Here is a 64204-nt window from a genome sequence, read left to right on the forward strand (position 1 = left end):
CATTCAATATTGTTTTATTTATTATTTAACTTTTTTCTTTATTCATTCTAGAGAGAGGAAAAGGGCAGGAGAAAGAGAGCGTGAGAAATAGTGGTTGCTATCCTCTTGCACACACCCTGACTGAGGACTAAACCCACAACCCAGACATGTGCCCTGACCGGGAACTGAACCAGAGACATTTCAGTTTGCAGGACAATGCTCAACCAACTGAGCCATACTGGCCAGGTCCATTATTATTTTATTTTAGTTTCAGGGTCTCATTAGTTCTTTTATATAGAATTTTGAATTATCACTATTTGTTAAAAATTCTGAAATTTCTGCTTATATTTTAGCTTTCATCCAAAAGTTGGTCAATGGCAAAAAAAAAAAAAAAAAAATTTAATTTCTAGGTGGGACTTTCTACCTGGTGGGTTAAAGATTTCCATACATTTTTTACACACCTCCATTGACAGGTGGGGTTTATTTACCTTTCCACTTAATTCTGGACTGGCCTATAACTACTTAGATCAATAGAATATGTTCTTCTAGTTGTATCTTTTAAGATGACTGTCAGTTTCTGCTTTGTTCTCTTGAATCCCCGAGCCACCATGTAGGAGTCTGACAGCTCAGCTAGGAAAACCGTGTGCAAGGGCCCTGAAATGAGACAAAGAAGGGGAGGGACCCAACTAACCCCAGACTTCCACTGTCCCCACCAAAGCACCAGATAGATATGTGACTAGAGAAATCACCTGGAAGTGTATCCTCCCAGCTGATAACATAGGAATAGAAATGAATAATCCAGTTGAGCCCTTTCCAGATTCTCCCCCAAGTAATCACAAAATGTAATGTTTTAAACCAGTAACAGACTACTTAGTGGGGAAAAAATGGTCATTGATGCCTTTCATCCTGGGGAAACAAACGTACATAAGATAGAAATTCAGGGGGGAAAAAACTAGCCAAAATGTGTAAGACCAAATCAGATGTCATCTTTGTATTGGATTCAAAACCCACGCATGGTGGCAGGACAACTGGCTATGTGTGTGATTTATGATTCCTTGGATTGTGCAAAGAAAAGTGAACCAAAACATAGACTTGCAGGACATGACCTGTATGAGAAGAAGAAGACCTCACCCTGGTCAGTGTGGTTCAGTTGGTTGGAGCGTCATCCCATAAACTGAGAGGTCATGAGTTTGATTCATGGTCAGGGCACATGACTAGGTTGTGGGTTTGGTCCCCTCTGGGGCACGTGCCAATTAGTGTTTCTCTCTCAACATCAGTGTTTCTCTCCCTCTCTCTCTCCCGCCTGTCCCCTCTCTCTAAAGTCAGTGGGCATGTCTTCTGGTGAGGGTTTAAAAAAAAGGAAGAAGACCTCAAGAAAACAGTGAAAGGAATATAGGCACAACATGAAAAAAGTCGGGGGCTGTAAAGGTCAGTGTAGGTGCTGGCAAAAAGTGAAATAGGCCAGACGGAGAAAGACCGGTGCCATGTGGTTCCACATGGTTTCACTTATATGTGGAATCCAAACCCTGAAACAAACAAACAAAATTAACAGAAACAAACTCATAGATACAGAGTCATGTTACTACAACATGGTTTACTCCACTATTTTCTAACTCCGGTTGTTACAAAAAAATATTGTTGGTTTTTTAAAATGTGGATTCTTTGTAGTTCCAATACTGCTTTTACATCGCATAGAACAGTGTTTCTCGAAGTCTTTCCATCACCTGCATCATCTCCCTGGGTGGAGCATCAAAATGCACTTTCAAAGACCCCAGGATGCTGAACCCAAATTTCTGATTGTAGAACCCAGAAGTCTCCCTTTTAACAACCCAAGCAGATGCTCCTAAGCACAGTGTTTGAGGGCAACAGTTAGTGCTATGTGATGCACAAAGCTAATCTGGTCACCCTGAAGTCTGTGCTGCATATTCTTAACCTTTTCTTGCATAATTAAGTTTCTACATGCTAGCTGATCTTAGGTGCCTTCCTAAGGAACCTGTGTAGATTTGACACCCCCAATTAAACCCACCCCTATAGAAATGGCTTAGTAATGTAGAGCATAGAGGGACTCCATACCTTCTTTGATATAACTACTACTTATGTTAAAGTGACTTAATGCTAGCATTTTTAGCAAATTATATAACTCTCTTAGTTCATAGAGTGATCCTAATCAACTAAAGTCACAGATTTTTTCCCAAACACCCATATTTGTGGTAAACCAAAAGACAAAATGTATAGTTATCCCTGTTAGATTTCATTTTGTTAATATGCCATCTCATCAAGGTAATTTTCAAAATTTGGTTTCCTCGCCTAGCATGTCCGCGTGTCCATTGTTGACTTTCTATAGCACGAGACAGTCCCTCATGAGACTGGAGGGTGGAGCCACAGGTCTCCGTCCTTTATTCTATCTGAGGTTTTATAACTGGCTTGGGTGAAGATAGGCAGAACACCTCTGGGGAATATGTGCCAAGATCATCAAAGGCACAGAAATGCCAGTTTTACCCTAAGAAATGAGATTGGTTAGAGAGAGGGTTATTTTATATTTTAAAAAATCATGGCATGATATGGAAATTCACATGGTTTTCAGTTAAGACACAAAATTCAGGGAAGTGCCTCTCTACTGGCAGTCACTCAGGACAACTGCCCTCATTTCGCCGGGTGACATGTTTACTTTCCCCTTCTACTCGGAATATTCTACGAGACCTTGTCTGTTCTCATGTCATCTGCAGAGTTAGAAAGTATGTATTCATTCATTCATTTATAAAAATGCTAAATAAAACAGGGTGTAGACACCTTACTGCACACTTTCTTACGTCATTTAAAGCCATTACAAGACATACTAGGAGGAGGCAACCCATTGTAGTCCAAGTCAAGACAAACAACAATTGCTGGCTGCTATTTGATTTTCAAGCAGTTTTTTTAATCTATCTGCCTCATAACCTCATTTTAAAAACATGAGTTTTTCAAAGCTTCTCCTTAGTTGTCATTGTTGGCTGCTAATGATCATAACATTCATTTTTGCATGCTTACTTATGGCTGAAAACTCTGTGACCTCCTGATGCCTAATTCCTCTGGCCTCAGTTTAAACATCTTGGTGTTAGTTTACTAATTGCTCATCTATTTTGGGCTGAAAATTCTCACTTTTCATAGTTTCTTCTCTATATTCAGTTTAAAAACACATCTAGAAAAGAGAAGGGAAAAAAACCCAGTCGAATGATTCTGCTACTTCCCTAATTTGCTTTCTGTTATCATCTCTAAGCAGTAGACTTATTATTTCCTTGTTCTTTTTAACTTAGAAAAAACACGCCTTATAGTTCCTTCGTCAACTTCATCATTTTTTTATCCTTAATTTATTGGGAGCCTTAATTTAAGACACTTTTATAAATAGATTTGCTACATTTTTACATTCATCTTTAATTACCCTCCCTTCCTTATATCTTTTATACATATGTTTGAAATTGTAGATTACTAGGAGCCATTCAACTTACCTGAGCTGTCTCCCATTTCATTTGAATTATTTTGCAATTATTCAACTAGAAGTTTTGTTGTTGTCATTTAATCTCCTTTTGTTAGCCATAATCCCTTTCTGAGACTCAAGTCCATGGGTCAAGAACTTTTATTCCTTTGAATTTTTTATGAAAGTTCCCAAAGTCCAGCGTACTTGTCTGACCCTGGAGCCCAGGTTTGCCCTTCTGGCCATTGTAAACCCTTAACTTGGAGTTCTCACTAATTTTGTACATCATAGCACACCACCAATGAGTCTCCCATGTGACACACCCTCATGTGTAACCCAAGTTTCACAAACCTCAGGACTATTTTGTCTGAAAGTAAAACATTGGAATCACATTTAATTGTGGCTTATATTGACTCTCCACAATGACATGGTGACACTGACAGACAAGCCACTTGATTATGTAGAATTCCATGTCACTTCTTGTAAGAACGTAAGAGCAATGATATCATCCAGATAATCTTGACTATACGCAAATGTATGTGTTTTTAGGAAGTAGATAATTTACAACTTTACTTCTTTCACTGTGAGTAACAAATTGCTTGCAACTCACTTCATGTGCCAAGAGAAGTTACAGATGATAAAGGTGCTTTCTCCCCTCCACACCACCAACTGGCTTTTCCTCATTGGTCAAAACTAAGCCAAGCCTTACTTGGTTTGAATTATGAGGAAGTCAGTAATTCATTTCATCGGGATGGTCCAAGTCATCTTTCCTGACAAAAACAACCTGCCTTGTAGAATTTGGGTGCCATTTGGCTCAGTCATCTATGACGTTCTCCCACAGTCACATATATTATTTAAAATGTGCTAATATTTTGGCAGTCTCTATACAAGCTCTTTAAATATGGCAGTGAAATTTCACGATGACTTTAGAATAAAGAAATGCAAGTTTTTGCAGTCCTTAATTTAAAATAAGTTGAGCATAACTTGAAGCTAAATAAAAAACTGCTTGCAAAAGGTGTTTTTCTACAAAAGTTCTAACAATGAATACTGAATTAAAGACTTAGATCTCCCTGGCTGGTGTGGCTCAGTGGATTGAATGCTGTCCTGTGAACCAAAGGGTCACCAGTTCTATTCTCAGTCAGGGTACATGCCTAGGTTGCAGGCCAGGTCCCTAGTGGTGGGCATGCGAGAGGCAACCACACACTGATGTTTCTCTCCCTCTCTTTCTCCCTCCTTTCTCATCTCTACAATAAATAAATAAAACCTTTTAAAAAATAAAAAGATTAAAAACTGTTAGATCATTATACAATGCACTCAGTGATGGGAGTGCCAAGGACAAACAGGCTAGAAAGGAAAGGAAATTCTACAGAATGGGGAAATTTGGGAGTCCCAAGCAAGCCATCCATCCATGCTGGTATTCTTCTAATATGCAGATTATGGGCAAACTAGAATTCTTTTTTCTTTTAAATGAAGAGCCATTTGAAATGGACATTTTTTTCTTTGTCCAGCTGCTTGTATTATAATTTCCACAATGTGTTATATTAAAGCCAACCTATTTCTTAACCAAAATATAAATTTGCTTATAACTTGCTTCTCAGAATATTTAAGGATCCTGACACACCTTCATAAATGTGTTATATATTCTAAAACCTTCAATGTAAAGGGAATATAATTTTTAGTAAAGGTGATGAAAACTTTAAAAAAATGAAATTGTATTTTTATTTTTTAATAGAATTTATTGAGGAGACATTGGTTCATAAAAACCATACAGGTTTCAAGTATACAACTCAATAAACATCATCAGCACACTGCACCATGCTCCCATAGCTGGAAGCAAAGTCTCTTTCTGTCCCCACTTTCCACCCCTTTGCCCACCTCCACCTACCCCCCACCCACCTTTCCCTCTGGCCATCACCACCACACTGTTGTCTGTGTGTGTGTGTGTGTGTGTGTTGGCTACTCCTTTTACCCTCTTTCATCCAGGCCCCAGCCCCCTCCCCTCTGACAGCTGTCAGCCTATTGCACATGCCCAGGCCTCTGTTTCTATTCTGCTCATCAGATTATTGTGTTCATTGATTCCACATACACGTGAGATCACATGGTATTTGTCTTTTAAAGCCCCTTTCCCCTCTAGTCATATGATGAATCCACTGAAGCTGCTCTTTCTAAATGTGAACACATCCTTATCAGATCTAAAAAAGACTTTCAAAGTTTTTCCCATATCCAGGAAGTCAAAATATAACGTGGCAAAATATAAATAGCTTAGATGTGGTCTTTGACTACCTGAATGTCTTCAGACAAAGCAAAAGGGGGGAAAGGAAGAAAGGACTGGGGAGAAAAAGAGAGGAAGTGAGAAAATAAGAGTAAATATCAAAATAGTAAAATGATTTTAAAATGAGCACTTAAAAGACCCGGACAAGGTGTTAGCAAATGTATTAGAGTACAAGTTACTATTTTTTAAATGGCCTTACTATTTATCATGTCCTCTTTTTAAACTACTTTTTGCTAATAATTATATTTCTAGGGACAAGGGAAATACTGGATACAACTATATAATGTAGTCATGCATAGTGGTACACAGAATTCTGCACTGCTCCCTCTCGTCCACTAGGCAATGGCCACAGCAAATGCCATAAGGCACTTCGAACATGAACGAACATCAAGGCTTAGCTGGTCTTACTAATCTTTGCTCCAAATCCATCTTTTAAAAATTCAGACTTCAGTCTTTTACAACTATTTTCACATGAATTTATTTTTAAGAACTAAAACATTATCCTAAAATATATTTCTAACTTGTTAAGTACTGCTCTAAAAACTATTTTTCTGCACATCTTCCACAAAACAAAAATCAAGATCATTTGTCCCTTCAGTTCAGAGGTCTGATCGTAGTTTTTTAAACACAATGAAAATCACTCCATTTGTGATTTTTATGGAGGATGTGAAAGTCTGTCTAAAAGTTATCTAAACAAAGAGTCAAATGTACCCTCGGAGTCTCCATTTTTTGGAAGAAATTTTGTGCGTTCTTGTGTGCCTGAGCTATAAAACCTTAGGAATAATACTCTGGTCTGGTACTCTCACTTTTAAAAGTCATCTGGGATTCCACATTTGACCCAGAACAAAGCAGCAATTTTTCTGAATCGTCTCTGTGCCTTCGTGTCCAAAGCTCCCCTATACTTTGAGACCTTGGGGACAGGGTTTCAAATTGGATATAAGTCTCTTTTGCCAAATCCTCGTCCCAGAAGGAATCTGATTTACACTGCAGCTTGCAAACTTTGTACAACAGGAAAAAAATCAATGGCAAGACAACAACACAGGCAGTACCGCTCACCGCAATAAGGACAGGCCCAGGAGAGTGACTTTCTTCAACTCTGTCAGTAGAAAAAGTGATACACTGGTCTTTCTGGGGAGGCACTCCTTTTGGAGAGACACATGCTATGTATTGCCCACCCGGTTCCAAGCCTTCAATGGTTATTTGGTTGCTGCTGGAGTCTGCATTCAGCAGCAGCAGGTCCTCTTCACCATGCTTGGAATACAACACAGTCACCTCAGGGTTATGCGTGATGTTAACAGTGTTCCATGTCAAGGTCACACTCTCTTTGGTCCCACTGACTGCTCTGAGATTTTCGACTGTGGCATTTGTCTCCATAGGCATTGTTTGATCCAGTAATGCCAGATCTTTTTTACTTGCACTAGCTGGGGGAAGCTTACTTCCACCCATCCCCACCTTTAAATTTCTTTTCCCATCTGAATGGAGCTGGAATGACTGTCGACTGACCACAGTGGTGCTTGTTGAAATTCTAGTACTTAGAGTTGTAGTTGAAGAAAGAGTGGAGGAAAAGAAAGGAGATAAGGGGAAGGAAGCAGCAGAAGAAGGAGATGAAGTGGAAGTAGAAAGAAAAGTTGCAGGAGATGGGGAGAAAGAAGAGGAGGAAGAGTGCCAGGGAGATGGTGGAGAACCAGGTATGGACATGGACCTTCTAGATCCCAGCTGGACTTCTCGCTGAGGGTGACCTCCAGTTCTTTCAGCAGTGTCTGGTGCTGCAGTGGTTGTGACAACACCAACCACTGTCACAGTAACCACAGCTTCTGACATCCCAGCCAAATTTTTGGCCTTGCACTTGTAATCCCCAGCATCCTTGTAAGAAATGCCTGTCAGGCTTATTATGGACCATCTGACTCCTTCCCCTGGAGAGTCCTGAATTACTGGAAGAAAAAAATATATAACTCTGTGAGGTGGGGGGAAGGAAAAACCAACATGCCAGCTGAAAAATAAGCAACTATTTGGTTCTACAAGCATCCCTTTCCCATAAGCCAAGAGGGAAATGGCACACCACCAAACCCTGATGGCAAGACGGTGGCTCTGTCATTGCCCATGTGAAGGTCTAGGTCATGTCAGGTGCCGTGAGGACTGTATGGGGAATGGTATTTTGAAAGGACATAAAGCTGTGATTGGGAGACTTGATTTTAGTGAACTTTTGTCCACTAAGTTGTACATAACTCAGATAAGTCAATTAGTGTCTTTAGGTCTCTGTTTCTGTACTTTTAAAATTAGGGCATAAGACAAAAGTGGTCCCAAAGATCCCTTCTAATTTTAATACACTGTGGTCCTATAAAATGTTTGTCAAAAGACCTTGATTAAATATTTCCCCAAATATTTCTTCATTGTAATAAAATGCTACCTATCGACAGAGGGCACAGCAGGTCATTTTCTGGCCTGGAGAGGCCATAATTTGTATTTTCAAGCTTTCATTTTATATTTACTTTATATGAATTAATAAACCATGGATTCTTTTATTTGCAGAATAATATATGGTCTTGGAAAAGTTGGAATTTTACCTTCCTAAACACTAAAATGTAACATATGTCCATCCTGTCTTGATTTCTGAAGTTTTCTGAAGAATAATAATACACAGAGCAGTATCTTAGTTACCCCAAATTTAACTCGCTACCACAAAGTAAAAACCATTTATGATCTATTTGTAGGAATGTTAAGGCCTTGATTTTTTTGTTACATCAGATGTCATTATTTGAGCTTTGATTTAATTTAATTTTAAAGAGTTTTAAGTATATATTGCTTTAGTCATCAGAATATCACTATTGAAACTAACACCAAAGCACTACCTTGGTCACAGTAGGATCTGAAAAGTCTATGACACCAACATTTCTAAAATTGTACTTTTTGCTTCACAATAATGTTTGCATGTAATTATTTAAAGAATTATTTAAAAATGAGAAACTGGTATGAAAATCCCCTCTGCAGAAATTGTAATGGTTGTAGGACCTAAAGTGGGTGGATCCAAGAAGACACAGCAAGACAAGGGCCTCATGGGCAATCACTCATGCACTGGGTCACATTGTTTTCTAAGAAAAAAATCAGATTCTCTAATTTCATCTGTGTAGTCAGTCAGATGAACAGGAAAATATCAACCAACAAAATGACTTTTCAAATCCCTGTCACCTAACAGTCTTAGCATATTTTAATAGAAGTAATCAGCCAATTGAAAATCTCCCCAGTCCATAAAGTTAAACACAGATCTTTGAAATCTCCTTGTTTTAACATAGGCCTGAATTAAGAAAATACCTGTGTGATTAACTGGTGCGCTGTCAGGTCTGGTCCACGTGAGCTGTGGGGTGGGGTAGCCTGTGGCATCACACCGCAGCAGGACGTTGCTGCCCAGAGCAGACGTGATTTGGGTGGCCGAGGCCATCACCGATGGCTTCAGGCACCGATCCAACACGGCCCGCTGAAATAAAACCCCTGCCAGGCTCTCGGGCTCACTGCAGACCATCAGTGTGTCAAGGAGTACTATGGAAGGGTCAGCCACTTTGGACATTTCGATCAGTTTGGAAATGTGACAGTCACAGAACCAAGGGTTGTCTTGCAGACCTAAACCAGAGGGAGGAAAAGGCTGATGAATTTATTCTGATGGCTTCCAATTACATCACAGCGTCTTGGAGAAGCAGGTGTCCACACTATCTCCTGAAAAACAGAAGTACTCTCAGGGATGAAATGGAGTCACCTCTCTATCAGTTTTGCCCTGCAATTCAGCCACCAGAATGAACAAATCCTGTCAGTTCCTATCGTTAATGATCACATCTAATGGTCACTAAGCACTTACTTTGTGCTTTGTTCTAAGCACTTGTGTGCATTATCTCATTTAATCCCAACAACCTTATGAGGAGGAGAGTATTATTATTCTTGTACTTTTTTAAAATCCTCAGCCAAAGATATCCTAATTTATTTTAGAGAAAGAAGAAGGGAGAGAGAAACATCGATGTGAAAGAGAATCATCAATTGGTTGCCTCTCATTTGCACCCAGACAGGAGATCAAACCCACAACCTAGACATGTGCCCTGCCTGGGAATTGAACCCACAACCGTTTGGTGTAGGGGACAACATTCCAACCAACTGAGCCACCTGGGCAGGGCTACTTCCATTTAAAAAGTAAGGAAGTTAAGGCACAGAGAAACCAAATAATTTGACCAAGGTCACATAGCTAATTAGCATCAGAGCCAACATTTGAATCCAAGTACCTCAGATTGCAATACAGTGACAGGGATATTTCTCGGGTGCTGTGGAAGTACTTATATTATTATAGGTACTGTAGGGTGCCCAGAGCACCTAACGCAGCCTGCACTGTGTCATGATTTTGTGTGATCTGAAGACACTGAGGTAGTATAAGTTCTGTGTATTGAGTGAGATGCAGGCAATGTGAGGAGATGAGATTGGAAAGATTGGCAGAGGTTAGAACATAGCTTGGCATGAATGTCATACGTGGTAGCCATGGAGGTGCATGTTCAACTCTTTCCTCCAGAGCGAATGAGCAGCCAGGAGCATAGTTGGCTGACAGCCTCTAGTTGCAAGTGCCTTCAGGATCTGCCTCAGCTTTCAGAGTTCTTAGCTGAAATGTCTTGGCCTTATGTGAGCTTAAAGGAAAGTGAGGAAAATGCTACTGAAAACTAGAGGAAAGGGGACTCTTGTTATGGAACAGCAGAAAGTTTAGGAACACTGTGGTCAATAAGGAAATAGAAAACATATTCAGTAAGATAAATGTTCTAGCTAAGGATATTGTCACAGACTACTGAACTGCTGCCTGGTGTCTTCTCGCTGCTCATAATAATATATAAGCAGAGGTCCCCAGCTTTTTGGCACTAGGGACTGGTTGCATGGAAGACAATTTTTCCACTGATGGTGGGGAGGAGGGGGGGTATGGAAGGGGGCGGCTTCAGGATGATTCAAGTGCATCATCTTCAAGCTCACCTCCTGCTGTGCAGCCCCATTCCTAACAGGCCCAGACTGGTACCAGCCCTTGGCCTAGAGGCTGGGGACCCCTGAATTATAAAGAACAGACAACAGCTCAAGAAAGATATGAAAATATAAATATAAAATATAAGATATTTTTATATATAAAAGAGCTAATATAAATATAAAAGATACCAAACCTGCTGGGTTCAATAACAAAACTGTTTCAGTTTGGAGGCTCCTCAAAAAATTAAAAATGGAACTGCCTATGACCCAGTTTCCACTCCTTGGTACATCTCTGAAGAAACCTGAAACACTAATGCAAAACAATATATGCAGCTCTGTGCTCACTGCAGAATTATTTACAACAGCCAAGATACAGAAGCAGCCCACATGCCCACCAATAGACCAGTGGATGCGGAAGCTGTGGGACAGCCCTGGCGGGTCAGCTCAGTTTGTTGGAGCATCATCCTGTACGCCAAGAAGGTTGCAGGTTTGATCCCCAGCGGGACATGTACAGGAGGCAGCTGATCGATGTTTCTCTCTCACGTAGATGTTTCTCTTTCACATTCTCTCCTCCTTCCTCTTTCTCTAAAATCAATAATAAAAAATATCCTCGGGTGAGGATTAAGAAAGAGAAATACTGTGAGGGGTGAGTATGTGTGTGTGTGTGTATGTGTGTATGGTGGAATATTACTGGGCCATAAAAAAGAATGTAATCTTACCATTTGCAAAAGCATGGACAGACCTGGAGGCCATTGTGCTAAGTGAAATAAGTGAGACAGAGAAACATAAATGCCATATGATTTCATTTATATGTGTAATCTAAAGAGCAAAATAAACTAACAAACAAAATAGAAACAGACTCATAGATATAGAGATCAGACTGATGGTTGCCAGAGGTGAGGACGGTTAGAGGCTGGGTGGAAAAGATGAAGGGGTTAGGAAGTACAAATTGATAGTCACAGAATAGTCATGGGGATGTAGAGCATAGCATAGAGAATACAGTCAATAACATTCTAATAACTACATACAGTGCCACGTGGGGACTGGAAACATCAAGGGAATACTTTGTCTAACCACCATGTTGTACACTTGAAACTAATACAAAATAATATTAAGTGTGAACTGTAATTGAAAAATAAAAAAGGAATAAAAGTTTTTTTACTCCAAGCCTTTCTAAAATTCCCAAATTAAGAAAGAGCTTCAGAGTGAAACTCAAGTCCATGGTGGGTGGGGATAGGAAAACATTTGCTAAGATCTCAGAAGGTTCCAAGACAGTGCTTCTGAGCCGTTAGTCAGACAAGTCTCTGTAAGGAACTTGGGGTGATGTCCCAGAGCAGCTTCCCATAAATGCCAAGGTTGACAGGATTTACCTCAGAAAAATCTGTGGTCATGGCTTTATACTAATGGAGTGGATTATACATGATTCCCAAGGAGAAAAGACAGAATTATAGTTCAAAAAATTCTAAGAAGATTTAACTGTACATCTTAAATTCTACATTTCTATTTAGGCCTATTTTTATTATAATAGCACTTGACTGGTTCATATCTTTTATGCCAGTATTGGTAAACATTTACTGCTTTAAAAAAATCTTCTATCTTAGAAATTCCTTTACTTTCATGGTGAATCACCGTAGACTTCTTCCTCTTACATGAAATCCATGACCAGTTCCCTAATATTGATTTGAATCCTATCCAACCTGCCAACAAACATCAAATTCATTCTGTAATAATTAATATGTGTAGAATACTTCATGCTCTCAAAACATTTGTTATTACAGACTTTTTCCTTGTCAGGTAGTAACAATACAAGTTGCCATTTATTGCCTCCTATGTTGGAAAGACTGTACTTGTCAAGAATTGTGAAAGGTCTGAGTCTTACCCTACTCTAGGCAACCAGCTCATCCCAGTTTGCTGATTTTATAGATGTTGGCAGAAGATACAAGACTCCTGGTCAGAGACGTAGGAGAGTTTATTACTCACAGCTCTGGAGAGAGACATTGTCTTTACTACACTGGGCATGCCTACCCTTTGCTCTAAAGGGGTACATACCTCTGCCTCCCAAAGCAGCTGTAGAAACAAACATCCTTGAAAAGATAGTTCAGAACAAAGGCAGTCAGAGCCTGCCTCTGCTCAGAAGACGTGCAGAGATGTGACAGATCGTGGAAAATTGTCTCCCAAGAGCGCTAATTATACCAAAGGGTTGTCTTCCTCAATCCTGACAATAGAATGAGGTGGATAATATTAGTATCATCCTCACTTTAAAAAGGAGAAAACCAAGGCTCAAGAAGGTAAGGGATCTGCCGAAGGTCACACTAGAGGATGCCGTCAGGATTTGAACTTCACTATCTTGCTCTTAAAGCTCTTATTCTCTTCCATCGTGCATGTCTTACACTGACCTCAGGGAGCTTGTGTGACTTTTCCAACTTCACACCAAAGGACATTAAAACACACAAAGAGATTACTGTCTCAACTTTGTAAGCAGTCCTAAATCCCATATGTTGTAGCCTCCTAATCTAATACTCCTACCTAACTCATCCCTTCATCACCTAAACGCGCATCCACAGCCACGGGTAGCAGTGAGAAGGGCTGCTGTGGACAAAGAACAGAAGTCAAAGCAGCTCTGTCTGGAGCAGCAAGTCTTTACAGGGAAAAGGCCGAGGGCCGCAATACAACCCAAACAGTTTCATTCAGGCTTTGAGACTGTTATCAGACTGTGTTAACAATGAAGCAAAATTCTTTTAAAAACTAATTTAACTTTTATATCTAAAAGTCATGTAAACCAGGAAAATATTTTTAAATCCCTCAAAACTAAACCATGCATTTATTCCAGCTTTGAACCACCTAATGTCAAATGCACAACTTTTAAAACCTGGATAACAGTAACCTAAGTGCTGAACACATTCATCTAGTGTTTTTTTCTTCTGGGGACAAAGGTACAAGAACTCTCCAAAGTTAAAGTGTTACTTCTGCTGCATTCCTTCAAAGCAACATACCAACCGCAGGCTCAGTAATTTGCATTAATTATTTTGTATGACTATTCTTACTGAGGGCCAGATGGACTTTGCCTTATCTTTTTTCTAAAAGGCTAATGTTTTCCATGCATCACAGCAGTAAGATTTAGAGGGCTAATTTTGGGGGAAAGTCAGCAATAAATTCCTGTACAACAGTTATTCTGCAAACGAAAGCTCTCGGAGACAAAGACCATGCCTTAGTCAGCTTTGCGGAGGCAGTGGTGTTTAACAATTCAAGGAGGAAAAGGAAGTCTTTCTGCAAATGGTGCTGGAACACCACACATTTGCTTCAAAGAAAAGAAACCTCAACCCCTACTTCACACTATACTCAAAACTATTTTGAATTGGATCATAGTCATAAGCACAAAAACTAAGAATAAAGTTTAAAGGTTAAAACTATAAAGAGAGTAGAAAACCTCTGTGACCTGTAGGTGGGCAAATACTTCTTTCATGGGACACAGAGAGCACTAACTAGAAAAGAAAACAACTGATAAGTCAGATGTCATCAAAATTTGAAACCTTCTTACCAAAGACAGTGTGAAGAAAAAGAACAGACAAGCCACAGACTTGAGGAAAATATTCATAATGCGTATAATAGACAATAGACTTGTCTTCAATAATAAAAAGATGAAAAATCTTGAAAAGTTATAAAGGAATATACCATGTCCAAGTAGCCAATGAAACACGGTCAGCATCATTATAGATGTTCCTCAGCGTCGAGGGCGGTGAGACCCTGTTAGACCCGTGACAGGCTGAGAGAGTTGTAAAAGTCAAAAATGCATTTACCCACCTAACCTCCCAAATGCCACAACTGAACCTAGCCCACCTGAAATGTGCTCAGAGCACTTATGTTAGCCTACAGTTAATTATATTGTTTCATCCCCAAAAGTAGTTGCCTTCCTCTTCTTATCACCAGAAGCAGGAGACACAAAGGGGCTTTTTGTAGACATGATAGGATGCAAAACCATAAAATAAAATATCCAAAAAACACTGGTACCACAGTACACTCTAGATGGTAGTCCCCCACCTTTCTGGCACCAAGGACTGGTTTCATGGAAGACAGTTTTTCCATGGCCTGGGGTGGGGGAGATGGTTTCAGGATGATTCAAGCACATTACATTCAAGCTCACCTCCTGCTGTGCAGCCCAGTGCCTAACAGGCCCGGGACCCCTACCAGTCCTGGACCCGGAGGCTGGGGACCCCTGTTCTAAAGCATCAGTTGTCGACCCTCGTGATGCGTGGCTGACTGGGAGCTGAGGCTGCTGTCACTGTACAGCATCCTGAGGTAGTATCATTACACATGTCACTAGCTTTGGAAATGATCGAAATTCAAAATTCAAAGTACAGTTTCTACTCAATTTATATCACTTTTGCACCACAGCAAAGTTGAAAAACCATAAGCTGACTCACTGTACATCAGACCGTCCTAAACCTGGCACAGGCTGTGATCATCAGAGCAATGCAAATTACATCCCAGTGTGATGCTGCTCCCCCACCCACTCTACCCCCAAATGGCTGAAAGAGAAAAGACGCTTGTACTGGTGAGGATATGCAGCACGCAGACTGTTCTGCAGCACTAGCAACAGTGTAAAACAGTGCAGCCTCTTTAAAAACTAGCAGTTTCTCTTTTTTTAATGAGCAGTTTCTTTAAAAGTTATATATAGTTATTCTATGGCTTGAAATTTCAATCCTAAGAATTCGTCCAAGAGAAATGAAAATAAATGCTACAAAAGCTTTGCACAAGAATGTAAATAGCAGCTTAATTCACAAGAGCTGAAAACTAGAAACAGCCCTGTGTCCCACAACAAGAGAAAGAATGAACAACTGGTACCTTCATAAAACAGAACGGGACTCTGCAGTGAGGACCTCCCAATACACCGATGGGTCTCAAAAATATAATGCTGAGGGAAAGAAGCCAGGCACAGGAGTGCCTCTTATATGATTCCACTTACATGAAATTCTAGGGCGGACAAAGTAAGCTGGGGGGATCGAAACAAAAACAGTGTTGCCTGGGTGGGAGATTTACTGTGAAGGGGCGTGGGGGAACTTCCTGGGTGCTGGGTTATTGTGCATCCTGGTACGGGAGGAGTACACATTTACCATCATTTACCAAATTATACACTTAAGATTCACTGTATGCAAATTATACCTCAATTCCTCAAAATTAAAAAAGAAAAATTTACTACTTGGCTGTAAAAAAGGAGGAAGTCTTACCCTTTACAACTGCATGATGGACCTGGAAATAATTTTGCTAAGTGAAATAAGTCAGTCAGAGAAAGACAATTGCCATGTGATTTCACTTATATGTGAAATCTAATGAATAAAATAAACTAACAAAATAGAAACAGATTCATAGATACAGGGAACAGACTGACAGCTGACAGTGGGGAGGAGGTTTGGGGGGCTTGGTGAAAAAGGTGGAGAAATTAAGCAAAAAATCCAAAAAACTCATTGACACAGGCAAGAGTATGATGAGTATCAGAGGAAAAGAGCAATGGGGGAGGTAGAAGAGGCTACAGGGCATAGATGGTGATGGAAAGAGACTTGACTTGGGGCGGTGAAAAAGTCCAGCCATTGTTAATATAACGAGAACAGTTTGCACAGCATGGATGTAACCTGGCAGCCAAGGAGAGTGGATTAGAATACTCATGCATGAACAATGACGACTTCACTGTACTAGTCAGTGGGGGCAGTAGACGCCATGTGTACTGAGTAAGCATGTGCACTGTGTGGCCATCACATTCAAAATGAGAAAGTAGAACAGAAAATCTGCATCAAATTTTGTGTTAAGCTTGAACATTCCTCCACAGAAACTATTTGGATGATTCAGAAGGCTGCAGCTATGGACAACTGGTGAAGGGCAGCTTCACTATGACAACGTGCCTACTTCTGCATCACGTCTCATGCAGAGTTTTTTTTGTGAAACATCAAGTCACTCAGGTGACTCAGTCCCACTTCAGGCCAGATTTGGTGCTCTGTGACTTTTGGCTTTTCCCAAAATGAAAATCACCTTTGAAAGGGAAAAGATTTCAGACCATCAATGAGATTCAGGAGAATATGATGGGGCAGCTGATGGTGACTGGGAGAACTGTGTGAGGTCCCAAGGTGCCTACATGGCAGAGGACTGAGGCATCATTGTCCTGTGTACAATGTTTCTTGTGTCTTGAATCTTCTTTAATAAATGTCCCCATTTTTCATATGACTTGGATGGATACTTCTTGGACAGACCTCATATAGATGATGTATTATAGAATTTGCACCTGAAACCTATATAATTTTATTAGCCAATGTCACCCCAATAAATTCAATACAAAGTTAAATAAATAAAGGTTTAAAGAATAAAAAAAATGAGGCCCTGGCTGAGGCTCTTGGTTGGAGTGTCATCTCAGTGTGCCCTGGTCAGGGCACATAAAAGAAACAACAAGTGAATGAATAAATAAGTGGAATAACAGATCTTTCTCTCTTTCTTTCTCAAATCAATAATTTTTTTAAAAAAGAATAAAACAGTGATATCTCTGAAGGGCTGTAAATTGGAAGCTTGACTCTGCCTGTCTCGGCTGTGAGAGAGGGAGGTGAGGATTACAGACACAGCTCGTGGGCTCCCTGGAAGGCTGAGATGCCACCGGCAGCCCCAGAAGGATGCCTGGCTCGAGTGAGCCTAAGCTCTGTGGAACTCGTCTCCTCCATGCCTAGCAAAGGACAGGCATACCCACAGGGCTTGAGTAGTGTTTGTCGAATTAAATTAATGGTATTTTTGGAAATTCTTTGGAAGTATTCGGAGCCACTGCAGCCCCTCAGGCGAACTCCATTCTGAATAGAACACATGTTTACAATTGAACAATTTGGGTACCAGGAAAAAGCACCCGAAAGACATTTTATGACCTCCTGTACTGCAGTCTTTTTTCTCCAATATAAACAGTGTTAGGCCTTACGGAGTCTGCCTGTGTAAATATTTGCTTGTTCTTGAGAAAGAGGACATGGAAACACCTGTATTGAACATCAAAAATCTAATGTAGTTTCATAGTTAATTTAAATGTTTACTTGCTGGACACTACTTTATGTTTTATGGGTACATTAAAGTACAATTTTATTAAGTTGGTATTTTTACTCATGTAGAAGAGAGAAGGAGTAATGGAAAAGCTCCTCCCTAAATTTCTTTTAAATAAATTATAATATAAAGAACTCAGTGAAGAAACGCATTTGGGGGGAAAGTAAGCCTGGTATTATTACAGACCAACCTCGAACCACAGAGGAGTGAGGGAGGGCACGGGTTCTGCTGCCACACAGCCCGTGCTCATCCCAGCGCCACCACGGCTGGGCCCGTGGCCAACCTCGTGCCTCATTTCCTCGTCTACAAAACGGGGATGAAATGGTCCTTACCACAGTGTTAGTATGACACTGGAAGAAGATACACCCGTAAAGTCTAAGAGCTGGGCTTGGCCCTGAGTAAGCACTCCATCAATACTAGCTGTTACAATTATTATTACAAATAGAAGCTCTATCTGCCAACAATACTAAACACAGGGCAATAAAAATTAAATAAAAGCAGAAGGCATCCCAGTATAACAGTACATGAGTAAATTCTCCAGGCCCCCTGGGAAGATTAATTGCTACAGTTAAACACTGAGCTCTAGAAAATCTAGAACTGGTTCTCATCAGTGTATTTTGGTGGTGAACTTTAAAGACTTAAATGTAATAACAAAAAAGCCAAAGTAGAAAAGTCTTTCTTTATAAGACATTGCCCCCTCTGTCACAGCCGCTGTAGATAGGTAGCATGTACTTGCTTCTCACTCCAAAAGGCTTATAATCCATTTCACTGACCAGACACTCATTAGTTCCTTCACCCTTCTGACAAGTAGAACCTCTTCTGCAGCCCTGATGGACGCACTTATGAGCTGACAGCACAGCTTTAATGGGCAAGCAACATTTTAGGAACTCAATCTCATTGATCAAAGCCTCAGGCTTGTGTCTCATACATAAATATGAAAGGCCTCGCTGCCCACAGATACCTCCAAAAAGGGCCTAGTTCACTGATTTCAATCAGGCAACCACGTTTCCTGAGCATTCACCATATGCAAAGCACCATGCAAAGCACTGTGAGAAGACACAAAACAAGAAGAGAGAGACTTTACTGGAGGGAGTTTACATTTTAAGAACACAAGACAAATATATATAGAATGTAAACAGAGTCAAAATGGAAATATCCAAAACTAATCACAGCTAAACTGAGACCAAATCCATTAGGAGACCTATTTGGGGCCCATAAAATAACTGGTGTCTTTATCATTTCTGATTTGATTAAGAAAAGTTGGCAGGTATCACCCCTAACTAATTAAACCACTGCAACCTCATAAAAATGTCAGTGCCCCTCTCCTGCTCCTGAAGAGCCTGATGAAGGGCTGAAAAAGGACCTGAACAGCAGGCTGAGTGCAGCAGAGTATGGAGCATATTTAGCGTGCTCCAAGGAACCAGGGTAGGTTGGTGCTTTTGTCACTCATCTTCAGGCTCTCTAATGGCAGCACTAGTCTCTCAGTTTTGGAGGCAAACTCCCCTCTCCCCTCACAACACACACACACACACACACACACACACACACACCCAGAACCATTATATCTTATACCAGGTAGATGGGTAAATTGACCTAAGTCAACTGATGATGTGCTATTCCATCAAAAGTGGAGGTATAGAGTAAGAAACCAAATTCAATGAATATGAAAAGACTGAAAGTATGCTGAGCAAATTATCTGGACCTGAGAAGCATAGAGGCTTGTGAGCTCACCTAGAATAATTCTTCTTGGTGAAAGGTCCAGGCTTCTGGGTGATGCTGTAAGCACGTGGGGCCAGCTCTCCAGGAATTCTGGTGGCAGTGTGGTTAGTCCGTTGCTTGATAAATCCAAGTAGGCCAGGTTCTTCAGGTACCTCACTGCCTCGTTTGGCACATTGGTTATTCTGTTATTGTGCAAATCCAGGGTCCTTAGACGGGGCATGTCCAGCAGAGATGCCCAAGGGAAGGCATCCAAAGCATTCCCATCCAGGCGCAGCTCATGCAGATGCCTGAGGTTGTAAAAGCTGCTGGCCTCAAGGCTGGCGATGGAATTGTAGGTCACCCAGAGGTACTGGAGCTCCACCAGGTAGTAGAAGGCCTCAGCGGGGATGCCGCGGACGACGGTCTTCTCTATGCGAAGCTTCACAGTGTCCACGGGGATGTTCGTAGGGACCTCGGTCATATCCAGGTCATTACACAGCACTGACCTAGTGTTACAACAAGAACAGTGAAAAGAAATCTTTGTGAGATGAATTTGTAAAAAGCAGTACTCATAGAAACATTCCTTACTGGTTTTCACAAAGCATCAACTCAGCCTGGCTGACCATTCATCAATAATCTGTCATCATCACCTTCTAGGTTGGCCATATGAAATGGCCATTTTTGCAGGTTAAAAATGATCAAATATAAGCAGTTTCATGTGATGGGTTCTTCACACGCCAGGCCTATGCAATACACCTCACATCCATTACCTTATTCAACTGTCACAGCAGCCGTAGGAAGCCAGTATTGGGTAACAGGTAAAGCCACCAGCTCTGGAGTCAGGCTGATGTCAGCTCAGATTTAAGCTCTGCCACCTCCTTTGTGGCATAGCCAACCCTCACCAATTGCTCGACTTCATCTTCCCCCACAGCACTGGCAGGATGGTTCATTGAAACAGATGCAAAGTTTTACATCTTCCTGACACATAATAGACACTCAATGGGTTCACGCTATTTTTTGTCATCAATCTTATTTTTACACTAAAATAACTGAGGCCTACCAACATTAGATAACTTCCCAAGGTCACATAGCCAGTGGGTTACACAGCCACCCTCCAAACCCACATCTGTCCAACTCCAAAGGGCACACTTAACCTCTTTGCAAAATGGCCCATTTTAAAAGAATCCCCTGTTGAAGTTATAGATACTTTTTAAGGAAAGAAGGAGCAAGTGTTCTCACTAGATGTTCAAAGGTGAGCTCTATTTTAACAATGTGACTTCTAGCTAAGGAATAAACCAGTAACAGCAAGTTTATTCCTTTTACTACTCACTAACTTAAGTGACCTTGAGCAAGTCACACTGTGATCTTGCTTAGTGGCACATGCACATCATGCATTGGAAAACAAGCCTGTCCAATATGTAATGGTGAAGTATGGAGAATCAGAGAGTTTAGATGCCTTACAACTTGGGAAAAGATCAGTTTATCTCACGTCGCATGCTCATTCCCACTGGATTGCTGAAAATGAACAATGAAACGTTCACAAAGCATGATCCAAATTATAATACATTTACACATGCAGTGAACAGTAACAGCAACAGCCATTTGTGAAACACATCACATTAAATCAGTAAACTTTGAAAGCCAGCCTGTACCATAAAAAGAGGTAAAACAGCGTGAAGCAGATGTATTGCTAGCATCTCCTGTCTGTAACTTTAGGGGCAAACGGTACAGGAGCACCGCATTTCTTGGGACACCTCCTGCTCTTCATCTCTATTCCCTATCACAAATTTCAGTGCTACTTTAGACCAGAATGATCCAGTTTCTGTGCCTTAAATTAGCATTCCAAGGTAATGGAAAAAAGTTTGGATTGGAAGCTGAAAGACTCAGTGTCTTTATCAGCCAGTCACTGTATCAACTCATGCTGTGACCTTGGACAAGCCATTTAGCCTCTGCATGGTTTCATTTCTTCATTTGTAAAACAACAGCAGTAGAACTAAATTATTTCTAGAGCTCTTGCCAAGAGTAATACACTGTGATTTTCATAAAATTCATGAATAGTGCTGCCATCAAGGAGAAGGAAACATCTCTATGATTGTTTCTCAAAAGTACCCTGGCCTGACTCATTAACTGCTACATGTCTTTTGCCAAGTAGGTATTTAAGTTGTTAAATTCTTCTTATTGTCCTAAACCACCTAGTGAATCTCTCAAAAAGATACCAAGAGTTGGTTAAGTAAAGTTTATAGAATAGCAAAACAAACTACTCAATGACATGTTTTAATTTTCATTAATTTGTTTAAAGTTATAGAACATAAATTGAGTGACTCTTTTCAATAAATTATTTTTTAAGAAGCTCAATGTTCAAATAACCTCTAAAGTCACAAAACCAACAACTGAGTCATAAAAAAATCTGATTTTGTCATTAAATATTCTCTCCAAAATATCATGATCTATCATGTTTAGCTAACAAGAGTTCTGCTTTGCATGTAATTTCTATATTGGAGGACTCATGTATACATATGCAATTATTCTCACTTCACAGGCGGATGTTAAAGCAGCCAAGAGGTTGGATAACCTCTGTGAGGGCCTATAGTGTCTGCAGGGACAGGGCTGATCCATAGCTCTCAAACCTCTTTTCTTTGTAAATTCCAGTATCTTAAAATGAAAAATTCTAATTATGAACATCTGTAATTTCACTCTTGTGATCTTCCTTCCTACTTTCTGAAGTCTATCCAGTTGCCATGAATAAGCCTCAAATGAAATGGAAAACCCGGGAAGCAAAGGATCTAGGCATGTCTAGCCCCTGCTGATCAGCCCTGCTTTCTATAATCAGGCTGAGCTGGACACACACATTTCAATTTGACCTCCTGAAAGGAACATTTTGTGAATACAAGCGCAATGAACATTTTTGTAACTCAGAATGTGTTTGAGAGTCTCAAATGACTTGAGGGGCTTTTAAGAGCTACACTGCCCAAGATGAAAACAATGGAGCTGACACCCAGTATTAATATAATTAAGCTAAATTTTATGTCAATTAAACCTTCTCTCCTCTGATTTCTGATTGACGGTTTGCTTTCAAAATAAAGCTGCTGGCGGAGTCCTTTTTCTCAGAATCATTAGAGCACTTAGTAGCAAGGAGAGGAGCATACCTTGATCCGACGCCATCGGAGCTGCTGTGATAGCTGCAGGTGCACTGTGAAGGACACGAACAGCTCACTTCTTCCAAAAAGCTAAGCACCATGCCCAGACATGCTAACAGACGCATGGCTCCTTTTAGAGGTTATTTGAGCAAAAGGTAGAAACAAATCCTAAGCATTTAGAAACTAGTGTGCCTGGAATGCAAACAGCCATTTAGTAAGCACAGATTACTCAGGATTAGCTGAGATCTGTAGTTACTTAACCTTCAAGTGTATCTTGCAGGGGATCAATCTTCCTAGCCTTTGAATATGGTTTCAGCAAAGTAACACATTCTAGGGAAAATGAAAATCAAACACGTGTCAAGAAGATTTCAATAGTTGCCCATATCTAGATTTGCAAGGAGATGCCTGTTAAATTCTTTTCCTATGGATGAAATTGTTACTACACTTTGAAGCTACACTTAATGTTAAAAATAATCCAATTCTTAGCAGATACTAGAAAATAACTGCAGACTATTTACATTATAATATTATAAATTTTATTTTGTGCATTTATTTTTTCACCAGTATGCATAACAGTCAGTTTTACAAAATTTAGCTTTAAGAATAGAGACACATGATATAAAATTGATTTAGAATAGAGTTATCAATATTGCCACATATTGCCATTCTCCAAAAACAAACTAAACAAAGTCCCTAGCTAGGAGCATCCAACAACTCACTTCAGTAGTTATTTATTAGAGAGTGTTAACTATATCATTATTATAGTTATGTCCTGCTCAGGCAAGATGCCAGGTTATCGGTACAGTGAAATGCATGCCATGACAGAGAGAAAGAGAAGAGGCCTTCATCTCATGCATCTGGATTCATCAAAGGAGATGAACAGTAAGTTTACATATAAGGAAATAAAGAAGCATTCCCTACGGTAGCCAATGCACAAACAGAAGAACTATAAACTACACTTGAGGGATTCAGTCTATTAGGATAATAATCTATGTCTGCATTTGATCTAAAGGCGCTCATATTTTAAATAAAACATTGCAAAAAAGTAAATAAAATGTTTTGATAACTTGTGTTTTCCTCTTTTTTCAGATTCTTCCAGAAGTCAATGGGTTTTGAGGTACATCCATTGGCAAAAAAGTTGTCACAGGCATATCCAAAGTTGTCACAGCTTGATGGGTTTGACATTTGAACATGGCAAAGATCGCCCTCCGAAACCTACAACAAGAAGGGAAAATCTGGCACTATCCTATAATGACTTGGAATTTTAAAACATTTTCACATGTGGCTAAGAGGCCACCCACTACTGCCAGTTGACATTTCCAGATTCGTTTTTGCCTCCACTTTCTCTCCTGTTGAGAACCTTTATAATGAAGAAAAGTACACGGTACAGTTGAGGACCAATTTTGTGTCATTAATTATAAACATTGGAGACATTTAATAAAAATCAATAATTATGTGTTTAAATGACACTTCTGATGTCGGCTGCAATCATTTATTTATTTGAACAAGGGATAAACGTTTCATGCATCTGTTCTTCTGAGCAAAGGCCAGTTGAAATTAAGGGGAGCTTGAGAATGATTGATCTTTCCAAAAGAGCTATCAGCAGACTCTGAATTTAAAATGTATTTTTTACTCTTCTTCTGTGGCCTGTTTGGCCTTAAAAGTTTTTGTATTTCTTCACATGGCTATAACTAAAGCTGCTTTCCTAAATATGTGCATACTTGCATAAGCTTAATAGAAGCAGCATTGACATTCCAGGATCAAATTACTTGACCTGTACTAAGATTTAAGCTCAGCAGATTGGTTTATTCCATCTTTCCAAAGCAAAAGAAAATGAAAGAATCTGAGCTTCACTGAGGAGGCAGAAAAGAAATCCTTACCAAGAGCCCTAACAAAAGGGGTGGGTTTCTTTCTCCATCGTCCTTAAGTGACTATCCTGCCTGAAGCCTGGGATTTTTCTCTTGCATTTGAACAGCATGTCTTCTTTCTGGTAAATACACAACTATGCTCCCCACTTAGGGAGCCCAACATTGCCTTGCCTTGTCCATCATCTGGTAGTAGAACTACTCTTTTCTTTGAAATACCAGTTCCATGTATTTTGGGGTGGGGTAACCAAAAGAACTAAGCTGAGCCTCCCAAAAACCTTCCAGCAGCTTCTCTGCCAGAGAGTCATCTGAGATGAAACTTGAATTCAGGGCTGCTGAGCTGGTAGAACTGGGGTTCGGGATTGCCTGAGATTATCTTGCCACCCATGTGGGAAGAGCCTGTCACAGAACTAGAGCTCTAGGCATGTAAGGTTCTCCGGTGTCATTAGTCAAATAACTTAGGAGCTAGTTCAAAGTGAGTTTCTTTCACTTATCTCCCCAGAAGTCTTAGAACATTATCTGTGGTTTTTTAAACACTTTTTCTGTACCCATTGTTTGTTCAGAAGCATTTTAGACATTACTTACTTTTTATTGGCAACCACATAAATACAGGGATTGTAGAATGTAGAAGATTTTGCAAACAGTGGAGCAATGATGGCCATTGAGGGAGGGATCCTCTTTGGGTCACCGAAAGAAGCCCATAAGCACACGACTGAATAAGGGGACCATGCCACCAGAAACGTGACTATCATTACCACAGACATCTGTAAAATAAATCAATATTTGCCAAACCCAATATCTAAATAGCTAACATATCTAAAACAGCATAAAAACGATCTAGATTGGAATTTGAATAAGTTTATGTTGTTGATAGAAAAACTGAATTTTACCCTTCATTGTTCTTTGCTGATGGGCAAAAAAAGAAGTCGTCTGTGATAGCAAGAGTTTGTGAAACAGATGCAATATGATACAAATGTAGAGAGGGTTTCCTCTCTTCTGGTGTGCTAGGGAAGAGTGCAAATGCTGGCCTTGATGAAAAGCAGATATATACCCACTCCTAACTCATTTCTAGTAATTGTGGTATGAACTCCTGGCATACATAGACTAATCTTTTGCACACAGCTCAGAAAGTCTCAGGAACTAGAGGTGACGGCTGGCTCTGAATGTGGGACTGCCCATGGAAGTTAAAAGAGAACTCACTGAAATCTTCAAAAAAAGCACTTAGAATCTGAATTCCCTCTGCATGCAGCCAGGCAGCTGCCCCCTCTTCTCCCCAGAAGCACCCAGAAGGTCAGTGTAAAAGGGAGAAAGCAGGGAAACTCAGGACTGGGGGACACTGGGCTCAATTGAGAGCTAGAGCACTGTACTGGACAGAGGGGTGCTGCATGCTGTCCCCCACCCTGCTCTGACTCATAGCATACAGGTGGGCAGACTTGTACCTCTCTCGCGGTCACTAGAAAGACTCCTGTCCTTGGAAACTGACCAGCCCAGAAGAAAAGACCCAGAGAAGTGGATCGTCGGAAAGCCCCCCAAAGAAACATCCCAACCAAAGAGCCCATTTGAAGTTTTTGGTCAGCATTTTAGTGCATCACTCAGTACTCAGGACAGCCACTGACCACCAGACACTGAGGAAACACGAAAACTGACAGGCAGAGACCAAAATGGCTCAGGAACTCAGGAGAAACAATATGTGATGAACACAAGGAAAACATATACAGAAGATATAAAACAAGAAGAGGATGCTATTAAAAAGGAGCGTAGAGTGTAAAATAATTCTTTTATCTGTAACAATGGTTTTATCCTATATAGGAGAGCAGGATTTTTAAATGCAGTAGGAAGGGCAAGGTAAATGAGGTGAGTTGTGCAAGTGCAGGGTCAGATCCTGTCTTTCTGTAAAGTTATATTGTGTTCAATATGGGGTTTTGCATTAATTTTTATTTTTAACAATATTGCATTAACTGCTTTTTTTAATTACTGAATTGTTTGGTGCCTATTTAAATTTTGCACCCAAGGCTTAAGTGTCACCCTCCCTACCCAATCCCAGACTTGGACAAGGCTGAGGAAATCTGTCAGAAAGTAGAAATAAAAACAAACCCCAAACAGGGACAACATAAAATAGGCAATTTTTTTAAAATCAGAAGATAAATCCAGGAGATTAAATATCCAAATAAAAGGAGTTCCAGGAAAAGAGAACAGAGAAAACAAAGCAGGATGGAAGATCACCAGAGAAATAACATAAAAACTCTCCCAAAGGGGGGCCCGGGTCTCCCCAGTGCAGGCACTTACCACAGCCCAGCACAGTGGTGAACGAAGAGCCACACCAAGGCACACTAGCATGAACATCCAGAAAACCAGATCCTACCAGCCTCCAGAGATAACACACAGATTGCAACAAAGAGTCAGTCACCAGCATGCTGTGAGCCTTCTCAAGAGCAACACCAGAAGCTAGGAGATTATAGGGCATGCCTTCAAAGTTCTTGGAAGATCATCTGTCTACTTAGAATTTTATTCCAGGCAAACAATCAGTCCATTGTGATAGTAGAATTTTAGAACATTTTCAGGCATGCAAAATCTTTAAAACTTTACTTCCTGATAGCTTTCTCAGGAATCTTCTTGAGAATGTGCTCTGCCAAATGAGAGGAAGTAACCAAGAAAAAGAAAGACATGAAACCCAGAAAACAGGAGATCCGACCCAAGAGAGAGGATGTCAGCTTTCTGGACTGTGGTTTTAGAAAATAGCTGGTGTAGAGCAGGGCAAGAGGCCCGGGAGCACCAGGAAGCAACGTTCCAAGAAAAGGAGAGAGTCTTCGATGCCTTTGAAAGTACTGAGAGGAAACTGATGCTGCTGGCGGAGAGATTAGAGATGAATTAGTGACAGGTGCACAGGGGAGTAAGCAAACGAACAAAGGGAGAGAGAAGAAGGGAGGAAGAGCAAGAAATAAAAAAAATAAACAAATCATTAACTCCATGGGCAAAAAGTTTTATAAAAAATGAATCAGGGTGATCACTCAGTAAATTACATGAATGTCTAATCACTGGGTTGTACACCTGAAACTAATATCATATTGTACATCAATTGCGATTAAAAATTTTTTTAAATCATTTAAAATGAAATACAAATCATTGACCCCCTACAGAAATCTGCAATAAATAAAATTTAGGTAACCACAACAATGTAAACTTGACTCTTCATCTAACCAAACAAGATGAGGAGAGAGAAAGATTGGTGAGGAGGAATAGAAAACCTTGGTTGCATAAGAGAAACAAATTCTCATTGTCCACGATGAGAAGTCAAGAAGAGCAAACAAAAATATTGAAAACACCCAGCTGGCATAGCTCAGTGGATTGAGCTCAGGCTGCGGACCAAAGTGTTGCAGGTTCGATTCCCAGTCAGGGTACATGCCTGGGTTGCAGGCCATAACCCCCAGCAACCGCACATTGATGTTTCTCTCTCTCTCTCTCTATCTCCCTCCCTTCCTTCTCTAAAAATAAATAAATAAACTCTTAAAAAAAGTTCCATTTAAAAAAATATTGAAAACAGCAGATTTGCTTTGTTTAGGAATATGGGGGCAAATGAGAAACAAAAGAACCAGATAGTAAGAATTGAGGGGGTGGGGAGAGGTGATGGCAGGGGCCAGGGGACCATGAACATGTAAAAGGCTGATTACTATGCATTTCTTTTTTTTTTTTATTTCAATCATTATTCAAGTACAGTTTTCTCCCCCCTACTCCCGTTCCAGCCCCTCCACCCAACCCTTCCCCCTTCCCCCCATTACTCCCCACCCCTAGTTTTTGTCCATGTGTCCTCCAAATTTGTTCCTGTAATCCCTACCCATTCCCCCCTGAAATTCCCTCTTCTCTCCCCTCTGGCCACTGTCAGACTATCCCCTATTTCAGTGTCTTTGGTTATATTTTGCTAGTTTTTTGTTTTGTTTTGTTTTGTTGTTTAGATTCCTGTTAAAGGTGATATCATGTGGTATTTGTCTTTCACTGCCTGGCTTGTTTCACTTAGCATAATGATTACTATGCATTTCAAGGATGTTAGTACCTTACCTTCGTTACGGCTACCTGGTCTGACCAGTCTCTGCTAAGGAAGTCAGTGCAGTTTCCAGCAGTGCGACATGCAATGGATCGAGCAACATGGTAATAGCAGTAGGACATCACTGTCAAGGGCACAAGAAAATTTATCGCAATGACTGTCATGGTGAAGGAAACAAAAGATCTGAAAGTAAGAAAAGGGAGTCATTAAACGACTGCTTGTTTAATGTACTAAATCGAGGGGAGGGAGCAGGATTATTATTGGAAACAATACTGGCACTGTCCAGCAGCCATTATATTATTCGTTGGCCTAGGAAGTGTATTTGACTCTCAGTCCATTTGGTCTAGGGGTTGGCAAACTGTGGCCTCCGGGCCAAAGCCAGCCTGTCATCTATGTTTGTAAATAAAGTTTTGTTGGGCCCACATTCTGACAGAAGTGTCCAAACTCTTGGCATCTCTGGGCCACACTGGAAGAAGAAGAGTTGTTTTAGGCCACACATTAAATACACAAACACTAATGAAACCTGATGAGCAAAAAAAAGTTTTAAGTAAATTTATGATTTTGTGCTGGGCCACAAGCAGCCCATGCCACAGGCTGGACACCCCTTTAGATCCTGTCCATGGCTGCTTGCACAGGCAGTGGAATGTTGTAATAGGCATAGTCTTGCCTGTAAAACTTAAAATGTGTATTTGTCCACCTTTTACACAAAAGGTTTTAGATTTAGTTTTAGAGTTAGAAACTTTGTTTTTCTGAGTAAGCTTTCATTTTCTTTAAGAAACTAAATTATCCTCTTTTCCTTAGTAAATATAGAAAAGCATCACTAACTAGCAAGCAAATCCTTGCAGGGACAGTGCTTTTGCTGCATAATTCTCAGAAGGTGCTTTATCACTGGATCATTTTGAAAAGACAGGAAGGAGCCAACCCTGGCTTTTGCCCGAGCTGCGTGCAGTCTAGCAATACCAACACCCCTTATGCCTCGCAGATTCTCCCTCTGAGGTGCAGATGCCAAAGGGTGCTCTGTATCTCCTTTGCTGCCAGAGGAGAGAGATGAAGGGATAGGCTAATCAGGGCAAGGGGTGCTGGACGGCCTTTACTTGCAAACAAGCATAATTCAATGCTGGAATCACATCACCCGTACCAAGGAAGCTCTTCAACACTCTGTACGGAAAACATTTGATGTGAGCTTAAATTTGAAATGGTGAGAACATGTCTACATCAAAAGCATTTGATTATCAAATGTAAAAGTGTCCCTTACACATCATTTTTCCGCCAGTTTATGGTACAGGTAGCACCCGTAGGATCGGGGGCGTAACTAGCCCACCCTATGATAGGCATCAAAGCCCAGAAGAGGCCATTGACCCAGGCCCCCAGGATCATGCTGAGGTAAGTGTGTGTGGTCGCTCTTCTTCCTGTTAACAAACATATGAAATAGTCACATCATTTGCCAGTAATGCAATTCATATCTTCACTTTGTTTTAACTGATTATTTAAAAATCATTATCAGTAGATTGTTTACAGAGCACCTTAGCTCACTCAAAGCCCTTGCACAGCCCTGGCTGGTGTGGCTCAGTGGATTGAGTGCCAGCCTGCAAATCAAAGTGTCGCAGGTTCAATTTCCAGTCAGGGCACATGCCTGGGTTGTGGGCCAGGTCCCAAGTAGGGGTGCACAAGAGGCAAGCACACATTAATATTTCTCTCCCTTTTTCTCCCTCCCTTCCCCTCTCTAAAAATAAATAAATAAAATCTTCAAATAAAAAAAGCCTATACACAAGGATTAACAGATCACCCAGAGGATAAGCTGAGAGAAGCACTTTCTAGACCTAAGGAAACAGCATCTACAAAGTCCCAAAATTGGGAGAAGGGTTGGCCAGGACCCCAAAGTGAGGGGACGCTAGTCAAAGCTAGAAAAGCAGCTGGGCTCTGGAGCTCTTAGGAAATTTGAATTTTATTCTAACTATAATAGGAAGTCATTTAAACTTTTGAACAAAGATCATCGGAGAAATGGAGCTGACGGCAACTGCAGCCATTATATTCACACTTGAAAGTGGCTGTGTGTGAAGGGGCACTTAGGCAAGAAAAGGATTCATTGAGAAAGCGGAGAAAAGCACTGCACCTGCATCAGGTCGGCAAATGGTCAGGTATCGATCCAAGGCCACGACCGTGAGTAAGCCAATACTTGCCATTCCGAAAAAGATATTCAAGCCAGCATAAATCTGAAAACCAAAATTGTACAGAATCCACCACTCTACACACCTTCCAAGAGACATTTACATTTTTATCCCATTGCGAGAATATATTTTAAATGCATTAAATGTTTTTTATTATGCCGATTTTTATTAAATCTTTTTTTGTTTTTCTATTATAATTGTCCCAGTTTTTCCCCTTTGCCCTCCTCCACCCATCCCACCCACCCCCATCCCACTGTCAATTCCCACCCTGTTGTCCGTGTCTGTGGGCCATTCATACATGTGCTTCATCTGGCCCCTTCCCCTTCTTTCCACCATTATTGCCCCCTCTGCTCCTTTGTACTAATTTTAAAATACATCTTCCATTGTCAAATTGTAACTGGTTTAAAAAAGGCATTTATGAAAAGTGTTTTAGACTTCATTAATTAAAATAATCTTTTTTAACATTTAAAGACAAAATAAAACTTCTATACAACATACTCTAGAGTGCAAATTCAAACCATAAGTTAGGTATAGTGCACGTAACCAACAAAAGATTAGTGTTCAGAAGGTAGACAATTTAATAATGGGAAAAGACAACCAGAAAAAGAGGCTATTCATACAAGAAGAAATCTGAATGTTTATGACATAAAACTATATATACCACATTACATATTCAAAGAAGTGAACATTATAGACACCAAAATACACCTATCAAAATGATTAAAAAATTCAAAGTCTGACAGTCCAAAGCCCTGGGGAGAATGTGAAGTAACAGAAGCTCTTATAAATGGCATCACCATTTTGGAGAGCAATTTGGCCACATCTGATAAGTTTGAAGATGAATATTTTTTACAACCCAACTACCCTCCCCTAAGCAACGTGTCTAAAGAAACCCTCACGTATTGTAAGAGGCATATATAAGAACATTCAGTGAAGCCTTTTTTTTAATGAGAGAAAAGCATTGGGAAGAAATGCTCAATAACAGAAAAATGAGTAAGCATGTTGAGGTATGTTCATGAAATTAATGACTTACAGCTACATGCATCAACATGGCTCACCCTCAAAACTATTGACTAATGAAAGTTGTATAATGCAGACAATATACGATTTATGCAAAATTTAAAACATTCAACCAGTATTTAGTTTATGTACACAGAAATGTACGTAAACATTTTCTATCTTATGTAGTAAGACAGAAAAACATTCATGGGAGAAAAAGGAGCAAGATCAGAATGGTATGCACTGACCTTCAACAGCATCTGTAAATTTTTATATCTTTGAAGAGAAAAACAACCTGAAGCACACATGGAAAAGCATTAAGATTTGATAAAACTGGCTGGTGCACAGATGGGTATTCATTTTCTCTGTTAGTCTCATTTTACTCTTTACAATTTTATAGTTAATATAGTAAACTTTTAAAAAATCAGGCCAAGAGTCTTATTTGCCTATCTTGATGAAAATTAATATTAATTTATTTTGTTGTCAGTAAAAATAATAGTAGATATATTTAACAGCAATTCTCATGGAGGACTTCCCATACCAAAAAAAAAAAAAAATCAATAATATGGTAGACAGCTTCACTATCTTATTTGGATATTATGATATGTCATTAATATTTATTGTTTCAAATAAAAGCATGGTATTTGTTTTTCAATTTGCAATGTGCAAGTTTTCACTTGAAGATACAAGTATTTGCTTTTGTTCTTTAGTTGAATGTTAATTTTTAATTTGTTTTTTTTCCTTTGGGTTGGGGAAATTTAAAAAATATATAAATATGGCTAGTAATTTCATTTCTCATATTAAAGAATACATTTCTCAATCACTCCTGAAACTGTTTTTCATAAGAGCACCATAACTAGTATCTTGTATGATCTTATTTTATTAAAACCATGGAATTTTTTTAGACGTTTAAATTCCTAACGCTTTAATCTACTTTATTAAGATTCCATTCCAAAGATCTCCAATACCTGACACCCCGCATATCCAAATTTCCAACTTCCATGCAGATCGGAAGCAGCAGACATGGGGTAGCCAATGCTACTGACCCCTATATCTGTGACAGCCAGGTTAATGATAACTGCACCTGTGGGTGTCTGAAGCTCTTTGAACTTGATGAAGATGCTCAGAACTATGATGTTGCTGAGAATACTTATCGTACCTGAAAACATACACAAAAATATTATATATTTTGTTTATTTTATGTTTAAAATGTTTAAAAGTAGTGTCAAAATTAAACATTTAAGCCCCTTTTATGCATATATATATACATATATATATTCATTACAGCATTATTTACAACAGCCAAGATATGGAAACAACCTAAGTGTCCATCAGAAGGTGAGTGAATAAATAAGAAGTGATGCATATATACAATGGAATGTGAATTTGAATCAGCTGTAAAAGAATGAAATCTCATCATTTGCAACATCAATGGACCTACAGGGTATTAAACTGAGTGAAATAAGTCAGACAGAGAAAGACAAATACCACATGATTTCACTTATTATGAAGAATCTTAAAAAAAATGAACAAACAAAACAAACTCATGGATACAGAGAACATTGGATGGTTGCCATATGGAACAGGCAACCATCCAATGGTTTGATGAATGAGTAAAAACAGGGGAAGGATTAAGGAATACAAATTGGTAGTTAGAAAATAGTCATGGGGATGTACAGTATAGCATAGGGGTATGGTGTCAGGTGGGTACTAGATTGATTGGGGTGATCACTTTCTGGGTTATATAAAAGTCTAATCACTATATTGCATACTGAAACTAATATAATATTGTATGTTAACTGAAATTGAAAAATAAAAAATTATGTTTAAAAAAAGTCCCACATTAAAAAAAAAAGTCCCACGTAAACAACTTTCTAAGAAACAGTGCCTACCCTTTCCACATGAAGCACACTCTGACATGTTATACCCTAGTTCGTGTTTTCAGACTGAGCACATTAAGACATTTAATGACAACTGGGGGAACTTGAATATGACTGGGTTTCAGACGATATTAAGAAATTATTGTTGTACTTGTTAGACATAATAATGATATTGTGGTTATGTAGGGAAATATCTTTATATTTTAGACATACATACTGAAATTTTTAAAGGTAGGATGGCATGATAATTTACTTTAAAATATTAAACTTCAAGTGGATTGTTAAATCTAAGTGATGGACACACCTACTATGTGTTTTTTTTTAAAGTTGGCAATACCAAGAGCTCCTGAGGATGCAGAGTAATTCAAGCTGTCATATATAGCTGGTAGGAATACCAGCTGGTACAGGCACTCTGGAAAACACTTTGGCAGCTTCCCATAAAGTTAAGCATACCATTACCATTTGACACAACAATCCCACTCCTAGGTATATACTCAAATGAGTATAATGCCTTACCATCCTGAATGCACCAGACCTTGTCTGATCTTAGAAGCTAACCAGGGTCAGCCTTGGTTAGTACTTGGATGGGAGACCACCTGGGAATACTAGGTGCTTTATGCTTTTTTACAGTCATCAAGATATGGAAGCAGCCCAAGTGTCCATCAGTAGATGAGTAGATGAAACAACTATAGGACATGTACACAATGGAATACTACTCGGCCGTAAAAAAGACAAATATCATATGATTTCACTTATATGTGGAATCTAATGAACAAACTGAACAAATAGGCAAAACAGAGACAGACTCATACAGAGCAGGGTGACAGCTATTGGGGAGAAGGTTAAGGGGTGGAGCAAAGAGGAAAAAGGACTTGTGAACATGGACAGCAGTGTGGTGATTGCAGGGGAGAAAGGAATATAAGGGGGTTAAAAAGTAATGGAAAAATACAATTAAAAAATAACCAAGCAGTACCAAAAAGAAAGATAAATGAGAACATACAACCATACAAAAATTTGATAGTGCACATGGGTGTTCACAGAAGCTTTATTCATGATGGCCAGCAAGTTGAAATAACCTAAATGTCTGTTAACTGATGAGTGCATTTGAAAAGGGGGGTACAAAGAATAATACTCAGCAATAAAAACAAATAAACCATTATTAAATCTAACATCACATGTTACTCTCTAATGCATTATGTTGCGCTGAAGAAGCCCCACCCCAGTGTTGCACACTGTCTGATTCCTTGGGTGAGAAGGAGCAGGCTGAGGCAAGGTGGGTGGGCAGAGCAGTGCTCCGTAGGGTCAGACCTGAGAGTGCTACCTCCTTACGTTTTGTGCTGTAGGCACATCCCATGTCTCACGCTAGTCGTGGGCCTGCTGATTCCATCTACATGACACTCTAGAGAAGGCAAAAAGAAAAAAATAATAGGAAGCAGATGAATGCTTGCCAGGGATTGGGGTGGCAAAAGGGTTCACAACAGAGCAGAAGAATGAGGAAATTTGGGGGCGACAGAATGTCAACTTGATCGTGGTAGTGGTAACATGACTATGCGTTTGTCTAATCACAGGACACACAAAAAGGGGTGACCTTTAGTCCATGTAAACCTTAAAAGTGAAGAAAAAGCAAAAAGTATATATCCAGGTGATGAGTATGTGGTAATTCATGATACTATTTTCCCTACTTTTCTTTATGTTTGGTATTTTTGTGTGTGATAAAAAATGTCAGTTGCTTCCAAATATATTCCAAGTATATTGCTCAACCCACTATTTTAAAATGCTGTGCTAAATTATACATTTCTGTAATGTTTAAATAATTTACAATAAATATACATATATTAGTAACCCTAAAAATAAAGAGCAAAAGACCATTTTTCCTTCACAAAGACATTCATCACAGCCCTGTTTATATTAAAGAAATAGATTAAATGCTCAAGATTAGAGAGGTTAAATAAATTGTGGAATAGCCATGCAAGGGACTCTTATACTGGTTAAAAGTATTTTCACATAGCATTGTCTAACAGGGAAATGCTTATGATATAAAATCAAATGTAAAAAGAAGCATATATGATGTGTATACTGTATGGTTTTAACTATATTAAATTTTTTTGCACAAAGAGTGGAAATAGGTAAATCAAAATGTTAGCTGTTAAAAAATTAAATAAAATAAAAATTTAAACATAGTAAATCCATTTTAATTCATCAATTTGAAGAGCTCTAGCTGTCCCTAAAACTAGTTTCATATCTTCACAGCCCTTCTGTAAAATAGAAATAAGAAAATTAAAACATTAAAGAATCTGCCAATTGCATAAATCAGCACCAAAGACTGGCACTTTTTTTTATTGTTGTTCAAGTACAGTCGTCTCCATTTTCACCCCACCACGCTCATCCCACACCCCACCAACCCCCACCTCCCACCCTCAAACCAACCCTCTTTGGCTTTGTCCATGTGTCCTTCCTTTTAATCCTCACCCAAGGATATGTTTATTGAGTTGAGAGACAGAAAGAAACATAGATCGGATGCCTTCCATACGTGCCCCAGGGATCAAACCCGAAATCTAGATATGCACCCTGATCAGGGATTGAATCTACAAATTTTGGTGTATGGGACAATGCTCCAACCAACTGGCCAGGGCAAGACTGGTTGTAATGTCATCACTGTTAATCACAGTCCTTTAAATTCTTCACTTGCCTTTCATACCAGCCCTGCTGATTTTTAGGATATATGTAGGACTCTTCCATTACTTTTGGCAGCTTAACTTCCTCCTCCTCCTCCTTTCAAAGGCCTGAGAATCTTTCTTTATAGTATCCTTCTCAAGCCTCAACTGTCATATGAGATGTCTGGAAAAAGTCCAATGGTTGTTAACATAACAAGAACAGTTTGTGTGACATTGATGTAACCTGGCAGGCAAGGAGAGTGGACTAGAATATGCATATGAGAACAATAATGACTTCACTATACTCATCATTGGGGGAGGTAGATGCCAGTGAGCATGTGCCCTATGTGGCTGTCACATTCAAAATCCCTGAGTGAGTATAGCAATGAAACTGCATCAAATTTTGCATTAGAGTTGAACATTCCTCCATGGAAACTGTTTGGTTGCTTCAGAAGTCGGCAGCTAGGGGCAGCTTGTGACTGGCAGCTTCATCATGACAACACGCCTGCTCATGCATCACATCTCATGCAGAGTTTTTTGGTGAAACATCAAATCACCCAGGTGACTCAGTCCTGCTACAGCCCAGATTTGGTGCCCTGTGACTTCTGGCTTTTCCCAAAATTAAAATCACCTTGTATAGGGTGGAGACTTGAGACTGTTAAGAGATTCAGGAAAATACAACAGGGCAGCTGGTGGCAGTTGGGAGAACTGTGTGAGGTCCCAAGGTGCCTATTTTGAGGGGACGGAGGTGTCATTGTCCTGTGTACAATGTTTCTTATATCTTCTTCAAGAAATGTCTCTATTTTTCATATTGGATACTTTTTGGACAGACTTCATACACTATCATCCTACAAGCTCTTCTGTTACTCTCCAGCCCCAAGCCAAGCTCCAGTTCCATATCCCTTTTCATTTAAGTGTCACTAAATATTTTTGAGGTATCTATGTGTGTAAGGTCATAGGACTATTTCAATGTTACTCAAGCCTCAACATGTCCAAATCTGAGTTCTTCCTCCGGCACCCACACACAGCAAGGTGTGGCTATCCAGAGAGGAAGTGGGGCTGGCTTTCAAGTAATTGAGAAGCCTCACAGGTCATATCACCCTAGTCAAGTTTTCTGTCTTAGATCTGACTCTTTGCCTTGCAGGTGAAGAAACTCAGTGTCATTGGTGTCCCAGAATTGGCTGAATTCATACTGAATTTCAGATCCTCCATTCATCATACCTCGTGCCCCCGGCTGTAGAGATATTGCTGAAGTTAGTAAAAGTTTGTAAGAGCTAAAATCTAAGAGAAATGGTAAATTAAAAATTAAAAAATCTAAGTAGGCTCTTAGTAAAAGTAACAAATGAAATAAATGTTTTAACTGAGTATTTTTCCTCATAATTTTGTATTTGGGAAGTTCACATGTTTGTTGAAGGTGAAAATTAGGGGAACTTAAGAATAATAAATGTTTGAACAAAAGCATAAAGAGGTTAGATATGCTCACTTCAGCTCATCTACCAAAACCCAAACAAATATTCATGATACCCCTTGATAATACTGCTGTGGTTGTATGTGAGGGCTCGAAAACCAAAATGTCTGAGTGTAAACCCTGATCTAACTACTTAGCAGACTTGTGTGTTGGGCAAATTACCTAAACTCCCCATCTGTATAAAGGGGGAAGTAAAACAAATTCACTTACTGAATTAGTGTAAGGATGAGCTATGCTATACGTGTATTTAGAACAGTGCTCGGTATACACCAACTATTCAAATGGTGGCACTAGTAGCCGCGGCAGTAGTGAGGTGGTGGCAGTGGCAGCCGCAGTCATCGGACTCACAGCAGTAACATTATCACTATGAATGCTGCAGAGGTAAGAACTGTATAGAACACTTTCTTAACAGGAAATTTTCTTCGCACACTATTTCTGTAACTACATCAAAAGTGATAGCTTTTCTTGGTCATCTACAAAAAGAAAAACTAAACCAAAAGTTTTGTATACAAAGTATTTCTATGTAATTGTAATATGATTTTCTCTTTATGTGGCATACTGTTTTCTCATACAGAAAAAAAATCAAAAGAACTTGTCCAGTGCTTATCATACAGAAGTATTCAAATGAATGAGTTAGCATGTTGTTAAAATTTACAAAAATTAACTCAGGAAATATAATCTAGCACAGAAATAACATTCTAATTGTGAATTACAGGGAAACTAAAAATTATAAGAAATAAACTAGATACAGTATGATTTGTTTTACTCTTCACTCTGCTTGTGAACATATTTGAAAATTTGTTTAAATCAATCCAAAAATAAGTTATGGCTAAAATGCATTAATGAGCAGTTGGAAATATGGTGACTGGCCAACATAAAATTTATACCACAATTCAACCTGTGAATAAAGAAAAGCAGAGAGCTATTGTCATTTCCCCCATCCTTTCTTTATCTTAATCCAATATACGCGTCAGTGAATGTGTGTTATGGGGGGAGGACAAATATTTGTCCAACACCTACTGTATGTGTCATTTGTGTATTTATGTCAGTAAATGTCACTCCATGAGAATCATAACAAGTAGCTTACTTTTACCCCTATTGAACAGATAAGAGAATAAAAGGACAAGGAGGTGAAAGAAATTGCTCACTATTGCAGAGATACTAAAAGATGAACTCCAAAGCTCAAGCCCTGTTCAATACAGCACTCTGGAAGGGGCTGAATTTTCCAACTCCATCCTCAGTGACTGCCAATACACTCTGCTCTCTCTTTTTATGATACCAATTTTCTCTCCAGGACTTTTCAATCTTAACTAGACTCCACCACCAAGGATAAAACTACAAAAAGTATGTAAAACTACAAAAAGTATGTAAATGACATAAAAATGCATTTTGTCATGGTGCAGTCTTCCCCAATAAAAAATTAACAATGTATTAACCAATTATATGGATTATAAAAGAATTACTAATTTTATAAACTTTTCTCAGCCCCACTTCACTGCTCTCACATTGTGCATCAAGATTCAAAGTAATGCGTGGCATTAACCACCATTAACAGTGCTTTCATTTATTGCCTCACCTGCATTCTCTTATTTGGTCTTCACAGCCAGAAAACAGAGCGGGTATCATCAGCCTTAATCACTTGAGCACCCCAACGCAGAAAGGATAAGTGACTTCAGGTTTGCCATCATTGTGGAGACTGAAACATTATCTCTGAACCCATGCTTTTTCTACTGCCTTATGCTGAAAACCCCTGCTTTCTATGCCCACTTGAACGCAAAAAGACCGTTAACAGAAAATAAACATCCATACCTGCCATAATCAAGTAAGTTGCAACAATATTGTGTTCAGCCTGTGAAAAGACAGAGCCATCTTCATTTTGAGAGCCTGAACTGTTGCCTAAATTATTCTGGAGCATTTTGGATGAAGATATTGAGACAGCCTTCATAAGCCTTCAATAATTATAATTGTTGAAAATGCCACTGAAGAATTTTCAGAACCAATCATTTCCACTTCAAGACCTCAGAGAATAGCCTTTTCATTAGGGCCCTCCCTTAACAAATGTGCCCGGACTAAAGAGGAAAGGAACTAATTCCCAGAGCAAGGGAAAAGCTTACTAGCAAAGTAAAGAGAAATACCAAACCACACATTCTAACCAACTTGAGCATCAATCTTACATACCTAAGGAGATTATCAAGTGTGAACATCCATTGAAACAATAGACAAACTCAAGCTGATTCAACTGTTTTCTGCTGGTCATCAGTTCTGAAACTAAGAGCCAGACCTAGTCCTCTAAAACTATTAGTAGTTTTGGGTTTAAAGTTTTGCCTTAACAATTTAAAAGAGACAAAAAAGTAATCTGCCCCCATCTTTCCAAATCTCATGCCCCTAAAGGTAATAATATTATTTGGTTTATACCCTGATTGATTATCTTTGCTTATACAGACATGTTTATACAATGGTTTGAGGTTTCTTCCACTTCCTTTTGAGCAAAAATGGATATATGAATACATAAAATTATTCTGTAACATTTTCCTCTAAAGCCATATCATAAACTCCAGGTCTACAAACCTAAGTCTAACTTATTAATAGCTATGTGGTTCATAATATGGATATAGCATGATCTACTTCACCATCCACCTTGTTTATCCTATACTTAATATGCACAATTATCTGATAATAATCACAACATACATCAGCCAAGTGCCTGGATTCAATCATTCATCCTGTAAAATACAGGGCAATTCTATTACTCTGGACTATGTTGTTATAACTCAAAAAGTAGGTTATGTAAGTGGGTTACAATCTAACACTAACATTTATTAGAGAGCAATATCCCCAACACCATTTTCCCCATTTTTATGCCATATATTACTAAAATCTGATTCAACAATTTCTTAAAATCAGTAACTTTACAAAAATGCTAGATGCTTGCAGCATTTACAATCACCAAGATACTGGGAGCAGCCCAAGTGTCCATCAGTAGATGAGTGGATAAAACTATGGGGCATTTATACAATGGACTACTACTCGGCCATAAAAAAGAAAATCTTACCCATTGTAACAGGATGGATGGACTTGGAGAACATTATGCTGAGTGAAATAAGCCAGTCAAAGAAAGACAAATACCATATGATTTCACTCACATGTGGAATCTAATGAACTGAACAAGCAAAATAGAGACAGACTCATAGATGGAGAGCAGGATGACAGCTAAGGGTGGGGTAGGTTAAGGGGTAGAAGGGTGGATTAAAAAGGAAAAAGGACTCATGGACAACAGTGTGGTGATTGCTGAGGGGAGGTGGTTATAAGGGGACTAAATAGAAATGGGGAAAAGATTAAATTTTATAAATATGCTAGACACACCAGTATAAGCATGATGACCACTAGAGGGCTACATTTCCCCACTCAATTTAATCTTGTATGCCTTAGAATGGCACAGCAGGAAGGGGCCCAAGAGATTTTTGCCTCAATTCTCTTAGCTATTTATAAACTGAAGCAGTTGACCTAGATTGGGTGACCTGTCCCAGATCTTAAGAGCTACCAGAAGTCAAATTTTTAATAAATATAAATACTTGACAGTATCAATAGTAGTAAATTTGAACAGTAGTCCAGTAACAAAATATTTTCAACACTTAAATAATAGACATATTTAAGTGGAACTGTCCCTTTTAAAATCCTTGTTAGGTTTTAAACCTTTTTCATATTCAATATGCAGGAAACAAAACATTTTCAACTGTTTTAGTCTAGTCCTTTCCTTTTCTGTAATGGACTATATCTAGCTGTTACATCCATTTAAATTTCCCAGAAATAATTACTTCTATTTATAAAAACTGAGTAATTCCAAAGATGGCCACCTATTTGCTGTAGATAGGTATATTCAAAGTACTTTTTCATGCTTCCTTCATGAGTGAAACAGAAAAGGTGTATTGGGATGAGGCTTAGAATACTAAGAAATAGACCTATTTCATATCAAAATGTTTACATTAGCTCACGATTCTTCAATTTTGTAAACTTCAGTGGCCTAGTCAATCTTCCTTTTATAGCTCTTCTCAAATTTTCAGGAATATGGGGAAATATGGCTTATATTCCATTAAACTGTTTAATTGTGATAGCAACAAATGCATTTTAACATGATGTAAGCAATCAGCATGTTAATTCAGTTAACTCAAAAGATTTAATGTGAATAATCAAAATATCTTTTACAATGGAACTCAGTGATACCACAGTACCATATTCACTGATGTTAAGCTCCCTGAATATGTGAACTTGATTCAAAACTAAATGCCCCAAAGGAAACCCACAAAGAACTACATAGGGAAGAAAATATAAGATGTGAAAATAAAAGATTAAAGGTCGCCAATGACCACAAGATACACCTAAGAACAAGGTGAAATCTCTAAGTGGTTTGTCTACTGACATATACACTACTTCTATTATAGACATTTTAAGACATTTTTTTAAATGTAAAAAAAAAAGTGTGGGAATGTTATTATTTGTCCTTGGGAAGATGTCACAGCCCCTTTGGTGCTCACCATATCTTTTATAAACTAAGCCTAGAAACCCTGGCCCTAATTCTAAAAATGTCAACCCGACGATTCTAAATCAAAGAGCCTTCTGTTTCATGTTGTGAAAGCACAACTGCTTCTTCCTGTGAAACAGTAATTTTCAACACATTTGTTCGTTATACATATTCACAGCCTACATAACTACTAATGTTGCCACAATTCCATTAATCCAAAAAGATAAGTAAAACCCACAATACTGACGTAGACCATACTATATGCTACTCCCAGGAGTATTAGGTTAGAAAAATTTAGGAAAAGATATGGCAACATCATTCTTCTGAGAAAAAACACAAGTTGGAGGGAAACTAGTGACAGGGGAAATGGTCCTGCATCACAGTATTCTAACTTGCTTTCATGACTACGTCTGACACAGCACCAACAGGGACCAAAACCAATCCCACTAATCGTGTCTCCACACAGGTTTCTGGACGTGTAGCAGGAAGGAAATCAAGTATCTGCTTACGTGAATGACATCTTAAACTTTTAGAATCACCTTTAAAAAAGTAAAATAAGAACAATCAGTAAAACTTTCAACATTTGAACTATATTAAATGAGAAAAATTAAACTTGTCTTCAGAAATTTCTTGAACTTTAGTTCTTACTTTGAACAAAGCTGTTCCAACTTTAATAGAGTTGTAATCCATGCTAAAATTTTCTGACCAATTAATCATTACAATTAGAGACACTGCTTACTAACATAAAAAAAGAAAATACAATAAAGGGTGTTGGTGTTCTTGTATATAAAAGGCAAAAACTTTGAAAGGGTGTTAGTTTACAAACAATAGTAAAGCATTGCTTCGCTAGCCTAATTTTTAAGGATCGGTTATATCCGTATATAAATCATTTTCCCTACATGAAAAACACTGGGTTTAGGTTTTAGTTGTTCATTTTAATTTCAAAAATAGCTCTGGTTTAATTAACACAACTCTAAATAACTTAAAGGGATAAAAGACACTTTTATTATAAAAATTCAAATATGCTTCATAGGAAAACTGTCCATTTATTAAGCAATCACAATTCCAAGCAGAATACAAAACATAAGAACACTTGTTCAGATCCCTTTAGAGCATAAATGCCTCCTGTTCTGCCGCACTCATGTTTGAGTGATGTTGACATCCGAATGCCACGGTCATATAATCCCCAGGACTTCAAGACTTGTTCAAAAAACAAATCACTGATCCCCAGAAGTAGGTCATGCAGGTTAATGCAGAAATCAACTGGTAAAGTTCTTCTGTCAACTTTTACACCTAATGTCCTCTCCCTGATTAAAAGAAAACAAAAGTATTAAAGGAATAGAAATGAATTTTTAATAGTTCTATCACCCAAATCTAAAGTTTAAAATCAACATTAGTCCTTGTAATGTTTAGCAAACATATTTACCAAATTTAACTGTCATTCATAATACACCTTTTTAATTTTTCAAATTAAAAATACATCAAAATAAACTTGAAGGTAAAAAAATTCAAAGGGAAAAAGTAAGAGTGATATAAACCAAAGTTATAATTAGGATAAAGCAAAGAACTCCAGGGTAGTCTACAGACTTGCTGGTAAATAGAAATAAAATAAATAAATAATTTAAAATGGTAGGCAGTACCAATTCTAGAAATTCAATCATTTAAAGATTTTTCATTTACCTCTGAAACCACCACTCCCTCCTCTTCCTCCTCTGAAGCCTCCACCTCTACCTCCTCCTCTTCCACCCCTAAAGCCACCTAAAAATAAAAGACACATTTATTAAATAACTGCAGCCATTCATATTCTGACAAGTCTACAAATATCAATACAATCCCTACAATCATAAAGAAAAATACAGATTCATAAATGTATCTTATAGAATTTTTTAAAAGATAAAAATGGAAAAAACATAGAAGTTTCCCAATTGAGAAGCAGACTAAAACCCTAGATTACAATTTTTAAACTAATATTCTGTTTTTGTTTGGGGTTTGTTTGTTTGTTTTTTTACACTGTACTAGGCTAGAATGGACCACCCTCAGTAGCTTCTGAGGCTAATACATTTCTATCACCATAGTTACTTTAACAAACCTGGTTCTCCTCACTTCTGTGACAAGTATTTCGTTTTAGTGAATTTGTAAAGTTTGTTACTATAAAGCTGCATCTAGCCCCATTGTTAACTGTATGAGTATCTTAACCTTTTGGTTACATAAATACTTTTTTGATTGAACAATGGCTTTTTATCATAAGAACAAAGGAAAGCAGATAATGAGTGGTTTTCATCTATGCATTCTACAATAAACACACCCTTTAAGGTTAACTGAGCTGCATATGGACCATCATTGATACATGTAGATGAGCCTTGAAATTTTAAATTTGCGCAGCAATTTTCTATTACCCAACACATACTGGCTTCCTAGTTCAGTCTTCCTTTTTACTTATTTGGGGGGGGCGGCTTATTTTGTCCGAATTGATGAATTTAAAAAAATTACAGTAAGTCCTAGCCAAAACAATCAGACAAGAAAAAAAAAAGGCATCCAAAAGGGAAAGAAGTAAACTGTCATTATTTGCAGATGACATTATATAGAAATAAGCCTAGAGAGTCAACAAACAAACAAACAAAACTATTAAATGAATTCAGTAAAGTAACAGGATACAAACTTAATGTCCAGAAATCAGTTGCATTTGTATTTACCAGTAATAAGCTATAAGGAAGAGAAGTTAAGAAAACATTAAGAAAACAATCTCATTTACAATTGCATCAAAAAAATACTTAGGAATAAATTTAACCAAGGAGGTAAAAAGGCTTGTACTCAAAAAATTACAAGGCAATGAAGAAAGAAACTGAGAAAGACACAAATAAATGGAAGCACATAACATGCTCATGGATAGAAAGAATTAACATTGTTAACTGTCCATACTACTCAAATCAATCTATAAATGCAATGCAATCCCTGTCAAAATACCAACAGCATTTTTCACAGAAGTAGAACAAATGATCCAAGAATTTATATGGAACCACAAAAGGCCTCATATACTCACAGGCATCTTGAGAAGAATAAAGTTGGAGATAATCGTACTATGTGATATCAAAAATTATACTACAAGGCAATAGTGATCAAAACAGTATGGTCATACTGGCATAAAAACAGACACAATAATCAATGGAGAATACACACTAGAGAGCCCAGAGTTAACCTACACCTATATGGTCAATTAATCTATGACAAAGGAGGTAAAAATACACAATGCAAATCTCCGTCCCTTTCCCTCTCTTTAAAAATAAATATTTAAAACAATAAAAAATAAAAGAGAAAGCATTAAGAGAAAAAAAACCAAATACATATTTCTAAATACTGGTATAAAAATACAAAGGTTTTTAAAAACTAGAGTTGTAAACTTTTTTAACATTGTGTATGAGATCAAATATAGAATAGGAATGAGGGGATCTCTCTCCATCAAACACCCGAAGAGGCACTCCCAAAAATATTTTAAAAAGAAATGTTTGCTCTCTTAAGAAATTATCTCCTAGCTATCTACACCCACAAAGTACATTTATAGAGTGAAATAATAATTAAATCAAGAGACACAATATGAAAAGTGAGTTGTCTCTTTTCTGACCCAGTAACAGAAGCTTTCCAACCCCATTTTCAGCTCCTCTTCCTTTCCCCACTGGCTCTGTCCACCTTCCAGGCGTCCACCCACCACAATACTCACAGGCACAAGCACGCCCAGTGCTCCATCCCGTCTCTTCCCCAAGCCTGCTAGTTGCCCATGATAATGAATGTACCAAAGCCTTGAGGAAATACGTGTCAAAATACTGACCTCAAAGCAATTAATTTATTGATAATGGTCTTTGACATGACATCAGAAGACACAGATTTTATTTCTAGGCAGCCTATTGTTTAAGACAAATTAACTTTTGTAAGCCTCCATTTCCTCATCCAAAAAATGAGGATATCATCTACCTTGCAAGGTTTTCTGAATATTAAAATATACTTAGCTATTAAAGAAACTATGTGACCAGCTCCCAGCATACAATCAACACTCAATGACATTAAAATTCAGTTATGATCTTATATAAAATTCCCAACAAAACATGAAAAACTCAGAGATGAAATTCCTCAAAATTATACTTTATTAGACTTTTTAAAATAAGTAATTGAAACTAACATTATTGCTATGATAATCTGCCAAGATTTAAAGACAGCTTTAGAAAAGTAAACAAACAAACATTAGGGAGGTTTGCCTATGTACAAAATATAATTATACTACATGAATTGACTGCAAGTTTGAAATCTCATTACAAATTTTATCCCACAAGTAACTTACCGCCTCTACCACCTCTGCCTCCTCCTCCTCCTCTTCCTCCTCCACGACCACCCCTGCCACCACCTCTTGGAGGTCCCTTCTCACCCGGAGGTCGAGGTAAAAACCTCTGCAGTGGCAACAGCTTATATGGGTCTATATAGAACTGGAAGTATAATAGAAACAGTTAAGAGTAATGACTTGGAGGCAGTATAGTATAATCATTAAGAACCTACACCTATACTCCAAAATGCCTGGGTTCAAATCTCAGCTCTACTATATACTACAGTACAGCCCTGGACAAGGACTTAAGTTTCTTTGTGGCTTAGTTTTCTGATCTGTAAAATCAAGATAATAAAGTATTGGGTTGGCCAAACAGCTCATTTGGTGTTTTCCATATGATAGCTCTAGTAGCACTAGGTCATCTAACTTCATTCAAAACAATTTTGTTAGATTGTATTGTATCCGTGTGCATTATAAAAAAAAGCTCATCATAAATGGTGAATTTTTGTGTAAACATTTTAATACTGACGATGGAAGGAAAGAAGTGACATTTTTGGCATACTATGCTTTATGATTTCAAGAAAGGTAAAAATGCAACTGAAACACAAAACAAGATTTGTGCAGTGTATGGAGAAGTTGCTGTGACTGACTGAACGTGTCAAAAGTGGTTTACAATTTCATGCTGGAAATTTTCACTGGACCATGCTCCAGGGTCAGGTAGACCAACTGAAGTTGACAACAATCAAATTGAGACATTAATTGAGAACAATCAATGTGATACCACACAGGAGATAGATGACATATCCAAATCAGTAAAATTATTGGTGAAAATGAAAACCGTGTATTCTATTTAACGAACAAACCAAACAAACTTTTTGGCCAACCCAGTACCTACCTCACGTGATCCTTGTGAAAATCAAAAGAATAAAGTACATAAAACACCTAAACTTTGGCACATAATAAGTATAACATATATATAAACAGAAAGACCAAAGACCAATGCAATCTAATTCTTCCTAAGAAATAGATAAAGCCTTGCAAAAATTAACATTTTAACTCAACAGAATTCAGTAAGAAAAATGAAACCATTAAAAATTTAGTATTAAAGTCCAAAATAAAGCATATGTCCAGTATGTCTACTAGTTATTTCAAGACTTTAATAAAGGATCAATAATATTTTACTGAAAATATTAAGTAATGGAAGGTTTGTAGAAACTAAATTCACTGTATGTTTAGGGTTAAAAAATACTTTTTTCATAATAATGAAATATAATGGGTACATTTCACAGTTGTACACAAAACACACATGAAGCCTTCAAACTTATTAGTATAACAAAATGTCTGAGTCCCTCTGTAGATGTCACCTTATCACTTTCCTTCCCTGCAGAGACCACTCCTTCAAGAACATTATCTAGGTCTGCAATGTCCAATGTGGTAACCACTAGCCACATGTGGCTAGACTGAAATTAATTAACAATTAAAATTCAGCTCCCAAGTCACATGCCACATTTCAGGTGCTCAAAAACTACAAATAGCTAATGGCTACTGTACTGTAAGAATTTCCATCTAGTAGCACCGAAAATCTGACTGGACAGCATGAGTCTCTCATTACAACAATACAGGCTGGGTGAGGAAGGCTTGAACCTCAACACTGAATCTAGAAATGGGGAGAGGTACAATGTAGTAGTTTAGCATCTGTGATTTAAAGAACAAACACAAAACAACTAAATAAATCCTCAAATAAATAATGCTGTGAGAAAAGGCAGGTAACCATATCAAATTTAAATGGCTATTACAGGCAAATTCTTTTCTTCAAATGAGAAGCCTGGCTCTTAGGCCCACCGAAAGCAGTACGATTTCCCAGTGCATATTTGTCAGGGTTTCCACAGGCAGATGCCAGATGCCAGCAAGAAGGCACTGTCCCCATCACATCTCCTATCCCACGCCAGCTTCTGGGCCCCCACTCCATTGGCTCCACGACTTGCTGACCTCCATGTTGCTCTTTCCCATGAGAACTTTGCCTTGGCTGAGCGGCCCTTCCTCTTGGGAACATATTGTTCTCTTGACCTTTGGGTACCACTTTTATGAAACTCTTCTGGTTTGCCTTCTCTTTTTTTGGCAGTTACTTCCGAGTCTCGACTTACAGATAGATAAATTCAGGAGGTGCCCCAAAGCTTCTTCCTAGACTATCATACACTGCCTGTTCAATGACAACTTCCCAATTCTGCCCCTAGTCCACTCTTCCTTTGAGCACCTGTGTAAATATCTCACAAATGCTTCAAACTCATTATCACCCAAAACTGAACTCATTCTCTTCCCCCATTCCCTTCTTCTCCAGTGTTGCCATTTCAGCAACCAGTGACACCATCCATAAAGTGCTGAAATCAGACATCTGAAAGATGGTAGCAATTTTTACTTCAATTTCAACAGCTCAACAATTACCAAAACCTACCAATTCTACTTCCTATCTCTCTCATAAATCCATCCATTTTTCTCCATTTCCACAGTCCAAAATATCTCTTCCAGGACTAATGCAGCAGCCTCCACCTGGCCCCTTCACACAGAGTACTGACCCCCTCCTAGGTTTCTTTTATTTTTCCTGAGCTCTTAAGCATAAATTTAACCACACTTTTCCTAATATTTAAAAACTAACACTGAAGTCTCAACTCTTTCCCATGACCTCAAGGCCTTAACTAATCTAGCCCCTGCCCATCTCTAGTCTTAATCCACAATTTTCTCATTCCTAAATATTCTATGTCCAAGCTACACCTCTGCCTTTTCCGGATCCTTCAAGTGGCTTACTGTCTCAGACTTGCACATACTGTTTTCTCTACTTGTAATGAATGCATTTCCCTCTCCTCTTTGCCTGGTGCAGCCTAACTACATCCCAGTTTTCTAGGAGCTTTCTTTTTTACAACTGAGTCTTGGTCCCTACCTAAGACATTCTGGGCCAAATTTCTAGGAGTGCAACCCAGAAATACATCTTCTTAAAAGTACCCCCAGATAATTCTGACAAGTGGGTTTGGCAATAACTGCTAATCAACTTTCCCATCTCAGCTTCAAGCTCACTTCCTCAGAAAACCAAGACACTAAATTTGGTTCTACTACTAACATTTTCATAGCTACCTGTATTTCTCTTGCACCACATATACCTGAATATTATCGAAATATCTGTGAAATCATTTAATATCTGACTTCCCTCAGATGAGTTTTATAATTTAATATTTTACTTAGAATATTTGGTCATGCAAGGCTTTTCAATAAGATAGTTTTACATAAACTAAAAAACATAATCTAGCAACCACAGCATTTGCTAATATGAACAAGGAATACTTTCTGAAAGCCTGTATTAAATAAATTACTCTTCAAGATGATAAGTTCAATGTGTGAAGTACAGAATATGTCAATTTAAGAGCTTCACTGGTGATATACTGAGGGAGTCTCAAAGTGCCCTACACAGGACTGCCCTGGGGTAGGTCATTCACTTATAAATCCAAGGATCCTGCATACCATGAGCTTGACTCACCTTCTGTAGTTTTTTAAAGGATGATGCCTTCATGTTTTCTGACAGTTTAACTGAAAAATACTATTAGTTATATTAAGGAAAAATCAATTAAGATAAAAAAAGGTAACCATCTGAATTCATATGTAATTTTAAAAACAAGGTTAGGATATATGGAAATGTTTAGAAACAGGGAGAAATGAGTTTTCCAGGAGAAATTAATATTTTGTTTTAAAACTTCCAGTTCCACCATACTATTCCAGGGCCCCATCATATCCAAAGCAAAGTACCTCTATCCTGCAGCACTTATCCTAATGGAAATCATTTCTAAAACCTTCTAAAGGACCTACCTTTATAATACAGGGTTGGACAAAAGTTGGTTTACAGTTGTGAGTATAAGCAAATAAGCAAAACAGTTTATTCTTATAGCTATTTATTATTATGTTTATCATACAAACTGTAAACCCATCTTTGGCCACCCCTGTATATATGGAAATACATTCTCCTCTCTTGATTCTCTTTTATGTTCCAATCTTAGCAACAGTGTCATGAAGCAACAGATTCAATTTAGCTAATGCCTAGCTCCAGAAAAAGCAAATCGTAACCTTTCAATGAGATTACTATATCTTCTAATTAAAAAGGATACAAAATCTCTAAGTTGTCCAAATATTTCATCCACTTTTCCAATTTGTTCTTTGTTTTCTAAATAAACTGGAGCATTGAAATAAGGCACCTTATTTTCATCTGTCGTACATTTACAAACTATGTCATCTTCACAGGGATGTAGGAACTCTCCTAATACTGAAACAGGACAAGAAAACATTAAAATATAAAGCAATTTCAAATGATATTGACCAACCTTTCCTGGAAGCTTTCTTCTTGACTACCTGGGATTTCACCGTATCTGTTCTCCTGAGGTACAAAGCCTTTGGTTGATATTCCAATTCCCCAAAGCCAGCAATGTGACACAGGGTTAGAGCCTCACTTTCTCAACTTGAGTGTCCTCACCTTTAATACCCAACATATAGTATTCTGAGTATTAAGTGCAATATTAAATGTCAAGTGCTTAGAAAAGTGCCTGGCACACTGAGACCACGCAACCTGTAACTGTGGTTTTATTACATCAATAACTAGTATTATTATTTGCTTAAACACCATATTGCATTTCAATGTCTATTCTTTCTTCTCCCCAATCCCTAATGGTAAAATCAGTCTTGATGTTACCCCTGTTCCCCTGTCTTTTTTTCTTCCCCTTTTATACCTTCCCACTACCATCTCTTCACCAAGGACTTTTCAATCTTTTCCAGAAAAGTGTGGAATCTCAAAATAACTACCTCCATTTCTAACTGACTGTCAACCCAAACTAAATTATTCATCACACTGCTGCAAAACCAACTGTCCATCCCTATCATTCAGGCTCAAAATCTGGAACACTTTAACATTTCCCAGGACAGTATTAGTCAAGTTCTACCAAATTTGTTTCCATTGAAATCTCTCTCCCATCTAACCCTTCCTTTTTCTTCTCACTTCCACCATGCTCTCACTGTTTCTCTCACACAAGGACTGTTGAAATGGCCCTAGCCTAGGACCTCTGACCAACCACTACCCTCTGCAAACCATCTTGCATACTGACCAAACCCATTCTTTATGTTGGACTGTGTTCATCTTTTCTCCTCTTTGATACACGCTTCCACTGTCAAATCTGTCACTTTCCCTGACTTCCATCTCAATCCCACCTCATTGATAATCACTCCAAAACTGCTCTAATTAGGTCTTTTTCTTGGCCTCCTTCTGCAGTTTCTCTTCCAAGCAAAAAGTTTTCGCTCAGTTCTCTTATAAGTAAGATAAAGTCTGGGCTTTGGCATCAGAAAACTTGCTTTGTATCTCAAATACATCACTTACTGATTGGTCATTTATTCCTAACCACGACCCTGTCAAAGAAACTTAACTATGAGTCACAGTTTTCTTACCTGTAAAATGGGAACAATAGAGATAAGCATAAAATATTACCTACTTAGTTATCTTTCAGACCAAGCTCAAGTCCCACCTCCATGATGCATTCTAAGTGTCCTTCAGCCTTCCTAATCTCCCCCTTACACACTAGAGCATGATTATAAGGCCGTTGACAGCATCTCCACAGATTTCACTCCCCAACCAAGCAGCGACCTCCGAGTGTGAGTTGCTGGACCTATCTTACAGTACCTGACCCCCAGTCACACTTACTAATGATACAAACCCACAACTTCCTAAGCCCGTCCCCATCCCCAAGTAGGCTAAACTTAGAAACCCACGTACAAACTACATGTTCTGGAGGTCCTTGGTCTTGGCCTTTATTAAAGCCTCCGCGGCCACCCCCACGTCCAAATCCTCCTCTGCCGCCACCGCCGCCTCTGAAATTGCCGCCGCCGCCTCTGAAATTGCCGCCACCTCCACCTCGGAACTGGTTGTTGCCGCCGCCGCCACGACCGAAGCCGCCACCTCCACCGCCTCGATTAAAGCCTCCACGACCTCCGCCTCGAAAAGACATGCTCGCTTCCACCTGGTGAGAAAAACAGTGCGTGCCTTTTGGTCACTGTGACCTCTGGGTACACCACTTCACCCTTTTGAGCCTCGGCCAAAAGGCCATAAAAGGGGACAGTAAAACAGCAACTCTGCTACCAAACCAACGCCCAAGCCGCCAGTGACAAAACCGAAGGGTGAGGAGTGTCGCCTCCTCCTGGCCCTGTGAGCTCCGACCCACTGTCACCAGCTTCGTCGCCCTCGGTTAGTACCTCCTCCCCCCGCAGGCAGCAAGGTGTTCATGCTGCTGTCCCTTCCCTCCTGCCTCCCTCCCGGCCGCAGCATTCCCTGTTCCTTCGGCTCCCTACTACCACTCACCGGATCCACGTGCGCGTCTAGCCCGGGAGCGCACACCCACCCGCCGGTACTTCCGCCGCACACTAGCCTTCTCGGCCACCGTACCGGCACACTGGAGGGGCGAGTCCAGAAACTCTAATAACTGGTTTACAAAAAACAAACAAAACTCACCGGCAGGACCAACGACACCGTCAACTTTCCAAAACAGCCTTCAGCGCTTGGAAGAGTAGCATGTCTTACTTCAACCACTGGTTTACGACAGTTAGACTTGCCTACCGACGAGCCGAGGAAGTGACGCACGATGGCGGCGTCCGTCGCTTCCTGACGTCGCATGAAGTGTGCCCCGGTGGTGCCCTGGGAGACGGCTGGGGTTAGAGGCTCGGTTAGTCTCCTACCGGCCTGGCACGTCCCCAGCGGATGCCAGCTTCCTCGCTGGGTCCTTGTTTTTCAGGCTGCGAGGTGATCCTCTCGCTCCTCAGTTCGTTGCCAGCTGTCACCCACATTTCTAAGCAGCTCTGACCCGCAGCGTCGGTACCCGAAGGCTTGTCTGCGTTTTCACCAGTCCTTTTTTCCTTCCTTGTCTTTTGAAGCACGCAGGGTTGTGCCTGAATTGTGGCGGTACTTTTGTTCTGTAGTTTCACTAGGAGAAAAAGGTGCCAGTGTATTTTTAAAGAAACTGTTATTTGATGGAGAAAACCAACCCATATTTTTATCTTTTGTACCGGATAGTTTATTCCTTTGTGAAGTACGCTTTGAGCACTGCCAGGCTGTACACCGTGTATACTACGAGCCCCTCTTCCCTTCTTTTTTTAAGCCCGTCACTGATACCTGGTTGCAGCTTCCGCTAACGCTTCTCACCCAAAGAAAGCTGATGGCTTAGTAACTTTGGTTTGTCTCTCTTACACCCGAATCTTTTCAGGCGTTACCTTGGAATTTGACACAATTGGCCACTGAACGAGGGTGGGGTTGGTACCTATTTCAGAGTTATTTTGATTTTGAAAGAACTTTGTAAACTTCAGTATGGAAATATTAGGAATCATGATATGTCTGTCTTCTACACTAAAGTATACACTGCTTGAGAAAGCACCTAATAGTCCCACATATAAAAGGAATTTGATAAGCTTATTTTAAATTCTGTACATCAGAGGTAGAATTATTCATAAGTTACCTGTTCTATTTCGCTTTGTGTAATTTAATATTTATTTGTACTCAGTGTTTCACTATTTGGTGTTCCACTTGTTATCTTAAACTCAGTGTGATGAAACCATTGAACTTTTATGGGACCTTCAAGAGAAGTGAAGGCCCGTAACTAATTAGAGGGATAACCTACAACTTTGGATCCTCACAGCCCTCAGTCCTTTTCTGGCTCCCTGCTCTTCCACTTCCCAAATGGTCCATCATTCCAGTTCTCTGTCTGTCCTCATGCTCTTGGGCTCAGGCCTTTCAGCACTCTCCTCTATCATCATCAACATTCCTGCCCCAGACTTGGTTGCTGTCTCTTATCCAAAGCTACCAATGTCTATTAATTCCTTATAACAGTGATCCCCAACCCAAATTTTTGCACCAGGGATGTTTTGTGGAAGACAATTTTTTTACAGACTAGAGAGGAGGGGATAGTTTATAGATGATTCCAGCTCATTACATTCAAGCCACCTCCTGCTGTGCAGGTCGGTTCCTAACAAGCCCAGACTGGTACCCGTCTGGGCGGTTGGAGACCTCTGCCTTATAAGGTGGCTCTTGTACTGTCATTACAGGCCTCCTGTTGTCACTACCACACTTTCTTGTGTTACTCTTCCCCGAAATCACCCAATATGATCTACAAGAATTCAAAAGTACAGAAATAATAGCGGTGAACTACAACAGTCTCCCATTCTGAGCATCTTTGTTGCCTCAAAATAAATACTTCCAGACTTTTCTTCTCTGCGTACTGCATGTGATGACACATTGACCTTACTAAAATGTACCAAACCATAGCCATCCTCAGGACCCCAAATAATCTCCCCATTTCCTTTAGCAACAAATCTAAATTAAAATCCCCCTCTTGATTAGCCCTTTGATAGAATTAATTTTATTTTCTTCCTGTGCTGTACACCTGACCTCTGCCCACCTCAGGCCAACATTATTGCCTTGCTTCTCTTTCTCTGCAAATGTTGAACGATTCCTGCTCACAGGACCTCCTTTTCCCATTCACTAAACCAGACTTTTTCTGTCTTTTTATCGTGGAGGCACCCTTGAAATAATTTTCATGTCTCAAATCTGTGCCAAAAATATTATTTATGATGAGTAAGTTGTAGACATAATGACTCAATGATAATTGTCAATGCTTTTCTTAAACTGATAAAATACATGTAACATAAACTTTATTAGTCATTTTTAAGTGTATAGTTCAGTGGTTCACATTGTTGTGCAACTCAGTGCTCTTTTCAGTGCTCAAAGTCTGTAGAATTCTGTAGAATTCAGTGCTCAAAGACTGTAGAATTCTGTACCTGAAACCTGTATAATTTTATTAACCAGTGTTACCCCAATAAATTCTGTAAAAAATATTTTAAAATTTAAAAAAGAATGTTTCTGTGAGAATCTGTTTATTGTTGTTCTATTTATTAGCCTACTCTGTAGTCTACGCCCCCCACACACACAAAAGATATCAAAATCTGATGCAAATTAAGTGGGAAAGGAAACTTCAGTTTTTCCTTTGGTTTAGTAAAGGTTGCAAAATGATTTTAGTGAGTCTTCATCTCTATTTATAGGCCTATATATACATAAAAGTGTTATTTTTAAAACTAAAAATAATGAAATTTACCTATTCAGTAAGAAATCTTTGCTGTTTTTGCCCTGTGTATTCTCAGTTGTGACTTGATCTTAAGACTGTCTTACACAGATTTCATTTGCAACCAAAATGAGATGATTTTTGTATTTGTTCTTAATGCTCATTAGATAAGAAAAAGCTTGTTTGCACAAGATGTTGAAAAGTACAGTAAAATGTTTATCACTTCCCTATAAATGGCAGAATGCTCCTTTCACAGAAATCCAGACTTGTAGAAGTGCAAATCAATAAATTTCATGTTATGTTTGTAATTGTCAACTCACAGGGTTCCTCTTTATCCAAAGTCGGGTACTCAGACTGAAAAGAAGATTTAGCGAAAGGAGCCCTCTTTCAGACATACCCTTGTGTTGAAAGGGAGGGAAAATACTGTTCAGTTTGTTCTGCAGTTTTCCCAGATGACTGGGTCTCAACTTGACACTTGAGACTTTCTCACTCTCAAGTGCAAGCAGCAGTGGAAATATTTCAAGATTTCTTTTTGCCATGATTTTTCCAAAGACTCAATGTCTGTTTAAAACCAAGAATCTTGTCACTTGAAATCAAAATATGTCTCCAGGACCTTGAATATACTCGTTCAACTAGTTCATGTGATAAAAAATATCTACTAAGTGGGCTAAGTTTCTGTAACTATTCTTGATCTTCAGAGCATTTGGCAAAATCTAGCCTACTATTTTCTTGAAAGTATTCCCACAATTCACTTTTCAGCTCAAACATCCTGCTAAGAACCAAAATCTGTATGTTTCTCTTAGTGTGTAATAAATTACCCCAACACTTAGTGGTTTAAAACAATAAACGTTTTATTGTGTAATCTCTGTAGATCAGAAATTCAGGAGCAGTTTAGCTTGGTGGTTTAGCTTTAGGATCTCTCGTGTAGTTGCAATCAAAATGTTGACTGAGGCTACAGTCATTTGAAGGCAAGACTAGAGAAGAAGGGTCCGTTTCTGAGGTGGCTCACTCAGGTGCCTAGCAAGCTAATGTCATCTTGCCAAAAGGATATAGTTCTTGCCACATGGGCCTGTTTACAGAGCACTTAAGCATTCTTGTAACATGGCAGCTGGCTTTCCCAAGAAGGAATGATCTCCTAAGCCAAAAGATTTTTTGTATGTGGCAGTAAATTTATGTGGTCTTTGTCCATGCTTCCACATAGTTTTGTTGTTGTTTTTTGATTGAAAGGAATGCATTTAATAAAAACTGGAATGCATGAAGTGATGTATACACTTCAGTGTAGTAGGCGGAAGTGCCAAGAAAAAGAGTTAAAAATATGAAACACTTCATGAATTTGCATGTCATCCTTGTGTAGGGGCCATGCTCATCTTCTCTGTATCATTCCAATTTTAGTATATGTGCTGCCGAAGTGAGCACAGTTTTTTAAACATTCCTGAGTGAACTGGCCTTTGGCAACTTTCACCATTTTTGTAGCATCACTCAGAAATTTTTTCATTTCAGCTCCAAAAATATCTGACACCAGTACTTCTCTGGGAGGAAAACAGTATGTTGTGAGTACATCAGGGTTTTCTTTTTCTCAGGAAGTGATGCAGAAATTGTTGATGGGGTACCATCAATGCAGATGCCAACACACTTGCTCCTAAATGTACCTTTTGTTTCCAGTCTGAAGACAAAACAGTAAATGTATCTTGGCCTTTGTTTTGGGCAGCATTTTATTATGGAAAAGTTTTCTTGAATGTTACCACAATTTATATATTTTTTAAATGCTACCACATGACATTTGTTATTAAAATCTGTTGATCCATCAGTGTGGATAAAAAGTTTTTTGTTTTATTACACAAAATCTCTTCAGCATCATGTGACATGTCATCAATTACATCAATGTATCAAACTTCAACAGAGACACTTTTTTAGTTTCTTACATTATGTATTATTCTAGCATTTTACTCTAAATTTACATAATAGAATTGTGAGTTTCTTATCAACTGGGGGCTTTTTCCTTTTTTAATAAAAAAATTCTACTTAATAACTTGCTTTTTAGACCTTCTTACTGAATTTTACTCTGGGATTTCAAAGGCCATTTAAAAGTATTTGTTTCTTCAATATGATTTATGGTTGTCTTCTCAATTTTCCTGGAGCCATTGCTGCATTTGTAAGTTCTCCATTATCGGAATTACCTATACCTAGAATTCTCTTCCATCTCCCACTTCATCCTCAAAAATCACCACATTGTGGCTCAGGTAATTGGGTGTCATTCTGCAAGGTGAAGTTCAGTTCTTGGTCAGGGCACATGCCTGGGTTGCGAGTTTAGTCCCAGTTGGGGCCCATATGGATTGATGTTTCCCCCCACCTTCCCCTCTCTCTAAAAATAAGTAAATAAAATCTTTTTAACAATATCACCACATTGGACCCTAAGTCATGTTTGCAAAACAGGTGCTAGTAAAGTGAAAAACAAGCAAACAAAACAGGAATTACAAAAGAAAAATGAAATCCTTAAAAATACAATTCACTTTCAACCTACAAGCTCCATGTTTTGCAATATTTACAACATGACAGTAACAGAAAGCTATCCGAGTCATAGTGTTTACAAATCCTTTCCTTAGAATTAAAATGCACCCTTTGATGTGGTATATCAGGAAAACTTGTTTGCTCTCAGTTGGCTAGGGGCAAGGGAGGCTGGGGAGGATCGGAGAGAGAGTTCAAGGGGGACAGGCTGATGCCATCAACCCGTTATCCCTCCCTCAGTACAATTCAGCACTCACCAGTTAGCAACAGCCTTCCTTCCTTATCTTACATCAAAAACTGAGAACAGACTCAACCAAAAGAACAGAGTCATGCAGAGCACTGCCATATAGGTGGACAATTTCTAGCAAAATTACTAACAGGCTGCTTGATCTACTCATCACTGCAAGTGCTGGCATTGCAATTGCATGGAGAAGGAAACTCAAAAGAATTTTTCCAGCCTTGACTAGGACAAAAGTTTGATCTCTGGTCAGGGTACACACCTAGGTTGAGGATTCAGTCCCTGGTTGGGGTGCATACGGGAGGCAGCCAATCAACACTTTTCTTTCCCTCTCTCTCTTTCTCTCTCTCTCTCTCTCTCTCTCTCTCTCTCTCTCTCTCTCTCTCTCTCTCTCTCTCCCTCTTGCTCTCTCATCAATAAAAATGTATCCTCAGGGGAAGATGAAAAAAAATTTTTTCTGGTCTTTTCTGGAACCCCTAGTAACCTCTCACAGAACGCCTAATGATATCTGCAGACCTCAACTGAGAAATCTGCACTAGACTATAAGCTCCTGAAGACTGAGAACTACATCTTACATGTTTTGGTATCCTAAGTACTTAGAATAGTGACTGTAAAAAATAAAAATATAAAAAACTGATGCCCAGTAAGTATTCATTGAATTTAACTGAACTCTTCTCTATACTTTGAATTTCTGTCCATCCATTAAGATTCTGTTTGTTGATAAATGATTATAGAATGATCAACAAAGAGATTATAAAAGAGATGGGTGGAGCAGAAAGGATGTAAGTACATTCGAATTATGGGACCCAAGATCTAAGAAAGCAAACATCCACTGTGTTACTGAAGTTAGGAAATCTAATTAAAATACTTGGTTAAGAGATATTGTAAATGACAGAGAAGAAAAAGGGCTTAAAACTTTATATTGGGACAAAGTTTTAAAAGAACTTAGCCAAGTTGCCATTAAATTGGAAATATTAATATGAACTCATGACTTTCTTTTTAAAATTTTTATTAAAATTTCAAACATGACCAAAAGTTGAGAACATTATAATGAGCCCCATATGTACCCATAATCCACCTTCAATAATTACCAGCTCTTTGCAGATCTTACTTCATCTACAGACCCCTAGATTTTTAGAGTATATATATTTTTTGATAGTGTATTTTGTAGTAAGCCCCAAATACCATTTAATTCATAAATGTCTAGCAGAGACCTTTTTAAATATAAGCACCATACCATTATCACATCTAACAAAAATAGTAATTCTTTAGTATCAGCTAATAACGGCCCATGTAAGTTTTTCCCAAATTATTTCAAAATGTTTTAATAGTTGGTTTGATCAAGTGAAGATCCAAACTATGCCCATGAATTACATTTGATTGATATATCTCTTAAATGTCTTTTATTTTTTTATCACTTTCCTCTCCCTGTTTTTATTTTGTTCATGGCATTTATTTGTTGAAAGTGTCTTTTATCTGGTAGATTTCCCATCCTCTTGTTGGTATAAAGCATGTTTCCCTATTCTCTCAGTGAGGTCTGGAGAATTGATTAGGTTCAGGTTCAACTTTTTTTTTTTCTGCAAAAATTTTCCTATAGTATCACATGAGAAGGCTCATGCTGTATGGTTGTCTCTCTTTTAGCAATGTTAAGATTGATAAGTAGGATTCGTACCAGCCTGGTTCATCTATTAGAAAGTTTCCACTTTTTTTTTTTTCATCAAGATGGCACTGAAAGTGAAGAAGGAAGCTTCTGCCCCTCCTAAAGCCAAAGTCAAAGCAAGGCTTTGAAGGCAAAGAAAGCAATGCTGACAGGCATTCACAGCCAGAAGCAACAAAGAAGCAGAAAAGCAGAACAACAACAACAACAGGAACCATCACTCCTCACCCACCTTCCTACAGCCCAAGACCCTGTGGCTCCAAAGGCAGCCCAAACATGCTGGGAAGCACACCCCCTGGAGAAACAAGTTTGACCACTACGCCACCATCAAGCTCCCCCCAGCTACCTAGTCAGCCCTGAAGGAGACAGAAGACAACCATACCTTTGTGCTCACTGTGGACGTCAAGGCCAATGAGCACCACATCAGACAGGCTGTGAAGAAACTCTATGACATTGATGCAGCCAAGGTCAGCACCCTGATGAGGCCTGATGGGAGAGAGGAAGGTCTATGTTCCACTGGCTCCAGACTATGATGCTTTGGATGTTACCATCAAAATTGAGGTCACCTAAACTGAGTCCAGCTGGCTAATTGTAAATGTAAAAATTTTTTTACTGTGAAAAAAATAAAGTGCCCTGACCAGAATGGCTAGTTGATTGGGCATCCCACAAAGCAAATCACCAGTTTGATTCCTGGTCAGGGCACATGCCAGTGTTGCAGGATGCGTTCAAGAGGCAACACATACATGTTTCTCTCACACATCCATGTTTCTCTCCCTCTCTTTCTTCCACCCTTCTCCCCCTCTAAAAATAAATAAATAAGATCTTTAACATAAATAAATAAATAAAAATAAAGTTTCTTTCCAGCTTTTCTGGTTTTAGCAGTTATTGGTGATCATCTCCTAGATCCATTGACTCATGAGGGTCTACAAAACAGTAATATGCTCATTTTATCATTTCTTCAGCAGTTATTAGATGAAATAACCTCATTATTTTAAATCTTTATTTCAATCCTTTATTATTATTGTTCTTTTTAATGCTTAAATTGTTTCATCTTTGGTATATGAGAGCCCCCTCAAAGTGAGTCTTATGTCTTTTTATACCATTCACTGGCTTCCGATAGCTTTCTCGTTTTGTGACACAAGATGTCTCTGCTTGATTTACACATTTCCTCCCCAGGCCCTTTCTCCAAGGCCTTGAATGCTGAATGCCTTCATGAGACACATACGCTCCAGAGGCAGGAGACAAAACCTGGCATATCAGTAAAATTTTCAGAAAACCAATGCTCAGCAACTTGCCAGGACATATTCTCTGAAATAAAAGATACATTGTTTCATCTTGCACTTCCTTTTAATAAAGAAGGAAGCACAAAACTTAGTGAGCGTTTGGGGGGATATTCCCTTTTGGGAATAATTGCTTTCTCAGAATATTTCACCCTAAGGAGTAGTGCTCTGGCTGTCAGAACAGGAAAGGGTTCTGAAACAATCTAGAGGACCCCATCGTGTTGAGGGTGGCAGTAGTGACAAAAAAAAATCACATAGTATTTGAGGAAGATCCAGGGGGTTCTCCCTCAATATAGGGCCCTAGGATTCAAGAACAAGGCCATGCCATCTGCAGCAAAAAGTGTACTCTTTTTGAGAAACAACCTCTGACCACTGGGTCCTGGTGAATGTGTAATAACTGAAGACGGTACACTACATCACCATGTGGCCAGAAATGCCCATTATGAGCTGGGTCTTAACAGACCCATGAAGCATAAGGTTGAGCAGGCCTAGCAAAAAGGTAATATGGAAGTGTTATATCCAGAAACAAACACAAAAAGGACGCAAGGGCACAAGCAAAGTGAATGAGCAGGTAGCCCAGGTTCCCTACCCCAAATCCAAATTGCTGCACCTGTTCCCCCTCTCAGCTCACCCCTGTGGCTCTATGGAGAACCTGGGATGACCAGCTAAGGGAGAAGAGAAAAGCTTGTGTTTGGTGTACAGATTGGTCAGCTCATTTCAGTCACACTTAAGAGTAGTTTTAAAAGACAGTGATGAGGAAAATTCTCACAACAGGCACAGCTTCAGTAGCACACCTGGCCATCCACTTTTCCCTCCGTGGAAAAAGAAGTGGCCTGAGGTTAGATTATATGTGGAATCACAGGCAATAGTGATTGCCTGACTGTCTCTTTTTTTCCACCTATAACTAAAAATATTAAGAGATTAAGACCAAGAAAATCTGAGGTAGGAACCTGTGGATGTGCATATAGGAGTGGGGATGAAGTGTAACAATCTTTGTATCATATGTTAACATCCACCAGAGAAAAGGCACTAATAACCATCAGAACAACTCAGCCAATTCATATCAGCGGTTTTGGTCATCAACCACCCCAATGCTAACACCAGGGGCACAGGAATGAAGTGGCTATGATAGCAGAGATGGAGGCTACCCACGAGGCCATTAGCATGGACCCCCAAGGTTTATTTAGCTGCAGCCATCAACAAATGTTCAATCTGACAGCCACAGTGCAGACCCCCAAGACTGTGCCAATTAGCCACCTGGTGGTAAATTGCCACAGTCTGTCCTTTCGATCTTCAAAGAGCCAGTGGTACATTCTTACAGGCATTGATTTAATCACAGATTAGCAGGTCCCATTCCTGTCTGCAGGGCCTCAGCTAGGAGGCCTCAGCTAGCATCATGATCCAAAGGATTACAAAGTATTTAATCTTTCAACAGCGGTCCCATATGACATCCTGTCGGTCAAGAGGACCCACTTTACAGCAAATAAGATGTGAGCGTGGGCCTATGACCATGCTTCACTGGGCACCACATGCAGCACCACTGAGATCCAATGTCAGGGACCATTGGAATAGCCTGCTCAAGGCAATTCTCTGTGAAGACAGGGTGCTCTCCTCCTGGAAACAGCAAATGCATTGAATCGAAGACCTACATACAACATTGCATCCCCCAGAGAGGGAAGACACGGGTGCAGGAGCCCAAGGAATAGAATCAGGAATGACCACACTTAACCATTACTTTTATGAAAGTCTCCTGCCTTGCCGTTTCCTTTCTTGGCTATTCTCAGTCTCCACTAACAGATATGTAAATTGGGGAAGTGTCCCAAAGCACTTTCCCTTTCTTCCTAGACTATATCATATACCACCTGTACAATGGCAACTTCCCAATTCTATCTCTTCCCAATGGCCAACTGGGGACTTCTTACTTCCTGGCCCCACAACTCTGGACCCTGCAGGTTAGGGGTCTTGTTCCCCAGAGGAAGTACACTTCTGCCAAGGGCACAGCAAGAATCACACTGAATTATAAGCTAAGCCTTCTGCCTGCTGCACATTGGGTTCCTGGTGTCTGGAGACCAGTGGGGAAGAAGAGGAGTCACCCCCATCATAGGGTAACTGGCCCTGATCATTCAGAGGCAGAAGGACTGCTGCTGCATGATATGTATGGGACCGTACAGCTACTTTGCTGTCTCTTGTGACAGGAAAGGGGTAGAAGTAGCAACTAGAATGAAATGGTAACTACTGCTGGGAGGGGTTGTGGGCCCCACCCTCAGGTACCCCACTGGAGCTGGCAGAGGTGGAAGGTCAGGGTGAAGGGAATCTAGATTGGGTAAGATGAGTACCAGTTGCAGCCCCAAGATCAATGACAAGGGCAAGGGCTGTAGTTTTTCCAGTCACCTGCCTCTTCTAAATTTTCCCTCAGCAATTTTCAAGGAGCCACTCTTGGAGCACATATGGTAAGTAGATCTAAAAAATGAAAATAGTGTAAAAGGCATAAATGGTGGAAATGATTTTCCCATGTCCTTTCTTCAAGGAAGGTTCTACTGCCTAGCTATGAAGAGTGTGGTCAGCAGACACCTACTTCTGACTGAATCGAATTGTCTGTTCCTTCAGGGTCTGCCTCACCTAAGGGTGTGCATTTCTTGGGCAACCTACACCAGGTGACTGAGAGCAAGGCAGGGTTTAATGGTCCAGTCACTTCTGCCTGACCCAGGGACACATGATAGGCCAGTCACTCCAGAGCTCCCCATAGGCTGGCCAAGGCTGTGACAAACCTGCATTGCAGTCCAACTGCTCTCTCTGCTCGTTCCTGCTCCTACCCACTTCCTTTCACTGAAGTTCATTGCTACCAAGTATTTTGCACCCACCTCCCAAATTCCGTCTCATGTCTGCTTCAGGAGAACCCAAACTGTGACAGCATTTCTGCTACCA

General features: G+C 39.2%; 3 protein-coding genes, 2 long non-coding RNA genes, 1 other non-coding gene and 2 pseudogenes across 9 annotated transcripts; 2 read left to right on the plus strand and 6 right to left on the minus strand.

Annotated features, from left to right (window-relative positions):
• Positions 1-1026: 1026 nt before the first annotated feature.
• On the minus strand, positions 1027-1410 carry LOC118500508. Its single transcript, XR_004903059.1, has 2 exons — positions 1349-1410; positions 1027-1105 (listed from the first exon to the last, which is right to left on the minus strand). It is a non-coding gene; the product is annotated as an uncharacterized LOC118500508 (long non-coding RNA).
• Positions 1411-5710: 4300 nt separating this feature from the next.
• On the minus strand, positions 5711-23637 carry LRIT3 (leucine rich repeat, Ig-like and transmembrane domains 3). The gene is made up of 4 exons (XM_028506238.2): positions 22583-23637; positions 19470-19942; positions 9012-9317; positions 5711-7633 (listed from the first exon to the last, which is right to left on the minus strand). The coding sequence occupies exons 1-4, from the start codon at positions 22696-22698 to the stop codon at positions 6477-6479; spliced, it is 2052 nt and encodes a 683-aa protein (XP_028362039.1). The 5' UTR covers positions 22699-23637; the 3' UTR covers positions 5711-6476.
• Positions 23374-23794, plus strand: LOC118500515. The gene is made up of 2 exons (XR_004903069.1): positions 23374-23455; positions 23663-23794. It is a non-coding gene; the product is annotated as an uncharacterized LOC118500515 (long non-coding RNA).
• RRH (retinal pigment epithelium-derived rhodopsin homolog) lies at positions 23654-40618 on the minus strand. The gene is made up of 7 exons (XM_028507765.2): positions 39456-40618; positions 32613-32803; positions 30591-30690; positions 29733-29886; positions 28492-28660; positions 25024-25202; positions 23654-23788 (listed from the first exon to the last, which is right to left on the minus strand). Exons 1-7 carry the CDS (start codon positions 39589-39591, stop codon positions 23659-23661), a joined length of 1059 nt encoding a protein of 352 aa, XP_028363566.2. The 5' UTR covers positions 39592-40618; the 3' UTR covers positions 23654-23658.
• Positions 34027-34145, plus strand: LOC114493564 (annotated as a pseudogene).
• Positions 40619-43147: 2529 nt separating the features above from the next.
• On the minus strand, positions 43148-53158 carry GAR1 (GAR1 ribonucleoprotein). Of its 4 annotated transcripts, none has more exons than XM_036025332.1 (7): positions 53004-53158; positions 52272-52515; positions 50623-50777; positions 50001-50060; positions 46496-46637; positions 43846-43923; positions 43148-43472 (listed from the first exon to the last, which is right to left on the minus strand). In XM_036025332.1, exons 2-7 carry the CDS (start codon positions 52501-52503, stop codon positions 43459-43461), a joined length of 681 nt encoding a protein of 226 aa, XP_035881225.1. In that variant the 5' UTR covers positions 52504-52515; positions 53004-53158; the 3' UTR covers positions 43148-43458. The 4 variants fall into 4 exon arrangements, with proteins under 4 accessions (XP_035881225.1, XP_028362732.1, XP_035881233.1 ...); XM_028506931.2 differs by lacking the exon at positions 53004-53158 and adding an exon at positions 52854-52950; XM_036025340.1 differs by lacking the exon at positions 53004-53158 and adding an exon at positions 52666-52769.
• Positions 44174-44313, minus strand: LOC114493639 (annotated as a pseudogene).
• A 3750-nt stretch (positions 53159-56908) lies between the features above and the next one.
• Positions 56909-57015, minus strand: LOC114493541. Its single transcript, XR_003684178.1, has one exon. It is a non-coding gene; the product is annotated as a U6 spliceosomal RNA (small nuclear RNA).
• Between the last annotated feature and the right edge of the window lie 7189 nt (positions 57016-64204).

Source organism: Phyllostomus discolor, chromosome 1 (assembly GCF_004126475.2).
Source record: "Phyllostomus discolor isolate MPI-MPIP mPhyDis1 chromosome 1, mPhyDis1.pri.v3, whole genome shotgun sequence".
Lineage (NCBI taxonomy): Eukaryota > Metazoa > Chordata > Mammalia > Chiroptera > Phyllostomidae > Phyllostomus > Phyllostomus discolor.

Bases quoted from the DNA above. Each gene is read 5' to 3' on its own strand.
- LRIT3 (XM_028506238.2), bottom strand. From the start codon at position 22,698: ATGCGTCTGTTAGCATGTCTGGGCATGGTGCTTAGCTTTTTGGAAGAA. The intron at 19,943-22,582 runs GTATGCTCCTCT...TTGTAACACTAG, and splicing joins TCCGATGGCGTCGGATCAAG to GTCAGTGCTGTGTAATGACC. The intron at 7,634-9,011 runs GTATTTTCTTAA...TTTTTCTTCCAG, and splicing joins CGCACCAGTTAATCACACAG to TAATTCAGGACTCTCCAGGG.
- RRH (XM_028507765.2), bottom strand. From the start codon at position 39,591: ATGAAGGCTGTCTCAATATCTTCATCCAAAATGCTCCAGAATAATTTA. The intron at 30,691-32,612 runs GTATTGGAGATC...TTTGGTTTTCAG, and splicing joins TTGGATATGCGGGGTGTCAG to ATTTATGCTGGCTTGAATAT. The intron at 23,789-25,023 runs GTAAGTAATGTC...TTCTTGTTGTAG, and splicing joins TATGTGGTTGCCAATAAAAA to GTTTCGGAGGGCGATCTTTG.
- GAR1 (XM_036025332.1), bottom strand. From the start codon at position 52,503: ATGTCTTTTCGAGGCGGAGGTCGTGGAGGCTTTAATCGAGGCGGTGGA. The intron at 50,061-50,622 runs GTATCCTTTTTA...TATAACTAATAG, and splicing joins TTGGACAACTTAGAGATTTT to TATTTTTCAGTTAAACTGTC. The intron at 46,638-50,000 runs GTGAGTCAAGCT...TTATACTTCCAG, and splicing joins CCTTTAAAAAACTACAGAAG to TTCTATATAGACCCATATAA.